General features: G+C 44.4%; 9 protein-coding genes and 1 non-coding gene across 22 annotated transcripts; 4 read left to right on the top strand and 6 right to left on the bottom strand.

The window, feature by feature from the left end:
- Positions 1-8,463: 8,463 nt before the first annotated feature.
- Positions 8,464-11,550, top strand: LOC4332081 (SEC14 cytosolic factor). The gene is made up of 7 exons (XM_015773702.3): positions 8,464-8,715; positions 8,834-8,951; positions 9,398-9,486; positions 9,582-9,628; positions 9,720-9,808; positions 10,367-10,500; positions 10,587-11,550. Exons 1-7 carry the CDS (start codon positions 8,623-8,625, stop codon positions 11,331-11,333), a joined length of 1,317 nt encoding a protein of 438 aa, XP_015629188.1. The 5' UTR covers positions 8,464-8,622; the 3' UTR covers positions 11,334-11,550.
- A 4,139-nt stretch (positions 11,551-15,689) lies between these two features.
- LOC4332082 (superoxide dismutase [Cu-Zn] 2) lies at positions 15,690-19,054 on the bottom strand. 2 transcript variants are annotated; one of them, XM_015775916.3, is made up of 7 exons: positions 18,930-19,054; positions 18,700-18,801; positions 17,623-17,718; positions 17,478-17,509; positions 17,310-17,385; positions 16,173-16,226; positions 15,690-15,991 (listed from the first exon to the last, which is right to left on the bottom strand). In XM_015775916.3, the coding sequence occupies exons 1-7, from the start codon at positions 19,033-19,035 to the stop codon at positions 15,963-15,965; spliced, it is 495 nt and encodes a 164-aa protein (XP_015631402.1). In that variant the 5' UTR covers positions 19,036-19,054; the 3' UTR covers positions 15,690-15,962. The 2 variants fall into 2 exon arrangements, with proteins under 2 accessions (XP_015631402.1, XP_025879793.1); XM_026024008.2 differs by lacking the exon at positions 17,623-17,718.
- A 449-nt stretch (positions 19,055-19,503) lies between these two features.
- Positions 19,504-23,177, bottom strand: LOC4332083 (tubulin alpha-2 chain). The gene is made up of 5 exons (XM_015775919.2): positions 22,978-23,177; positions 22,327-22,541; positions 21,684-21,883; positions 20,094-20,602; positions 19,504-20,001 (listed from the first exon to the last, which is right to left on the bottom strand). Exons 1-5 carry the CDS (start codon positions 23,088-23,090, stop codon positions 19,689-19,691), a joined length of 1,350 nt encoding a protein of 449 aa, XP_015631405.1. The 5' UTR covers positions 23,091-23,177; the 3' UTR covers positions 19,504-19,688.
- A 777-nt stretch (positions 23,178-23,954) lies between these two features.
- Positions 23,955-26,437, bottom strand: LOC4332084 (beta-hexosaminidase 2). Its single transcript, XM_015776522.3, has 2 exons — positions 25,498-26,437; positions 23,955-25,392 (listed from the first exon to the last, which is right to left on the bottom strand). The coding sequence occupies exons 1-2, from the start codon at positions 26,348-26,350 to the stop codon at positions 24,428-24,430; spliced, it is 1,818 nt and encodes a 605-aa protein (XP_015632008.1). The 5' UTR covers positions 26,351-26,437; the 3' UTR covers positions 23,955-24,427.
- Positions 26,438-26,551: 114 nt separating this feature from the next.
- LOC4332085 (protein BOLA1, chloroplastic) lies at positions 26,552-29,024 on the top strand. Of its 8 annotated transcripts, none has more exons than XM_015776527.3 (3): positions 26,552-26,648; positions 27,426-27,774; positions 28,382-29,024. In XM_015776527.3, the coding sequence occupies exon 2, from the start codon at positions 27,455-27,457 to the stop codon at positions 27,761-27,763; it is 309 nt and encodes a 102-aa protein (XP_015632013.1). In that variant the 5' UTR covers positions 26,552-26,648; positions 27,426-27,454; the 3' UTR covers positions 27,764-27,774; positions 28,382-29,024. The 8 variants fall into 8 exon arrangements, with proteins under 8 accessions (XP_015632013.1, XP_015632012.1, XP_066164223.1 ...); XM_015776526.3 differs by having other exon boundaries at positions 28,807-29,024; XM_066308126.1 differs by having other exon boundaries at positions 27,432-27,774; positions 28,807-29,024.
- Positions 29,025-29,207: 183 nt separating this feature from the next.
- TRNAT-UGU (transfer RNA threonine (anticodon UGU)) lies at positions 29,208-29,279 on the bottom strand. Its single transcript has one exon. It is a non-coding gene; the product is annotated as a tRNA-Thr (tRNA).
- A 427-nt stretch (positions 29,280-29,706) lies between these two features.
- Positions 29,707-32,155, bottom strand: LOC4332087 (DEAD-box ATP-dependent RNA helicase 47B-like). The gene is made up of 2 exons (NM_001417418.1): positions 31,984-32,155; positions 29,707-31,672 (listed from the first exon to the last, which is right to left on the bottom strand). Exon 2 carries the CDS (start codon positions 31,580-31,582, stop codon positions 29,861-29,863), a length of 1,722 nt encoding a protein of 573 aa, NP_001404347.1. The 5' UTR covers positions 31,583-31,672; positions 31,984-32,155; the 3' UTR covers positions 29,707-29,860.
- Positions 32,156-34,451: 2,296 nt separating this feature from the next.
- Positions 34,452-38,934, top strand: LOC9270711 (uncharacterized). 2 transcript variants are annotated; one of them, XM_015776457.3, is made up of 7 exons: positions 34,452-34,731; positions 36,197-36,358; positions 36,462-36,528; positions 36,614-36,679; positions 36,749-36,867; positions 37,666-37,739; positions 37,909-38,934. In XM_015776457.3, the coding sequence occupies exons 1-7, from the start codon at positions 34,589-34,591 to the stop codon at positions 38,640-38,642; spliced, it is 1,365 nt and encodes a 454-aa protein (XP_015631943.1). In that variant the 5' UTR covers positions 34,452-34,588; the 3' UTR covers positions 38,643-38,934. The 2 variants fall into 2 exon arrangements, with proteins under 2 accessions (XP_015631943.1, XP_015631944.1); XM_015776458.3 differs by having other exon boundaries at positions 37,921-38,934.
- Positions 38,935-39,174: 240 nt separating this feature from the next.
- On the top strand, positions 39,175-43,378 carry LOC4332089 (large ribosomal subunit protein uL15c). 4 transcript variants are annotated; one of them, XM_026023968.2, is made up of 5 exons: positions 39,175-39,651; positions 39,818-39,969; positions 40,956-41,191; positions 42,945-42,967; positions 43,081-43,378. In XM_026023968.2, exons 1-3 carry the CDS (start codon positions 39,234-39,236, stop codon positions 41,175-41,177), a joined length of 792 nt encoding a protein of 263 aa, XP_025879753.1. In that variant the 5' UTR covers positions 39,175-39,233; the 3' UTR covers positions 41,178-41,191; positions 42,945-42,967; positions 43,081-43,378. The 4 variants fall into 4 exon arrangements, with proteins under 4 accessions (XP_025879753.1, XP_015631946.1, XP_015631947.1 ...); XM_015776460.3 differs by lacking the exon at positions 42,945-42,967; XM_015776461.3 differs by lacking the exons at positions 42,945-42,967; positions 43,081-43,378 and adding an exon at positions 41,934-42,153.
- Positions 43,379-46,569: 3,191 nt separating this feature from the next.
- LOC4332090 (3-ketoacyl-CoA synthase 6) lies at positions 46,570-48,555 on the bottom strand. Its single transcript, XM_015777496.3, has 2 exons — positions 47,668-48,555; positions 46,570-47,574 (listed from the first exon to the last, which is right to left on the bottom strand). The coding sequence occupies exons 1-2, from the start codon at positions 48,376-48,378 to the stop codon at positions 46,801-46,803; spliced, it is 1,485 nt and encodes a 494-aa protein (XP_015632982.1). The 5' UTR covers positions 48,379-48,555; the 3' UTR covers positions 46,570-46,800.
- Positions 48,556-60,948: the final 12,393 nt, after the last annotated feature.

The raw sequence follows: 60,948 nt of genomic DNA on the forward strand, positions 1-60,948 counted from the left end.
CCGAGCGCAACGCGACGCCGCGCTCGCCTCCAACCCGCGCCTTGCTTCCCCATTTAGTCAACCCAACCCACCACCCGCCCATGCATGCATGCACGCACGCACGGTGGCGCTGGCTGACTGGCTGGCTCGCTAGCTTTTTCTCTCCCCCTTCCCCACCACGGCTGCCTCGGCCCTCGGGAACCGGAAATAACAACGGGTGCATGGCGGAGTACACGCTGCCGCGGCCGGGGTGTGTGTAAGCCAAGCCTGCCTTGCTCGCTCAGACACGCACCGTACGTGGCCGACCGGCCGTGGGCAGGGGTCGCATGCATGGCATGGAGGTCGTGCGCACTCATCTCGTGCTACGTACGGTGCTACCCATGTTGCGGGGCTCTGGCACGGCGAGTGTGGTTTGTGGGTGGTAGGAAGAAGGGGACGAGAGTTGCCGATTTTGTTTCTTCCTCAAGTTTTCGATGTTTTCCTGGGGATGGCTCATGGCCGGGCTTCGCGTCGATTGCGCGGCCGGCGAGCTTGTTGGCTTTCCGTGCGGCCGCTTTTACGTACGTACGTGGTCGTCAGCGAGGTGGTAGCATAGTAGTACGTAGTAGTAGGTAAAATTGCAGCCTTGCAGGGGGCTCATAGCCGGATCGATACGGTCGTTTTGTTGCATGGGCCGGACCGCCGGAGTAGTAGTTTAGCACGCTAGATGTATGGCAATTCTCCGGTTACTTTGCACTAAACTAATGACGGACGGAGTCTGGATTAACGGCTAGGAGTACTTTTTTCACCGAAAAAGAACTGCTACTTTTGTTTTGTTGGAGGCAGCCAGCATACCGAAGTGCTTAGATGATTGCTATTCCACCTGCGTTTCATACGGTAAGTCATTTGTTTTTTTAGTAAAATCTAATTAAGATCGACCAAATTTATAGTAAAATTTAGTAACATCTAAAATACCAAACTAGTTTAATTAAATTAAAGTTTAATATATTTTGATAATATTTTTATTTTGTATTGAAAATACTAATATATTTTTTTAATAAACACATTTAAACTTGAACAAGTTCGACTAGAAAAAAATCAAACAATTTATAATACAAACGGATAGGGTACTTAATTGTAAAGTGTGTTTAGGGGGAGGAAGGGATTTTAAATGTGAAGCGTTAAGATCCACACGACAAACAAAATGCTGGGGTGGCCATCACCACGTACGCCGGGGCCCCTGTAAGCCATGCAAAGGAGACTCACAAGGCCGTGGACTCTTGCTAATGACATCGATGGAACTGACATTTTATATCAGTATATTACCAACTAACTCCCTCCGTCAAAAAAAAAAAGAGAAACCCCGATTTACGCATAAAGTATTAATCATGTTTTATCATCTAATAACAAATGAAAATACTAATTATAAAAAAAATTCATATAAGACGGACAGTCAAACGTTGGCACGAAAATCCAGGGTTTGCTTTTTTTTTTGGAACGGAGGGAGTAGCTAGCGCCACCATCTGAAAAACAGTCACTTCGTTTTTATTTTCCAAAATAAAATACTAGGAGAAAGACGTTCTACTAGTACTAGCGTACAAAACACCGCAAAGTATATCTTGGAGCTTTCCATTGCCAAATACAAACAGCAATCATATACTAGGAGTACAACGAGACAATATAAGTTCGATCACAAATTCACAGTCATGAATTAATCGTAGTACTCGCTCCGTCCAAAAAAAAAAAACTTAACTTATAAAGTTTAAATTTTATCTAAAAAAACCAACTTCTACCATCCTACCTAATCCCTGCACATAAAACGAGAAGTTTTATTTCTTAAATACTTTTTACCTACCTATCAACATTTCTACGTTTTCCAATACGGAAATGCTAAATACCGGGATACCGTTGCTAGCCTTCAATACGAGATCCTTATCCTCTCCTAGCCTCACGTGGCTACGGATAAGAATGGCGCGGAGACAACCAAGTTTCACGACGGCGTTGCAGCTGAGATAACCTATTTCGTGCGAGGTTGCGCCGTGGCATCCGTCACCGTCGCGCTACGCAGCTACTCGCACCAGCTGATGACAGCGGCGGCGCGCGGGGCTTGGCCGTCATTGCTGAATCGAAGAGAGGTGCCACGTTGAGGAGCAGTGCGAGCTTGGAGTCGGAGCTGATGGACGTGGGTTGTCGCGATGGCCGGGGATGGAGCTATCGTCGGAGTTGATAGACGCAGAGAAAGGAGGACACGGCCACCGGCGACGAGCTCCGATGTGGTGTGGACAATGGAGGATGCGGCCGTCGCTGATGAGCTCCGGCGTGGGGCGTAGATGACGGAGGACGCGGCCGCCGGCGACGAGTTCTGACGTGGCATGTACGGCGGAGGATGCGGCCATCGGCAACTAGCTCCAACGTGAGACGTGGACGACGGAGGACGCAACCGCCGGTGACGAGCTCCGACGTGACGTGGACTATGGAGGATGCAACAGTCGTCGCCGCCGAGCTCCGACGTGGCGTGGACGGTGGAGGATGCAGCCGCCGCCGACAAGCTCCAGCGTGAGACGTGGACGATGGGACCACCAGCGACAATGCTTTGGTGCCCGACTCCTGATACCTCGGAAGTATCACCTAATACGTGGTAGGAATCATCTGATACCTAATAAGTATCACATGATACTTTGCAAGTATCACCTGATACGTGGTAGGAATCGCCTGATACCTTATAGGTATCACTAGATACCTCATAAGTATGGCCTGATACCGGTTAGGTATCAGGATCCCGTCCCAACAGGATTTCGTTGTATAGCAGCTCTCTTTTCAATAATGAGAGGCATTTTGGTCATTTTTACTCTTCACTAATCTCTCCTTAGATGCTAGGAATGGACTTTTTGTGGGATGGAGGGAGTACATGTGATCATTGCCGTGTTCAAGATTCTATTGGCATGCTAAGGCCTTGTTTAGTTGGGAAAAGTTTTTTGGTTTGGTTGTCACATCAAATATATAGACACATATTTGAAGTATTAAATGTAGTCTAATAACAAAACAAATTACATATTCCGCTAGGAAACTGCGAGACAAATTTATTAAGCCTAATTAATTTGTCATTAGCAAATGTTTACTGTAGCACCACATTGTCAAACCATGGCGCAATTAGGTTTAAAAGATTTATCTCACAATTTACACGCAATCTGTGTAATTTGTTTTTTTCTTATATTTAATACTTCATGTATGTGCATAAACATTTGACGTAACAGCGTGAAATTTTTTTTGTTTAAGTAACTAACCATGACCTAAGTTTCGACCAAAGCAACAATCAGCAACAATGATTGGGCAACATTAATTAATTAGTTTTAGGTTCGAACATACCTATCTGTAGGTAGTAATTTATTTACAAATACTCCGATAGGGAACTCCATCAAACTGACGGGATCAAGTCTTGTCCAAATTGCCCGGCCTGTTTTCAAAAAACAAACAAACAAACAAACCTTGTCCAAACTTCCGATAAGATATTTTTCTGTATGCAATCTGAAACGTAGAAGCGATTCCATTCACGTAGGCACCAAAACAGAAAAACTGTGGGACACATTGTCACGTCAATTTCATGGCCAGAACGCGCACACGGGCACCCACTAGTTACAGACTAAACTCAGACGATCGAGCTGAAGGTGAACTCTGATAAATTAAGACAGTGTGATCAATCATTGCAAATTCAGAGTAGGTGTGAAAACCATAATGGTCACTGTTTCTGTTTTTTACGGACTGCATTGGTATCATAATTCTTCAGCGGAAATGCTAAAGGGCGATCGCTCGTCTGGAGATGGGGGTAGCGATCAATTCGCCCCACCCTGCCTCCCCATTCCTCTCTCTCCACCTGGTTTCCTATTTTGACACCGCATTACTTTCTTATTTTAGTAAATTTATGCACCTAAAGTTTATATATCTCAAGTTTACACATCTAAAGTTTAGAGACCAAAAGTTTATAAGTCAAAAGTTTATATATCCGATTCAAATTTGAATTTGAATTCAAATATTTTTTTTATATATAGTATTTCTATACATCTAAAGTTTATACACCTAAAGTTTATAGACCTAAAGTTTATATATCCGATTCAAATTTGAATTTGAATTCAAATATTTTTCATATATAGTATTTCTATACATCTAAAGTTTATACACCTAAATTTTATAGACCTAAAGTTTATATACCTGATTCAAATTTGAATTTAAATTATATTCGATTCAAATTTGAATTTGAATTCAAATATTTTCTATATATAGTATTTCTATACATTTGTGCAAATATGAAAATATTTATGTCATGCTTAAAGAACATTTGATGATGAATCAAATCATAATAAAATAAATGTTAATTACATAAATTTTTTGAATAAAACGAATGGTTAAACATTAAAAAAAAAGTCAACGGTGTCATACATTAAAAAAATATGGAGGGAGTAAGACCTACCCGTTTTCTCTAGGTAAAAAACACTAGGAATCTACCGAGAGACCAAGTAGGTTATATTCCTAGTTGGCTAGTACTCCTAGTTCGGTTCCACTCAACCGGGAGCATGCAGGTTGAGCTTATTAGCTGGTGGAAGGTGGTGACCTACAAGCTACAGCTCGACTCTACGACGTCCGGATGAGACCAACACGAAGAGAAAAAGGCATATTAGGTGGCTATACATGTCGCTGTGTGTGGCGCTGCTGGCGCAGCCTGCAGGCCAAGCTGCCAAAACCGCAGGACACGATGTGTGGGATCGTAATGGGAAAGGCAGCGCATCACTCTGATAATGACCGAGATCACAGGAATGATTGCCATCCCCAACAGAGCGTCTCCCGTCTTTGTCAATGCTCTCGATGTCATGCATATGCCCCCCCCCCCCCCCCCTCTCGAGCGATCACAATTCACAAGCTGTGAACTGAAGCCAGCTGATCGATCGCGAGACGACGGCCGACCGGCCGTGTTGTTGGCAATGGCATGCATGAGCGCGAAGGCATGCATATACGATCGCATGCATGCGCTGCCTCACGTACGTCTAAGCGCTAGCTAGCTTCATATGCGCAAGCTCTGCAGCGAGAGCTACTAATCCGGCACGACAAAGCGCTAATGGACACACCCTGATCACAGGTTACCTGTTCCATGGCGTGGTGGTTAGCGCACTAGCTAGGCGAGAGTGCGGTGACGCATCCTGCATCCCCCTCTCCCACACGTGCGAACAGAAGCCGCATGCATCGTCGTCTCTCCCCTGCTGCCGCCGCTGCCCCGTGATGAGCTCAAGTTAAGCGACGAATGCGACAGCCGAACCGCAGAATTACTAGCTAGGCTGCTGCTGCCACATATATGCGCTCATGGCGCAGTGCTGATATATAGATAGATGCAGGCGATATTGCTGAATGCACCCCGGTAACAGCACTGGAGTATCAGAGAACATGCATCTGGTTGTGAGATGGTTAAGAAAAAGATAACTGTAGTAAGTGCTCCTGGCTGTAGCTACTCATCAGACAGCCTCTGAAGCCGCCTGAACCTGCGTGCCATTAGACGACTGTTCTCTTTCAGAAAATTTGTGCATAGATAGGATGTGCATGCTTGGGTCAGAGCCCGGAGGTGTCAAAACGGTACTATCTCTGTTCATGTCGTGGATATTAGAGCAAATTTAATAGTATAGTCAACTATTAGTTTTAAATCATGTAAATTAGTTTAATAGTTAATTCATAACCTATAAACATATTCTACACTATTAATATCTGGTTCCACCCGTCATACGCATATTGTATCTTAGAGTCCGTGCTGCAGCGCTAGCTATAGAGATATGTGGTCCGCTGCTCCTCTCTCTTCTCTTTTATCTCTTCAAAATATGTTTATAGTTGGCTTATACCTACTCTTAATGTCGCATCTTACTAATATAAGAATTTAATTAACTACTACTCCCTCCGTTTCAGGTTATACCTACTCTTAATGTCTAGATTCATTAACATATACTCTCTCCATACTCGTAAAAGAAGTTGTTTAGGACAATGTTTAAGTCAAACCTTAGGAATATAAATCATGAATAACTCTCAAGTTGTTGAGTTTGAAAATGTAAAAATTATATGAATAGATTTGTCTTGAAAAATACTTTCATAAAGTATACATATATCACTTTTCAATAAATATTTTAATAGAAACAAGAAATCAAAATTGTGTTTTAAAGATCGTGTCGCTGTTCTAAACGACTTCCTTTACGAGTACGGAGGGAGTATATAAATGTGGGCAATGCTAAAATGTCTTATAATATGAAGTGAAGAGAGTACTACAAAGGCGATTAGCACACGTACACGGTGACACGCTAACTATACACATGTTGTCAACTTGTCATTTCACTCATAGCCTTCATTTAGACCAGGTAGAAGCAGGGATTCTTTGCATTGTATTTTTTTTTCAAAACTGATATCTTCACGCAAATTCGCGTAAAAACAGTATACTTTCGATTTTTTTGGGGATCCATGAAAATGTAGTTCGAAGATGCAGCATGTGACACTCTTAATTGCAGTGCGACATGCCAACCAAACCTCCGGATCTTTGGCACTTTGTACCCATAAATTGTACTCCATCCCTGGACATGATTTCGCCATCAAAGAACAACAAATATATAAATGGTTCAGACTTCAGACGGCTGTTTGGTGATTCAGAAGACAGAGCACTGATGTCTGATGGTCTCTTGATATAGTTACCAGATGTCTGATGGTCATGATAAGGTGCAATGGGCCATTGAAAAATCTTATCTGTATTCGCTATTCAGTGAGGTCACTCCACCATTTGATATAGCATATAGAGGGTTGGTGAATCTCAGAATATGGAAATTGTGTGGGGGTTCAGAGTCCCCGTGGAAATTAAGTTTTCCTTTGGCAAATGTACCATGAAAAGATTTACCTTCGTAGGAAATAGACTACCTCTAGTGTTAACAAAACCAATTGGTTTTAACGAAAACCGTTGGATTAACGTAAGGAGTTAGATCAAATGTCATTGTTTTTACCGGCTTTCGCTTGGTTTCCAGCAAGCCAATGGAGGGTGGTTTTTACTTCTAAAACAGAAAGAAAGTTGGACTGAAGAGATATGGATTATACTTTTCTTCTCCTGTCACTTGACGGTTTATATATATTGGTATGATTTCTTCCCTATTTTGTTTCCCTGTCTTGTTCAGTTAGATAGATTTGTAATAAGATAGCAATAATTGAGATGATTCTAAATCTTTTAAAATTTCTACTTTTCAGAATATATCCTGGAGCACTCTACTTTGACCAGAGGATAAAACTAAGGTTGATCGTTTGGCATGAAAACCATCTATTGACCCTCATATGCTAATATAAGTGGGATACCCCTACTTCAAATAAAAGAGAGAGAGAGAGAGAGAAATAAAAGAAACCATTGTTCTTTGACTGCAAATTTCTTTAACAAGCCATATGAACGTGCAATATATCGACATATAGAATAATAATATTTCCACAACCATTCATATATAATCTAAAAGTATTTCTAATAGAGGCATCGATCCATACAAGGAAATAAGGAAGCCACTCTAGCATTGCAGGAAACAACTTACATATATGCGCGATCAACTCTAAGAGAAAGCCATGCAAAAAGATTGATATAGACCACTATTTTTGCTATTCATGATTTAAGCAATTCAATTATATTGGTCACAACCAATTTGAACGGCTAAATAAGTCAACACTTACACAATGCATTATGTGGACCCCACTTAACTAAGACGTCAGATATGCCATAAATAATAAATATACAATAGCTAACGGCTATAAAATTTTCAATTGTAAAGGCGCGTCAATCATATTTGGCACACTTAACTTTTTAAAAGCTAGCGTTACAAGTTAGGTTTTAACCATGCCGTCGTATAGTAGTATTTATACGCTTTGTTCAAAACACAACGGTAATATGTATTATTAGCTACTACCTTACAAACATAAATATAGTCTCAACTATCCTTATATGACATAAATACCAACGTTTTTTTTTCATAAATTTTTCAACGACTTACAATACTGGAAGTGTTATACTCCACTATTCAATGGACACCATAGGCCGCCGCAGCAACCCAGGTCATTTTCTAGCTCCCTGGGACTGTATACATGTATGTAGGACCCATGAATTGGTGAAAATAAGGATACGAATCATATGAGAGCCCTGAAAACATGAACCCAAACAAGGGAATAACTATATATGATGATGATGATGATGATCAAATAAAAGCACAAAAGGGTTGTGGTTCTTTAAATAAAACCGAACGCACCAACACGGGCCGTTATTCGCTAGGGAACGAATCGCTAGTCGCCGAGGCGAGGCGGAAGAATACGAGCAAAAGTCGACGACCAAACCATGGGGGCCAGCGCGCGCCCAAACGTCCGTTTCCCGTTTCGCCGTCAGCGCGACTCGGCGAGCGAGAGAGCGAGCGAGCGCCTGTGCGCCTGTGTGGCTTGAACGGCACACCCCCGCCCGCCCACGCTTATAATACTGTCGCTTACGCCTTTATTTTTTCTTCTCTCCTTCATCTGTTCGTCCTCTCCTCTCTCCTCTCTCTCGCCCTCTCCACACTGGCACACTCTCTGTGAATCTCTCCTTCTGTTCCTGGTTAATTCGCTCTTCTTCCTCTCGTATCTCCGCCGCGATCGATGGCCATGGAGAAGGTGGACGCCAAGGAGAGGGAGAAGATCGAGGCCGTCCGCAAGACCCTCCGCAAGCAGGCTCCGCTCACCGCCAAGCAGGTTCGCCCTCCATGGCTCGTTTTCATGCATGGCGCTCGCTCGCTCGCGGTGCTGCGTTTTCAATCGGTTTTGGTTAACCTTGGTGGTGCGTGCGTGCGTGGATGGCGTGGGCGAGCAGGCGATGTACTGCAACGACGCGTGCGTGGAGCGGTTCCTCCGGGCGAGAGGGGAGAGCGTGAAGAAGGCGGCGAAACACCTGAGAACCGTCCTGTCCTGGAGGGACACCATCGGAGCCGGTACGTTCAACAATCCCAGCTTCCATTTTTCTCCATTATTTCCATCCATCCCCACATCGCTCCTCATTTACTCCACTCCCCTCTTTTCCATGTTTCTGCCAACAAATCTGAGTTTCATCAAGCGTGTGTGTCTGCATCCCTGCGATTTTCCGGCAGCAGCCGGGGGCCCTGATTTTTTTTGAAATCCGTGGGGGGTTTGCCACATTAATGGTGGTGCATGCCCCTGCTCTGTTTCGCTTCTGTTCTCTTCGCGATACCTACGGCACAGTGTATTTTAGTCAAGCTACTGTGCGCCTGAATTTATTGTGCCGTGTGATTTGTTTCCTTGCAATATTATGCAAGCAAAGTACAGTCTGCAACAGTGTACACTCTTGTTGGTATTCTGTTCTTCGTCGGGTTGGGGGCTAAATTGGTTGATTTTGTGCCCTTTGTTTTGTGTTGAGCAGATCACATCATCGCCGACGAGTTCTCCGCCGAGCTGGCTGACGGCGTCGCCTACGTCGCCGGCCACGACGACGAGGCCCGACCTGTCGTGGTACGTTTCCATGGCCTCCGTGCCGGGTGCAAATTGACACTCACACGCTAGATGGAGAATATGTTCTGATTTGACAGGGAGGTCTTTTTTTACAGGTCTTTCGAATCAAGCAGGACTACCCAAAGTTCCACTCCCAGAAATCGTAAGAACGAACAGATGAACACTTGCCTAATTTAATCATTAACCCGGTCTTAACAATTGATTGACTCTTGCTTCTTGCTGGATTTAATTAGGTTCGTGCGGTTACTGGTGTTCACGCTGGAGGTGGCCGTGTCATGCATGTCCCGCTTCGTCGACCAGTTCGTCCTCCTCTTCGATGCAAGTAAGCAGCCATTTCTTCACCATTTCCAACTATTCCCGTAGCTGTAGTAGTGGTACTAGTTACATCTGTGCGTGTCCTTTCTTTCTCCAAAGAAGAAAGACAGCGACAGTGAGAAAATAGCGGTCGCGTTTCTCATTGCCTCGCACGGGCAAGGCAGAATGGGCAGTAGTGGCATGTGTAGGTCAGAGCTGTGCGCACTGCACATTCGTGGGGATGGCTCGGCGAGACCTTCGTCGCGCGCGGCGCGGCGCGCCCACCTCGCTCGCACGGACGAACGGGGCCGCATGGCCGTGTCGTGTCGTGTCGTCGTGTGCGGTTGCCGGCGACGGCTTCGCGGCGGTCCCGCGGCATCGCGCACAGTTACCGCTACAGTGGCAGGCACGGCTGCCGCTTTTGGGGGCGGAGACCCCGGCTTCCCGCCGGTGCGGTTTGAATCGTGGCGAGAATGATTGGATCGGTGATGATGCGTGGAAAGCGAGAGCCGTAGAATCTGCAGGAAAGTGAGAGGGGTTGACGAGACGAATCGAATCTTTTTTTTAATTTTTTTTTCATGTGCAGGCTTTTTCCGGTCGGCGTCGGCTTTCCTCAACCTGCTCATGGGCACGCTCAAGATCGTCGCCGACTACTACCCCGGCCGCCTCCACCGCGCCTTCGTCATCGACCCGCCGTCCCTCTTCTCCGTCCTCTGGAAGGTATACGTCACGTTTGATTTCGTGTTCATCGCGATGGCGATGGCGAGTGGGAGATGAACTGAAAAAACGGGTGCGGTGTTGTCCAGGGAGTGAGGCCGTTCGTGGAGCTGGCGCCGGCGACGGCGGTGGTGTGCTCGCTGGACTTCGAGGACTCGCTGGAGGACGCGTCGTTCACGGCGTACCCGCGGACGGCGTCGCTGCGGTTCGAGCCGGCGGCGGCCCTGCTGGCGACCGGGACGAAGGGCATCGGCGTCGGCTCCGCCTCGTCGCGGTTCTCCGTCACCGTGTCGCACGACAACACCCTCAAGCCGTGGTACCTGTCCACCACCACGCCGTCGTCGGTGGGGCCTCGCTCCGTGGTGCCGACCTCCAGCCCGTCCCTCATCGGCGCGTCGCCGCTCTCGGCGCGCTCCTTCTCCTTCGCCTCCCCCGCCGCGCGCTCCACCACGACGCCGCCCGTCCACCGCGGCGCACCGCTGACGCCGTTCTCGACCAAGGGCGGGCAGAAGGCGCCGGCGCCAGCGCAGCAGTTCCCGCGGACGCCGCGGCCGTCGTTCCTGCAGTCGCCGTCGATGCTGTTCGCGTTCAAGAAGGACGGCCAGGCCAGCCGCGGCGAGCGGGAGCGCGAGTCCTTCCTGCCGTTCCTCCGCTTCTACCGCCGCCCCTACGACGAGATATCGTATCGCGCCAAGATGCGGCCGCCGCTGGGCGGGCTCATCGCCATCGTCGACGAGAAGTCGAAGCAGCACAAGACGGTGCAGCCGCCGCTGCGACGGCACGCCGGGCTCCACCACCAGCAGCTGTTCCAGCTCCACCACCACCAGAGGATCTGATCTGAACTCCAGATGATCTCCCGTTGCTGAAGCATGAATCCAACCGATGAAGCTAGCGTTCTTCTCCATACATTTTACAGCATAATCCAATGCTATAATTATGCTAAGTTGATCTTTTGTCGACATTTTCCCCCCAGTATTTACCTCCTAGGATATTCTTCAACCCGTGTAAAATAACAGCCCTAAAATGTGAGTAAAATCGACCCCTTTTGCAGCCTCTCGCCGTGACTGACTGCATGCATGTTCATCTCTGATTGTTCATGGCTTTAAAAAATGCCCTGCAAAATGCCATGATTTTCAAAATATTTTCATATTGTACGCCTACAGTGGACACATGCTATTTCTTCATTTCAAACATAAAAATAATAGAGTAAATTGCGTTGGCGGTACAAGAACTTGGCAGGTGTGTGCGATTAGATGTAAAAATTTGAAAATCAAGCATAGCGGTACAATAACTTGGCTAGGTGAGTGCGCTCATGGTGCAAAAGTAGCCATGTAAAAAAAATTGCCACGTTGCTATTCCACCTTAGCAAAATTGCCACATCAGCTTTATATGAAAGACCTATCTCATTTTATAAAAAACCCCAAATAGCTTTTTTTTTCCAATCACATTTCCTTTTTAACTCGACAAACAGAACAAACGTATGCATATCTCCTTCCATCTTTCTTGACGTGTTCCTAATTGAGAGGCGGCTGCGGTTGTGGCGATGGCGGCGTAGCGACGGTGGCGGCGGCAGTGACGACGGCAACGAGGGAAACCGTTACATCGCCGCGGCGGCGAGGGCTTCGTGTGCCACATTAGTTCAAGCCCTAAACCAGTAACCAAACCAATTCAAGCCGACAATTTGCTACCGTCGACATGATCACCGTAAGCTTTGGGATGGCTCTGAATCGACGAGTTTTTGGAGCATCTGCTCCTAGCTTATTATGGTAAATCACTTGCTGATGGTTGTAGATTTCTATTTTTCGTTCATTTGATGGATGATTTCGAAGTTAAGGTTTCATTGATCTGTACAATGGCTACATTTTTTTGGGTTTTCACTTGAATATCATGTTATTTGTTATTACAATTCAATGAAGTGATCTAATGGTACTAGCCACTAGATTGGTTTTACTGAAATTATTGGTGTTTCCTGTAATTGTATATGATATAAGAGAAACATTGGCAATGAGAAATTCTTGCTAGATGTGTTGTACCCTTGTCAGCAGATATAATTAGTTGAATAATTTGCAAATAATCTTAGTGTATTATTTTCCTTATGCGGTATAACACATCAACCAATTATTTTGTATTGCAGGTCATGAGGAAGAAGAATTCACAATTGCACTGTATCGTGGTGGATTTTTTTTTTTTTTGGAGTTGGCAGTAGCAGAATTTATTTGGATGAGAAGATGGACTGGTTTGATCATTGTGATACAGGAGGAAAACAGATATATCTGAAGAAGTAATTGGAATATAAAAGTTATTAGGGACTTTTCTGTAAAATGAGATGGTCAATGCATGCTCATGTGGCACTTTCGCTGAGGTGGAACAATAGCGTGGCAACTTTTGCACCATGAGCGCACCCACCTAGCCAAGTTATTGTACCGCTATACTCGGTTTTTAAGTTTTTGCACCTAATCGCATCTACCTGTCAAGTTCTTGTACCGCTATGCACGGTTTTTTCAATTTTTTGCACCTAATCGCACCTAACTTTTAAGTTCTTGTACTGCCAATGCAATTTACTTAAAATAATATTAAAAAATCTTGCACGCGACAGTGTCACGTTGGTCATGCGACATATCGAGCCAACACAGTTGGAGGGAGAACACAACAGGCCAGACACGGCCCGTTGAAAATTTTGAAACGTTGAGACGAAAAAGAGAGATGACATGGAGAGTCCCGACGGTTTTTTCCTTTTCGATCTTTTACAGTAACCCTGTCGGCCACTTCGTAAAACACACAAAAGCTAGCGTCACCGATTAAGCAGAGTCCAGTATACTAGTACTAGTATAAACAGAAGTCTACATGTACGCATGTACACCTTCTGATTTTCTGCTAATTTTTTGTCGCTCTCCCTCTCTCTCTCTTCTGTGTAAGTTGGTTTTACTTTGAGATGATGATCAGGTTTGACGCTTTTAAGCTTTGTCACAAGTGCTTACAAAAAGCAAAGCTGATGACTGAATTGAACATCAATTTCTTGTGGACCAAATCGAAGTTTAAAGTCTATACTACTATGAGACCACTAGTGTGAACAGCCTCTTTTTTTTCTCGAGTTCTGGGTAAAGCCAAGCTAGCACAGTGGACATGCAAATCTTTCCTGGCGAGCTACTGCTAAAACAAATTGAAATGATCTCCTGCAACAACAATGATCCAGTTCGCTTTCATTGATCCAGATGCAGCGTGATCTGCTTCGTGTGGACCTAGATCGCTTTGGTTTTGTCCCAGAAGGGACCAAAGCTGGAGCTCCATTTTGCTTAGGCGTTAATTAACTCGATGTGCTTAGCGCAGCGACTAATCCCATCTTTCCACATTAATCACTTCCCCTTTTGAGCCCAGCCTGCTGGGATGTTGTTGTGTATCGAGAGGTTTGTAGTGTAGCTGAGAGTGTGACGTGCAATATCCACATGGACCAGTGTGTAGAACCCATCTTTCCATACAGGGAGCTCTTACGTGCATTCCGTCTGTTTGAATAGGCTCTGTGATCTGTGAACGTGTTCATGATTACTCATCGATACGTTTACTTGATTGCCTACTAAGGCTATCAAAAGAAGAAAAAGATAACTGAACTAAATTATGATTGGATTCATCTTGAATCCAAACTCGGTAACTACAGAAATACTCTTAAAGAAGGGGATGGATTCAAACTGAGCCACATTTTCAGCCTATGCGTTCATTTGCAGTTTGTGTTTTCTGTCTCGTTTGAGGTTATTAACTGCACATGTACTTCTGTAGTTTTGTCACACTCAGTTGGACCGACCAAGTGGTTATTGTCACAAACCACGGATCTAATCACAGACGACGCTACTTCACTATTACGACCGATCGTACAGAAAAACAACGGACTTAATGGCAGCAGCAGGAACGGTCGCTCGGTGGTGCATCGGAGGAATCACGCTGTGTCAAGGCGAAACGACGGTGTCGCCACGGCACACGCGCACGCACACGCAGGCGAGGCGAGCGGAGCCGAGGCGCAGGGACGAGACGACACGGCCCGCACGCGCCACGATGGATCATCTACCCCCCCCCCCCCCCCCCCCCCCCGCGCCCCGCGTATGCTGCCGCGCGCGCGCCGTCGCCCCCACGCAGACGACCGCACGGGCGCGCGTTGCATTCCCCTTCCTACACACACACCGCCACGTACTACGTGCGTGCTCGTTTATTTTACTCGCCCCAAACCGACCCAGGGTACGTACGCGCTACGTGCGTGCGTGACGCCGTTATGTCTAGGCCGCCGAGACCGGACGCCTCCGGAAAGTCCACGAACCGCTTCTCCGTGGCGGCATCGCGCGGGGAGGCGCGCGCGCGCGCGGGGTGTGGTGGACGGTGGTGTCCGTAGCAGCCGTCGCGGCTCGCGGCCGCCGGTATCCGCTCTGCTCCGCCCGCCCGGCTAGGCTACCGCCCGGAGCCAAGGGGGAAGCTCCAGGGTCGCGCGCGCCGCGAGACCGAATCGGGCGCGCACGGCTCGCTCGCCCTTTTGGCGCGTTCCGGTGTGTCCGGTTCCCGTCGAGGCATTCTTACCCCCCCAGGGCCCAGGGCTGACCTTGGTATCAGCATCAACCGGAGGCTAAGCGTGATTTACTTAACCTGCAAACTGCAAGTCCTATTAATGTAGCATGAACTCTTGCTCTTGTTTGCATCTTGGAGACGGAAGATTGTAGTGTTTGGACGGAGTGTCTTGGGACTGTCACAGCCTTTGATGGTCACTCACGGATCATGGCCGGCTGGTGCTCACGACGTCATACGCTGTCAGGATACTTTGATCCTTGAGCATTTCCAGTTTTTTCAATACGGTAGGGAGTAGAATCTGACACAAGTTTGAAGTTGACAAATTGGAATGGTTGGTTAAACAGAGGGTAGGCGAGCACTTCCAGTTCTTCGATCCAATAGGGAGTAGAATCTGACACAGGTTTGAAGTTGACAAATTGTGTTTCAGTATGTTTGAAGCAAAGATAAAACACACACCATGACAAACCCGTTTCCAGATTTGTCAGCGTTTGCTTGGTTGCCAGGCAACAGGAGTGCCTTAAGGTCGTAGTATAACAGTATTACGAGCATATATATTCACAAAAAGCTGCTATGTATTCATTTAATAGTACCATAAAGGACATTGGCTTATGGCCAAATTCAAAGCAGCATCGCTTGTAAGCTGAAGATTGAGAAATAGTAACACATTATTGTGAGTTTGCACAGCTTCAGTCCAAGGTACAGTATAAGTATGAGGAAACTTTTCCTTTATTTATAGAATATACTCCGTATGTTCGTTCAAAAAAAGAATATACTCCGTAACAAAGTACGTATAGATAACTGAAGGCAGTGATAACACGTCAAAAGCCATTCTTGAAACAGTCTGGAATGAGGAGCGCCAATGATTTCCATATCTCTGAACAGCATACCACCACCACCTCAAGCTTCATGACTATAGATTGTTAAACTGCAGATCGAAGTCCAATGATACCTACAAGTTATTAGCAGACATATTAGCTTGTCATTCCACTGGAAGGATCGGTCTTGCAGAGAAAAAAAAAGTTTCTTTTTATTTTGTACAATATTTGTCCTATGTGTTCCTGAGTACTAGTATGTCCGAATGGTTCTTTCCTCCTCTCAGTTTCAGAAACTACAAAAAGATTCTCACTTACCGCATCCAATTCTTGCTCCTGCATTTCCTGTTGTTTTACTGAGTTCATGACCACCTTCAAAATATCAAAGTAGTACAATGAGCAGCAGCATAAAAAGTGAATGCTTCACCATGTGATACTAAATGGCAAAACATAATTGTGCATGAAACCTATTCTAACATTAGGCTCGCAATCCGTAATTTGACTCAACTGATGGATACTTGAGCATGTATTTTGGAACCTACCACTAGTCAAAGTTAGCCAATTGTTAACAAATGGAACATAGAGTTTGAACAGGAGAGAAAAATATTATACCAAAATATTTCATACTTAAATAATTGGACACAAACAGATGTTGTTCAGAATTGAGTATGACGCAGTTATTGATGGTAATGGCAAGAGCTTTATCATCCCAACTCCTAGGACATGTCTTGCACAAATAATGTATAAAAAGGCCTCTGGAGGCACTGAAAATAATTGGCAAAACAATGCAGCATAGATAGTGCCAGAATCCTAGATCTAGATTGCTAGAAATGTATTTCTTAAGGCACCACAGTAACATTTGTCTGCTACCACAAACCTAGCATAAATGCAGCAGAGGAACAGAGACTGGCAATTAGATTTTTGACCTGTAGCATTGTACAGCCCATGGGCAGTTAGATTTTGAACTGCAGCATGGTACAGCCCATGCAAATCCTGTTATCTGGACCTGTTTTGGGCCCTTGCCTACTGGATTATGATTTATACCCTACTGTATGTTAACATAGTACCACAGTCCACAATAATTTCATGACAGCTATCAGCAATTCAGCATATCCCAGGTTAGTTGGGCTTGGGAGGGATTACCTGTCTTATGAATATGATTTTTACTAGTAGTTACACTCAAGGTTGAAGAGCCAAATCTCAGGCAGCTTTGGAACACCGAATAATCCCATATCAACCATAGCTAACAAGGGAACTTCTACGTTAAATAGTTATATGAATATTCAAATGCATGATAGCACGCCATTCGGCAGGTAATAAGCTCTAAATTACCCTCTAAATAGTGAATTCAATATTTTCTAAAATAAGAGGACATATATAATGTAGGAAGGGAGACTTCTCTTCAATTCTGAATGACCAATAACAATCTTGCAAGAGTAATGACATAATGCTTACCCCTTCCTAGGTCATCAGAATCAGCATGAACAACAACTGCCCTTCCCAATATGGAATGAGGCCCGCTTAGTGAAATCTTCACAAAGCAATGAATATGAATTACCAATGCATTAGCATAAACAATAAGATGAACAAACTGATATTTTACATATTTCAAGACAATGGAACCTGTAGGTCCTTTATGAAGATATCTGCAACACCTGGAACAAAAAGGTGATGTATTATTGGTAGACACACATGAATTAATTTACAAAGTTTCTTTGCGTTAGTTGCCTCAAAGGTCTTAATGTAGACGGCCTGACAGAGTGCTAACCATCTTTGTTGGCTACTATGTTTCCCAGGTCGCCCACATGTCTTTCATCATCAGATGGTGCCCCATGGGACTTATTGTGAGGATTAAAATGGGGCCCTGGGACAAGTAATTTAATCAGAACAAATGAAAAATAACAATTGCAAGATGGCATGAGAGAACACTTCAGCTGCTCCATGGAGCACCCCCAACTTGGGTTATGAAAATTCTCAAATAAATCTAGTAACATAGAGTTTGATGTTATCCATCTCTCCATAACATTTCAAATATAGACCCCGTACACGTGAAGAAGAAAAAAGTCAAATTTTCATGAAAAACAAACCCTAAATAAAAGAAATGAAAACCATTCACTTAAAAATGCAGTAGCAAGATTTGAACAGGACAATTAGAATGGAAGGGTGAGCAGATGATTCTGTATTGGAAACATTTTTTGCAGCATACATTGAGCTTATGCAGTTCCCCAAAACTTTCACCTGAGTACACTCACTACCCATTCCATGATCCATCATTCATTGGGCAAAGGCTAATAGTAGTGTTTCCATAGGCTTGCCGAAGGCATTGTAACTCATAAAAACTCTGCGGGAGGCGTGACAATCTCTTTTTGTAGTGCACACATAAATACAACCAACAGTTTTGTCCAGTGCTTGAGTTTGCTTGAGACCGGCGCGACATCCTTCATGTCGTTGTAATTAAAACTTTATTTCCCCCAATCTTAATGAAATTGGCCGGCCTATCTTTGGCCGTCCCGACAAAAAAAAAAGTTTTGTCCAGTGCACTTTTTAACAAATAAATCGGTCATTTGATAATTCTTCACAGCACAACTCAATTGGTAAACGAAGTTCCTACCTCAGTGACGTTTTCGTCCTATCCATGTTTTGATCAGCAGTCAACTCAAATTAGATGCCTATCTTCTCTTATGGTAGTTAGCGTTGTAAGTTCTACTTATACATAATATAGGAGTATGCGAGTTCACAATTGCAATACACGATCTTATCGAGCAGTGCTCCAAATGGCCAAATCCCCCATCAATTTCACAACCTAAGTCACAAAACCAAGCAAGGGAAACGGAAGGCAACGAACCGGTAGAGTTGCAGCCGTTGGTGGTGTCGCCAAAGGAGTGGATGTGGAAGCCATGGAGGCCCGGAGCGAGGCCGGTGACCCTCCCCCTCACCTCGGTATACCCTAAAAAACCACGCAGAGATCGAGTAGTCCACCAAAATCACATCAGCGAGAAGAGGTCAATTCACTTACGAGACGAGCTGCTGTGCGCGCAGGCGAACAGCACGGAGCTACAGGGAGGAGACGCGTACCGGTGGAGGGGTCCTGGAAGAAGTGGAGGGCGCCGGCGACCGCGCTGTTGCCGCCGGCGCCGCCGATGAGGGCGACGCCCTTGAGGCCGCCGGCTTTCCCTGCCATTCTCTGCCGCTTCGCTCCCAGGCCTTTCACTTTTTTCGGCTCTTTTTTTTATTTATTTTTTTCGGTTCGCCCAAAACCACTGGTTCGTCGTCTGCCCGTCCGGCGCCCACGGGAAACAGCAGCCCGCTTTTGGGCCAGGGACGGAATTTGTCTTGTGGGCCTAGAATTGAATTGCTTCATGTGGATTTCTATGTTTCAAATGGGGCTTAAATAATTGGGCCGCGAATAAATTATCGATATATGATTTTTTTTTTTTGAAACGATCGATATGACAATTTTTGTTGGGAGAAAGTTATCGATATGCGGTTTTTCATTTGCTTTCACATTTTGGTTTCTGTGAAACCGTTTTTGTGTCTTCTATGACATTTGTCTTTTCTTTTTGGATTATTTCATGTGGATTTCTATGTTCCAAATGGGGCACAAATAATTGTGCCGCGAATAATTTATCGACATACATACTCACTGTGATTTGCTTTTGATTCACATTTTGATTTCTGACGAATTCTTTTATTTTTTGTGATGCAAGTACAACAAAACCCACTCTCACACCACAAAGTCACAAGAGTCCATGTAAACCGAGAGACCCCCTTCCACCGACCTTACAAACTTGCGGTTTATCTACCGTGCTAGATTCACCTAGCAGGCTAGCCCGATCAGTACTCGCCCTGTTCCTCGTCGTCGTCCTCGACTTCGGCGCCGACCTCCTCGTAGTCCTTCTCCAGCGCGGCGAGGTCCTCCCTGGCCTCGGAGAACTCCCCTTCCTCCATCCCTTCGCCCACGTACCAGTGCACGAACGCGCGCTTGGCGTACATGAGGTCGAACTTGCGGTCGATCCGCGAGAACACCTCCGCCACCGCCGTGTTGTTGCTGATCATGCACACCGCCCTCCTCACCTTCGCCAGGTCCCCTCCCGGCACCGCCGTCGGCGGCTGGTAGTTTATCCCGCACTTGAACCCTGTCGGACACCTGAAACACAAGATCACCGTCTTCGTCATCATCATCGTCATCATCTCCGGCTAAAATCTCTGGAATTCAGCGAGATGATGGAGTTAACGTACCAGTCGACGAACTGCACAGTCCTCCTGGTCTTGATGGAGTGGACGGCGGCGTTGACGTCCTTGGGGACGACGTCGCCGCGGTACATCAGGCAGCAGGCCATGTACTTGCCGTGCCTGGGGTCGCACTTGGCCATGACGCTGGCGGGCTCGAAGACGGAGTTGGTGATCTCCGGGACGGAGTGCTGCTCGTGGAACGCCTTCTCGACGGAGATGATGGGGGCGTAGGAGGACAGCATGAAGTGGATCCTCGGGTACGGCACCAGGTTGGTCTGGAACTCGGTGATGTCGACGTTGATGGCGCCGTCGAACCGCAGCGACGTGGTCAGCGACGAGATCACCTGGGAGATGAGCCTGTTCAGGTTGGTGTACGTCGGCCGCTCGATGTCCAGCGACCTCTTGCAGATGTCGTAGATGGCCTCGTTGTCCAGGAGGACGACGACGTCGGTGTGCTCGATCAGGGAGTGGGTCGAGAGCACGCTGTTGTAAGGCTCCACCACGGCCGTTGAGATCTGCAACACACAGGGAGTGGTTTTCAGTACAGAGCTTGTATGTTAACATCGACAAATTTAGCTTCTCTAGTCCATTCGGAGGGTACATGTTTACCTTGCATTGAGATATCTGAGTATCTGACATGATGTGCATGCATGATGATGACATAAAAAAATACTAGTACGATTATTAATAGTCTTACATAGTTAAATTAAAGTATGGTTCACAGCCTTCTGAAAAAAGAAAACTAAAAATAACTTTTTTTTTCACTCGCTCTCGATTATGTAGATGATGTATTGTCCTATATCTGACTCTTATAGACCTATACTGACCTCTGTAAAAATTATCAAGGAAATAGTTCATACTCCCTCCGTTTCACAATGTAAGTCATTCTAGCATTTCCCACATTCATATTGATGTTAATGAATCTAGATAGATATCTAGATTCATTAACATCAATATGAATGTGGGAAATGCTAGAATGACTTACATTGTAAAACGGAGGAAGTAGTATAAAAAGAAAAACAGTTGTTTCCATCAATAACAGGTTGATGTTGCTCCCACAAAAAGTGTGAAGGTACACCTGCCTACATTCTACGCCTTTGGATAAGGACATATGAACAGTTGGTGATTACGTAATTTTGCACAGCTCTTCCATAAAGATTTTTTTAGATTAAGTCTTCCATAAAGATTAGATTGTTTGGAAGGGTCTTTCTATTCAAAATAGGGTCCGGCAGACATATGTAGATTTTTTTTAATCATAAGAATCAGATGTTTACAGTAGTTACTGTGGTCATTTTCAGATACTTATGGAATGGCCTTTCGAAAAAAAAGAGATAATGATGGAATGAAAAATATGCTGAAAATTGGACATGTGTTTAGGATCATGGGAGAATCAGTTTTATAAGAAATTGCATTTGCTGATGAACATAATTTACTTCGGTTTTCCCTGAGAATTTTATCCATGCACTTGTCAAATAAATGATTCAACATCACAGAAGACATTCTTTTGCTGGAGTATTCTATTTTTTTCCATGGCACTACAATACGCTGTAATGAACACAAACATGGTAACAAATCATGAATACTTTTCTTGATTACCTGTGGTGAAGGATATATTGTGAACCCGAGCTTCGACTTCCTACCGTAATCTACTGATAGGCGCTCCAAAAGTAATGAACCAAGTCCAGAGCCGGTTCCTCCACCAACAGCATTGAAAACCAGAAAACCTTGGAGACCAGTGCAGTTATCTGCCAGTTTTCTTAGTCGATCAAGGCAAAGATCTACCACCTCTCTTCCAACTGCAGCAGAAAAAAAAAAGGATTTGAATCATTACTAAAAAAATATTTTCATTATAAAGGAATATGACAGTTTCTCTAGTATGACAATTTATTTATGGAGGAAGCTAAATTTATGGCGTCATATTTTTCACTAAAAAATAGTCGGCATGTCGTAAGTTCCTAAATTATTATTACAAGTCACCCCAAGGATATAAGTTATAAACAATTAATGTTATTCCTTATGTGAGCAATAATCCTTATGGATCCCAAGGATATGTAAGCAATATCATGGATTCAGACTCCTCTAAATCCACCCAAACCATATCTTTGTGGATCAATCATACCTGTAGAATGTTTCTTGTGAATACTATTCTAGTTGGAGTATATCAATATGTTGGTTTAGACATTTTCATAGACACATTTTATTTCTGCAAAATGGCTCAGTTTCAGGGTAAGCATCACACCTGTGTAGTGCCCACGAGCAAAGTTGTTAGCAGCGTCTTCCTTGTAGGAGATGAGCTGCTCTGGGTGGAAGAGCTGGCGGTATGGCCCGGTCTTCACCTCATCAATCACCGTGGGCTCCAGGTCGACGAACAACGCCCTTGGGACGTGCTTGCCTGAACTCGTCTCGCTGAAGAACGTGTTGAATGCATCCCTTGCAATTCCAGGAGTTGTGTCGCTGCAAGCAAGCGTCAGATATGACCAAGGATTAGGATATCGTAAACTAGGAGCCACTAGGCACCGCAGCAAGTCACAGACTAGTATTCTTCTTGAAATGAAATTCGCTTCACAAAAAAGGCACAGGCTTTCTACTCTCAAAGCAACCGGCTTGGGGATCACAGATTCACAGATAGCATCTCTACAAGAACAGTGCTAGCATGCATGGTGCAAATCAAACATCGAATAAAAATCGCTAATTTCACTTCTGATTGTCATACATGACTGGAGCTGGAGACTCTGCCCCAAAATTCTCCTCAAGATCAATTCTTTTTTAGGCTACAGCAAGAACCAACCAAACAGGACAAAACCATCATCCGAATATCAGAATTTCACAAAATTAAGTAGGAAAAGACAGCAAGAGATGCAGACGAGCAAGAATTGGGATCGAGAAGAACCTGGGCATGAGGCCGTCCGGCTGGATGCCATGCTCGAGGCAGTATAGTTCCCAGCAAGAATTCCCCACCTGGATGCCCGCCTGCCCTATGTGGATGCTTATTATCTCCCTCATATCTCTCTGCCTGTCTCTGCAGCCTTCAGAGTTCAGAGTTCGGGATTGGTTCAGGGTTCAGAGGAAGACAGAAGGGACCTGAGCAGTGCAGCACATAGAAAAAGCTAGGGATAAAAGGAGGGCAGGCACAATGGCGTGAACCGGAACACTTCAGCCCCGGGAACACGTTGCAGGGAAAGTGACTCCACTATTTGGTGGACCAAATAACGAGCAGCTACTACAAGAAAGGTGACTAGGCGACTGGAGATGATGGTGGTCTTCTCCATTCTGCCTGCCTCTGACTGTGAGTATGCCTGGTGTAAAATTATATCGCAATTACATGAAATTTTTGTCTATATATGATTTTTAGGGCATGCTTATTAAAAAAATCGAACTGGTAAACTTGTTTTCTGACATCAAGTCGGCCATTCAGACAGCTACAGATGTACAGGTACAGATTGTTTGCAAGATGTCTGACAAAAATGTCAATGTACCTACGGTAGTTTTCAAGCAGGACCAAGTTTATCATCTGCTGATAAAAGAGGACCAAGTTTGTCATCGATTCCAAATCGAATGCCGCCGTGACTTGACAAGGACACGTCCATCATAACATATGCTGTGATCAAGGACGCCATCCATGACCACAACGCTAAAATGAGCACATCTACGGCGCATGCCGACGAGTTCAATGGGGAGTCGGCCCGGAAGTTGATTGTCTTGATGCTGATGATGAACTGAACAGAGCACCATACACTGATTGATTATTTTTTTCTGGACTGAACAGAGCACCATAAATTGCTGACACCACAAAATAGTTGCATAGACTCTGCACCTGTAATCTGAATGATCTCACATCGAAGACCCTCAAAACGAAAATCACATATCTATCAGTGATTTTTTCCCAACTTTTTTCTATTAAGATACCCTTCGTACAAAACTACAACCAGATGGTTCTGCACTTCTACTACAACCTTGTTCATCTATTGCACTAGCCAAATACTACTACTACTCTATCTACCCGTGTTATTGTGAAAATGAAGGAATAAACAGTGCAAAAATCTGTTCAGCATCAAGTGCAGAAACTACTCACAAAGAAAACTTTCTTTTCTGCACGGCATAAGTCCGCGACTTTCTTGAACAATTCGCAATCGGCGGGTTCCCTCCGGAAGAGGGCATCAGAACAGAACATTTGTTTAGTAGGCATTCGTTTATTCTGTTCTTGGTTTCTTCAGCAATCAGTGTACGACGTCACGCCCCCAAGATCGATGCGGATTCTTCTTCTGTCACTTGGATTTCTGAACATTCCTTCGCACTGTGCAGGCGACAGCGAGGCGAAGCGATGGAGCAAACTGACACTGCTACTGCGACAGGTTGCACATGCCGGGGTGGAGCGAGCACCAGAGCGGCTGGATGGGCTCGGCGCGGATGCCGCGCTCGACCATCCGGTGCCTCCAGTCGTTGAGGCGGTCGGTGGCGTTCGCGTAGCGCTTCTTCCCGTTGGAGCCCTTGTTGCCGGACCAGAGCGTCTCCGCGGCGGCGGCGGCCCTCGGCCACAGCCTGGCGTCCAGCACCGTCTCGTCCGACTGCTCCGACCACAGCGCCACCTCCCCGCCCAGCACCAGCTGCGCCTCGTCGTCGGTCAGCCCGTGCAGGATGTCGTAGTCGTAGACGCGCTGCCACGTCTTGAACGGCGCGCACCATGACCCGCCCGTGCCGCCGGGGTCGTTGAACAGCGGCGTGCCCTCGCGCTCCTTCTCCTGCTTGTCGTACCGGCTGTCGTTGCCCACCCACCCGCCGTGGCCGCAGTCCAGGTAGTAGTACGACGCCGACGACACGATGGCGCGGTAGCCCGCGGCGACGACGCGCTTCGTGTTCTCCGGCCCGTCGTTCCACGTCTGCAGTATGGTGGTCTCCCTGGGCAGAATCGTGGGGCCGACGGTGACCTTGGGCCCGAGGAGGACGTCCTCCCAGTAGACCACCGTGCGGTTCAGCTCCTGCGCCACGAACGGGCGCGTCGCGTTGATGAACAGCTCCAGGAGGTGGTCGTGCGTGCCGCCCTCGGCGAGGAACCGGCGCACCACCGGGTCGTCCTCCCAGCACGCCGTGTTCACCTCGTCGGCGCCGCCGTGGAGGTACGGGTCCGGGAACAGGGCCACCATGTCGCGCAGCACGTCCTGCGCCACGCGGTACGTCTTGGGGTTGAGCGGGTTCAGCTGCCCCGTGCCGGGCTCCGCCGCCAGCGCCGGCTCCGCGTGCGGCGCCCAGAACCTGTTCGCGCAGGTGACGATCTCCGGGTACGCTCCCGCCCACGAACCCGTGTGCCCTGATCCGAAGCGCGCGACACTTAGCCTTGAGTATACTGTTTATTCGGAGAGCAATGGAATTGAAATGCAGGAGCAGCAGAGGGAGTCTGGGATTTCTCACTCACCGGGCATGTCGATCTCGGGGATGACGCGGATGCCGAAGGAGGCGGCGAAGCTGACGATGTGCCGGACGTCGTTCTCGGTGTAGCGCATGGTGGGGGAGTAGGAGCCGGAGTTGGCGAGGTTGGGGACGGTAGGGAGGACGATGGGGAAGGACTGGGCGTCGGTGATGTGCCAGTGGAAGACATTGAGCTTGTTGAAGGCCATGGCGCGGAGGGTGTGGAGGATGTCGCGGACCGGGTAGAAATTCCTGGCGGTGTCGAGGAGGATGCCGCGGTGGGTGAAGTGTGGGCGGTCGGAGATCTCGATGCCGCTGGGGACGATCGGCTGGCCACCGGAGGCGGCGCCGCCGCCGGCCCAGGCGAGCTGGGAGAAGGTCTCGAGCCCGCGGATGGCGCCCCATGGCGTGGCGGCGGAGATATCGGCCGATCCGGAGTCCGGGAGCACGGAGAGCGTGTAGGACTCGTCGACGGCGGGGCCGAGCGGGACGTCGGGGTCGGAGACGGAGAGCGTGAGGGTGCGGACGGGGACGCGGGAGAGGGTGTAGTTGGCGGGGGGAACCAGCGGCGCGTGGCGCTCGGCGCGGATGAGGCGGGTGTAGAAGGCTACCGCCTGGCGGAGCGACGGGTGGGACAGCACCGCGCGGACGCTGAACGACGGCGAGAGCGGCGCGTACACCGCGGACGGCCACGAGATGGACGTCGGCTTGGGCCACACCTGCACCTTCTGAGCAAGCAGCGGCGGCGGGAGGTGAGGCTCCGAGGTAGGCGGCTGCGAAGCGGCGCCGGGCGCAGCCGCTGGTCGGAGGATCACCAGGATGAGGAGGAGGAGGAGGAGATAGGCCGGCAATGCCGCCATCTCCGTGGAGGACGACGAGCAATCCTGGTCGCCTCCGCGAGTGCAGCAGTGAGGCACTGAGGGATTCAGTTGCTTTGACTTTTCTCCCCTCATATCGTTCGTGATCGAGCGAGGTTGGTGGCGACTCGGCGTTATCCGCAACACGTGGAGCAAGACGGCCCATGTACTACTCAAGGCCCGTAAAGGCGGCCCATGTTCCATGATTTCTTCCACTGTCAGGTATCTCCTCCACCCTAGCCGCCGTCGCTCCGCCTGCTGCTACCCCGATCCGGGCGAGAGTACGCCGGCGCCGGAAAACGTAAGCTACATGCTTTCCCTGTTTATTATCGTATTCGTTTCGTTGCGCGTGAGCGGAGCTAGTTCATGGCAGCCGCTGAACTTCCCCCTTCCTTTACCCCTAGCTCATGGTCAGATCCTCTTGGTTAAGATGTTTGAATCGAGCCGTTTTCCAGCTTTACTTGCGCCTTCTGTCACCTGTAAAACTATCTAATTTCACCATCTTTTATCATCAAAATCGATTTTGTGACTGACGCTTGGAGTTCAGTATGGTCTTTACAAGGTAGAGTAGGTAGGAGCATTTTAGAGGAACAGTGTAACCCTGAAATCGTGTATGATCACAAATAAAAACATATTGAATGTTTACAACAAAAGCAGATTGATGGTTTGCACCCACCGGAGGGATATGCTTAGCCGAAATCGGATTTGTTACGTCTGAACTCTGTTGTGCCTGCATATGAAGGGGTAGGAAAGATGACGCCTGATTGAATTGCACCGCATTTTCAACATATCTTGAATTCATATTAGTTCAGAAATCAGTACTTGCACTGTCACATCATGTTTTATGGACCACAACGGTTTTAGATATAGTTTAGGCTAAGTCATTGTTTTCATTTATGCAATCATGCTCAGGACCCAGCTTTCTGAGATGACCTGAGCTTCTCAGATCAATCTTTTGCAGCATGCAAATTCTGTAAAGGTCCATGCACTATTGATCTTGAATATGTGTGCATTCCCACTGATCTAGTTTCATTTTGTGATAGTGATTATCTTCATAACCAGTAAACTTTGTTGGCAGGTATAGCTGCTGTGAGACGAACTGTATCAATGATGAGCTCACGAGGCACTAGTGCTATGCTTTCAAGAGCTGCTCGGATGAGGCAAAAGCTACAGTCTGCTTTGGAGGCCAGTGCGCTAGATATTGAAGATGTTTCTTACCAACATGCTGGGCATGCAGCTGTCAAGGACAATGCAAATGAGACACATTTTAACATCAGGGTAATTTCGCCTAAGTTTGAGGGCCAGAGCCTTGTGAAGCGTCACAGGATGGTGTATGACCTCTTGACTGATGAGTTGAACTCAGGACTTCATGCTATCTCAATTGTTGCAAAAACTCCCAAGGAGTCAGGATCCTAAATGTCAAAAATGTAAGGACTTATATGCTTGATTACTTGTCTTGAAATAAGTTGATTGCAGCAATATTGTGTAACCATAAGTCAATTTTTTCAAAACAATGTTATGGACGCTTATGTTTTCACTAAAATGCAGTGCACAACTTCTGTTGTCAGTGAACATCTGTGCTCATGAAAATTTGTGGAAAACATAGTGAGTATCGAATTGATATATCTGTTTACTATTCGATCAGATGAGATTTTTCTATCTGGTATATTTTGTAAGCATATATGAACCTTTTGTCTTGGTGCTAGTCTGTTACATATATTTCTTATTTACGCCAATTGGTATATTATCCATCATGACATCGCTGATAAACAATAACATTCCTAGTTCTGGCAGTTGTTTTTGCTCTGATCTTCTGTGATGAAAACTAGCATGGCTGAATAATATTTATCAGTCTGTGTTTGTTGCTAAGATTATTAAGTAAATGATTTGTCTGTGAATAAAAAGCATGCCCAGCCCAGTTCATTATCTTTGTGACATTTTGTGCGGATACATGTTTCTGCTTCATATAATCTCCTTTTGGTTCAAAGTAGCGATCTATTTATCATCAATATTATCATTCTGTTCAATTCCAAGAACCATGTGGATATGGAGGAATTCAAAATATCAGGCCTCACTTGGAACATACACCCTCCATCCCAAAAAGAGTTTATTTGGGCTATTCAGCTAGACAAAAATCTAAAGAGTTTATATTAGCGAGGCTCCTGCGAAAGCTGAGACTATTGCAAACAATGTGTCGGTTACTGTTTGCTGGAGAATCCATGAGCAGGAGTAGAGATGCAGCTTTCTGGCCAATCTGATGTGTAGAAGCGTGTCATGTAAAACAGCAATTTACCTGGTTGGACAAGAATTCTTAAAGTTGTATGGGTCGTCTTCTTCTCTTTGTGTGTGTGTGTGTGTGTGTGTGGTTCAAAATTATACTGAGCAACATTTTTTGTTTATCTATGTTTGGTGAAACTCAGTTACATAATTCACCCTTTGAATATTCTGTCGATGTCCAGGTTTGGAGGTGTAGAGGGTATGATGGTGACTAAGCCACAGTATTGTAACAACTCCTTTGAGAGATAAAAGGATGTCTCACAATATGTATTTTGTGACGTAAAGTTCAAAGTTATGAGTACCTTGGAGACTTGGTGGAGATGAGTTGACCTTATAGTTAGAACAGGATTCCAGTGTATTCATAACATCCTCTTTGTTCGAGTAAAAAGATTTTGGTGAAGATGAGTTGCCCTAACAATTGGAACAGGACTCCAGAACATCCTTTTTATTGGAGTAAAAGAAATTGGATTCCGGTGCATTCAAACATCCTCTATGTTGGAGTAAAAAAATGAGTAGAAAAAACGAACATCATCTTTATTGGAGTAAAAAATAATTAAAAAAACGAGTTGGAAAAAGGTAAAAATGCCCCCATGCAGGATCGAACTACAGACCTTCAGTTTACAAGACTGACGCTCTACCACTGAGCTATAGGGGCCACTGCTACAAGTAAAAAGCTTCAGTTTACTGTCATAAGTTTAACTGAAATATATACACTAAAGATCCAGTAACCCAGAACACTGGCTATACCCAAACCTTCAGTTGCAAACTTGCAATGGAACACTTGAATGACAGAATGTAGAATCCAGAAAGTCCACCGTCCATGATTCCAACTATGGTTAAGGGAACCTGTTCAGTGTTCCATTGACTTTTTCAGGTGCATCTAGCTAAACTTTACAAATATGCATTCACCTTTGGTTTTTCAATTCCAAAAAGTATCATGAAGAACAAGAAAGAGGTCGGTTCTGTGAAATGCTGACACAGAATTTCTTGGAGTCATCTCACGCATTACAGTGCATATCCATAAGAGGGTGACAATAGAAAAAAAAATGGAGCGGAGCACCAACTCCCCGTTGAAGAACAAGTTCCCAGGAAAGACAACTATTCCCATTTATCTGAATATTTGTATCGAGCAAAAAAACATCGGTTGATAACATTTTAAGATAATACAATCTATGAGAAATGCCCATACACAAATAACACTTCAAGACATTAAATGTCATTTCGACAATGCAGAGCTTATTCTACATCTTCCTCATTATGAACAAGCAACTTGCCTTCCGTGAATTCGCATGGCTTGATGGGTACAGCTAATTGCTTGCGCATTTTTCTTACAACAAATGTTTCAGTTTCTTCGCATATTGTGACCACAGTTCCTTTCCGCCCTAGACGGCCCGTTCGGCCAGCTCTGTGGGCATAGTGTGTAGAGTCTGTTGGAAGATCCAGATTAATCACAAGATCACATTCTGGCACGTCCAGTCCTCTGGCAGACAACTCATTTGTAACTAGAACTCTGAATTCACCATCCTTGAACTTTTTCAGCACAGTTGATCTTGCAAGCTTTCCAAGATCTCCATGTAGCTCAGTAGCTTTCATCCCACGGGCCTCCAACTTAAATACAACATCTTTCAATGGCTTGGTGTTGTTCATAAATGCAATAACTGTCTGAGCTTCCAGAGCATGGATACATCTCCTCAAAGTGTCAACTTTGTGTTGAGCCTTGGATATACAATAGTAATGTTCCAAAGATGGTGGTAAGCTGTTAACTGCAGCTTGATTCACTGAATTTGATGGAGAGTTGGGGTTGGCATCTGTCTGGGACAGCACAGGTCTTGGAACAGTAATTGAATCAAGTGGAACAACACTCATAGCTCTAACAAGGACTGGATCGTGACCCCAACTCCTGGCTGCTCGTATAACTGAAAACGGTATTGTTGCAGAAACCAAGATAGTCTGGCGCTCAGACCGCCTTGCAAGAGGGCCAAGAATATCTCTAGATGAAGTACCAGATTTCCTTCCTACATGTTCAAGTATTCTATGCATATCTTCACGATAATTGAAAGACAAAAGCTGGTCAACCTCATCCAGTACAAGAAAGCGGCAACCATGGGTGTGTAGCTTGCCCCCTGCTGAAATTTCAGAAATACGACCAGGTGTTCCCACAACAATAAGTGGCTTGTTCTTTTTCAATGCTTCTTCCTGCCTCGAACGATTAGCCCCACCAACAAGTTGTTGGACAAGCCTCTTATCATTAGGGCCCAAAATCTTCTCCACTTCTCGCACTATCTGCATTCCTAATTCTCTGGAAGGAGCAACAATAACTGCCTCTACACCTGATCTCTTATCAGAACCATCTTGTTCTGTAGGCCTCTTTAGGGGGCCTATTTCAGAAAGAATAGGGAGAAGGTAAGCGAGTGTCTTCCCTGAGCCCGTATATGACTGGATAACTGCATCATGCTTTTGTGAAATGATAGGAATAGCAGCAGACTGGACCTCAGTTGGAGTACTTAGACCTTCCTTGTTCAACCGATCTATAAGCAAAGGCGGCAAACCAAGCTCTTCAAATGATTTTGCAGAGAAAAGAGATTCATCTATCTTCAGAGTCTTCTTCACTACTGCTGATTTCGGTAAGGTGCTCTTTGCTGGTTTGGAATTAAATGAAGAAACTTTTGGTTTCACCTTAAGAGCAGAAGCCCTTGAAGACGGCTTTGGACCTCCAATGCGTGTTGCTTTTTCTTTCTTACCATATTCAACTTTGTTTTGCCCTTCAAGACTAGCTAGAGTTAGTGAAGCACTCTTATCTTGTACTGTTTCAGTACCAAGCCAAGCGGTCTGGTGAAATCTAACCGCTCGTGGTAATGAAAGCATTCTCAATGGGAGGTTGTCACCGAGGACGAAGCATGATCGCGAAGATGCCAATGCAAGCACATGTCGATGCACTTGGCCAACAGTTAGCCTCATCTGCTGCTCTGCTTATGAAAACCAATTTTACAGCAGCCGAAATGTCCTTACTCCCAACTGATCTCGCAAATTCACCGGGGGTGCTCTTGGCTGTGCAAAGAACCAAACAATTGAATCATGTAAACTGCAGCATTCACAACTTGCAATAGTAAAACAAAGTTAGACGCAAGAAGTCTGTGGAGTATCGGTGGCATCAATCGTGTTAAACTCGGTTGAACCCCCAAATTTTCTTGGGAACAAACTAAATTGTTATTCGTGCTAAGGTTAAGGCAAAAAGGTAAAGAGAAAGGCAACCTACAGATCTAGAAGAGAAGCTAGGGCCAACGCAAATCGGAGGGGAAAAAAAGTGTGGGTTAGTGAGAGATGAGAAAGAGGATGCGCGTAACGGGTGGGGTGCTCACCAGCGGGCGAGGATGCGGCGGAAGCAGCAGACGCCGGCGCCGCTGCCCACTGGAGATCGACGCAGGCGAGGCGGCCGGCGAACTCGCGAGGAGGGAGGAGACACGCGGGTTTAGGGCTTAGTTAGCCTGAAGCCGGCGACTGGCTGGCGTTCGTCTATCCGGTTGAGTGGGGAGGGGGCTCGTGTGGTCAGGGTGTCAGAGACACGAGGTAGGAGTGATGGGCCGGCCCATCAACTGTGGCGCCGGCCGCAGGTTGTGGAAGCGGGCCACACGGGCCACGGCGCCGCCGGACATGGGGGAGAAGACTGTTTAAATGAAGACAAACCAAGGATAAAGTTGATTATCAAATATAATTAAGACTAAATTACAACTGCGCATTTTCTTACATCCATGGCATCATCCATTTTCTACCTCAAATCCGAAAATGTAACATGCCCACAACCAACCACAATATCAACATGTTTTGTACATGAAAAGTGACAAAATATAGAAAATACTTTTGAGATGTTATTGATATTAAAACAAAAGAATACTCCCTCTGTACTCGTAAAGGAAGTCGTTTTGAACAATGATACGGTCTTCAAAACACAACTTTGACTTGTTATTTCTATAAAAATATTTATTGAAAAGTGATATATGTACACTTTTATGAAAGTATTTTTCAAGACAAATCTATTCATATAATTTTTACATTTTCAAACTCAATAACTTGAGAGTTATTCATGATTTATATTCCTAAAGTTTGACTTAAACATTGTCCTAAACAACTTATTTTACGAGTACGGAGGGAGTATACCAATAGATGGATCAGTCTTGGATGAGCTGCCTCCAAATTTTACCTTACAGTTACTAGGAAACTGCAACCCAACTTGCTCACACTCTGCCTTATAGCATAGATAATAGTGAGCTATAAATTAATTATAAACTTACGTGGATGAGAGAGGTAGCAAGAAAAAAAATGAAGGGTGTTACTCTTGTGCAAGAACTAGCTCAATACGTGCTCCAAGACAAATACAATAAATGCATAAGTGAGATAAAAGAGAGAGGACAACAAAAATTGAAGGAACCTTATAGCTAATCTATTATATATGTTGTCTTTAAAGTATGATAATAGCTGATAGTGAGCTCTAATATTAAATTTGCTCTTAAGACGTGAGGATATGAATGGAATCCAGGTGCTTAATAGCCTTACAATATCCAGTCACATATTGGACTCCTGCAACCATGAGCCTAATATAACTAGTGATCTTTAGAAATATCTTAGCTCGGATTGAAATCCATTTACATCCATGCCCTGATATGTTACACCTATAATTTGGTCATAGTACGCCACACCAATTTGCAGTTAGACAACAAACTTCTCAGTGAGGCATCGGTTATCTTCAAGCACCAATCCATTCTTAGGCTATTTAGGCTACTACAACAGCAAGAGCCAATGTTTCTATGGACTCTAGTCACTCTACACTAACATCAACATTTGCCAATGACGAGAGTCTCTAGGTTATGGGAAAAGTTAGCCAGTGGATAGACTTATCACCTTACTCTGTTATAATCCAGCGGTTTTAATGAAACCAATAACGCTGAAAAGATCTCAACGTATTTTACCTGGTCGTCATCGCTAATCCACATTTTTTTATCCATATTAACATCGAGCCATTGCAATCTTCATGCCTCCAAACCACGACACTATTCACTATCATCGAGTCGCTGCATTTGAGACTAGTCTTTGTCCTTTATCATGTCAAACTTGATCATGGCCTCCTAACCTTCTATTTTCTTTGCCATCACACCAAAGTCATTATAGTTAGCTTACTAGATCCATGTGTCATGTGGTGCCATGCAGACCACCACACACCTACACTAACATCGCTAAGTTATTACTATAATAGTCTTCTTCATCACTTTGATCGATCGTAAGGACGATTCCTAAACTGCCAGTGCTATATACTATTCATAGTGTTTATATCCTCTACATCACCTATGATTTATATTAGACATAACTCTCTCAATACACATCAATAATTTAATGGGCTAATTTAATGTAATTTATTTCTCACAAGGTTTAGATGTAATCCATATATTTTTCATCTTTCCTTGTTAACTCATATGACAAAAAAATCCCCACATTCTATATGAAAATACTCATTCCATTTCAATTTACTTGCCGTTCTTGTATTTATCTATTTTTCCATAATAATCATCTTTTTACAATTTATAGAGATGTGTTTTCTTCCCTACTATTTTTAAATATAGTTATATTAATGCTATTATCTGTTACAATTAATTGTACTACTTATTTTGAAAAAACAAGATATAATTAATAATGGTAATAAAATTATAGTTCATTAATATTTTTTCGTATACAATGTAATAAAACAACGACGACGACAAGTAATTCGAAACGGAGAGAGTACATAGGTGCAGCCAGCAAGGGCTTAATGAGCACCACCACCCAACCCAGCCAAAATGGCCAACGAGTCCATCCTCGTCCTCCTCCACCTCCGCCTACAGAACCCTGACCGGGGTCTTCCCCAAAACCCTCGCCGAGTCGCCGGGCTCCGCCGCCGTCCCCATCGCGAACTACTCGCAGGCTACTCCTCCGGCCATGAGGGGCTCGGATCCGGACCGGGGCGGAGGCGAGCCGGACATCTCCAAGCTCTTCTGCCACTACAACGCCCTCTACTTCCACGACTCCCTCGGCACCTGCGCCGTCTCCTGGGCCACCGACGAGGATCCACTCCCCAATCGGTAAAGCGTCGCCACTCCGAATTCTCGCCGTTCTCGGTGTTATATGGGGGGGGGGGGGGGTCCGGTTTACTGAATACTGCGGATTTAGGTCTTGTGTGGATGTTGAGTTGTGTGCGGTGGTTGCAAGATTGCTCCGTTCATGTCCTGCCACTAAGCATGCGTATCTTAGTAGATTCAGTGCAGTATGATGGCTTTATAGGGGGAACAGCACACGAGAACAATCCTGTTCTGTAGGGGTTCTGATTCGGACATTCGGTATATGTTGGTTCACCCCGCATCAAATCCACTCATTCATCCACCAGTGGATCAATGCCAAAAGGAAGTGCTTAACCCATATATCCCTTGTTCGTTAGAACTAGAACATCAATCCCCTAAAAATGAATTAGGGCATCAAAGGGGATTATCCATATTCGGGTATTTTGATCTAAACGTTCAGCCAGAACATAGGTGATCCATATTATTCTACACGATTATGCCTTGTCATTATCTGCAGTTCTATCTGTTAACCTCTAAATCTTTGCGTCGTTCTCTTGTTCATTGACCGTAAAAACTACACTCTTTGAGAGTATGGATCAATGCCTAGGTCTAAACCATGAAAAAGTGGAAAGATTTAATGTATGCTTTTGGCATGCTTTCTAGAAAGAAATGGGAAAATAGTGTAAAAACATTTACTTTTGGGAAGGAGTGAACAAATTTATCTAGACAGTAGAATGAAAAAGTCGCTTGAACTCTTAGACTGATTACATAGACATCTCTGCTCCAGTTGTTTTGAACTTCGAAGACACTGGTATCATATCTATGGGCCTATTCATTCTGTTCATTTTGTTGCCACGTTCTACCATTGCTATTCTACCAAAATTGGTAGTTCTGAAAGTTTCCCATTCCCACTCATAATGACACAACCAAAATTTGGAAAGAAATCTAACAAAACACATCCAAGTATCCAACGCTACCAAAACTTGCCACTTCCTACCCTGCCAAATTTTGGTAAGGTTGTTTTTGGCACCAAAGTGAACAAGCCCTATATACTTCCCAAATATGTTTGATTTGCAAATCTATTGGTGAATGTGCATAGCATTTTGAATGGAACACAGTGACTGATGTATTGCTATGCACAATTATGAAGTATGTCAGCCACATTTATGGCACTGTCATGTGCATATTTTTCTAGCAAGCATGTTCAACAAGATTCGTGAGTTGTCTGTCATAGTGTCATTTAGCTCATAATCGTCAACTATAATTGACTGGAAATGATGCTGACCATCCGACCCTTCCATATTTTCATCTTAACACTATCTTTTTCACATAAACTCTGTACTATTGGATAACTTTGTGAGTTATTGCCTATAATTGTTTTCTTCTATAGTTATTCTCTGAAATAAGAAACTTTCATCAAAGACCATAGTACCTGCTATTACCAGTATGATTGTTTTGAAACTTTCCATTTTTAATCATTTTGATGCAGTGAAGTAGGTGGCTGTGAATATTATCCTGGTGGTGGTGGCTGTATTATACTTCTTTCCAGATCCTTGTATGAACACCACACAGATTTGGATTTAAAGAATGCGCTGCTTCATGAAATGATTCATGCTTATATGTGCATCAAAGATAGTAATGATAACCATAGGTACTTTTTAGTACCATGACTGGCCTCTTCTTGTATTACACCTGAATTTCTGTCTACTTTTTTTTTTCTCGTTTTGACTAATTTAAAAACTGTGATCAAGCAGTGACCATGGGCCAAAATTCCAGAAACTGATGAATACAATCAATTTAAACTCTGTAGCCGATCCTCATGTAAGTTGAATTCAGGTGTCAATTTTCAATCAGCATGTGCTTAAATATTTCTTATTATCGTAACGATATTTTTAATTATATCCAGCGTCCTCTTGGTGGCTACAGCATAACTGTGTTCCATGAGATCAGAAAGAAATTTTATATACACAAAGTAAGAACCTGATCTTTAAAAGTAAATCTTATTTTCTAATTTCAGATTGGCAGCTAACAATCTCTGTAGTGTGAAAGCTGTGGAGATTTGATCAAGTCAACCAAAATCAAAGGACCATCACAGGATGACTGCATTGAGGCAATGGGTGCTAATGACTTGTGTGACAGTTTAATTTGTCACTGGCATTGGTATTAGCTATATATTTCTTTGCATTTTTTTTGTTCCATGCATGCCTTATTGGTATATCTCTAAAGGTGTGTTCGGAATCCCCAGTTCCCAACTCATCCATCTCGTTTTCCGTGCGCACGCTTTTCAAACTGTAAACAGTGCGTTTTTTACAAAAAGTTTCTATACGAAAGTTGCTTTAAAAAATCATATTGATCCATTTTTTAAAAAAAGATTAGCTAATACTTAATTAATCATGCGCTAATGAACCGCTCCGTTTTCCGTGCGGAGGGGATAGGTTCCCATCCTCCATTACTGAACACAGCCTAAGAGTGCACATAAATATTCATAGAAATATAAGCTAGATGTACATTTTAAAGCTAACTGTGTAATTTCCAAAATGTGTAATTTATTACTCTCTGCCTTGTTAGTGTATCCTTGCAATGTGGGAGGTAGGATGTAAACCTCAGTTTGTGATGAACAAATAAATCAACTATTATTATTGTTAAATTTGACAAAGAGAGATGTTAAACTAAGAAGGTAATGATGGGTGTCTGCTTCAATATCTAACATTTTCTTTGTGTTGTCCTGTCACTTTGGCAATTGCATAATCTAAAAAGTGGTAAATGATCTGACATAAATTTTTCTTTATTGGAGGTGAAATCGACATGTCCAGCAGCCAAACAAGATTAGTAATACCTGAACAACTATCATGCTCTTTCTCCTCCTTGGGGTCCTGGGATGCAACTTACTCTAAATTTAGTGTCATTGAGTTCATGGATGGAGTCATGATTTGGCTTTCTGTATTAATATATATATAGGCACAAGAAGCGGTGCACTGGTAGCTATCACAGAGTTCAAGGATCATCATCAGGTTGTGTAGAGGGTTCAAAAGGTAACATTTGGCTTAAAAAGGAGGTTCCAGTTATGATAACATTTTAAGACCATAAAACAGTCTATTTTGTTGAAATGCCTTGAGATGACTCTTTACTGCAGATATACATTTTAAACTCTTAGTATGCCTACTCATACAAATTGATGATACTGCTAATTTTTGTTGGTAGCTTTATCTGTAGAAGCACCTGATTGCAAAGTTGAAGAATCAGCCCCTGGAAGTTGGCACAATGCGCATGCATCAATTAAGGGTGGAAAAGGCAATAAGCATGAACTGGAAGAAACCTCTGCTGGGTTTCCTCCTGATGACTCTATTGGTATTTCTGGAATGGAGTCCTCTTCAAGAGACACAGCTAATAAGAAAATCAAATTGTCAAAGGATATTGGTTTGGACCGTCTAACCGCCACAACTGTTCAGGAAGCACCGAAGCGTCCAAGAACAACCTCACTAAAGAAGAATCAAGAGTGCAGCAGACAGAAGAAAAGAAAAATAAGCAAGTGGGATGGTTCCTACTCTGTAATCATTGAATGGTTGAATTACTATTCTGTGGATGAGTCAGATGAAGATGAGGTGCCTTTGATAAATAAAAGAACCGAAAGAAGAAAGCGGCAGAAGTTACTGAAACTTGTTCTTGCTAGGGAATCCAATAGTGGCAGTGAAGGTGCTAGTTCTACATCTTTTGTAGAAAATGGCAGAAATTCTAGCAGTGCTGGCTCTTACCCCCTAAGCCAGGGGGACAATGACAAATCTGAAAATGTGCAAGCTAATCGAGTTGATGTAAGTTCATTGCCAGATCATCCTGTAAGTAGTCATGTAGCAGCAGAGGATCAAGCTGGCCAAGCTGCATCGTCACCATTGAACTCACCAACTAGAGGTATCGTTGTTGACATTTCAGATGGTTGATGGCCAGAGTTCCATTAGTTTCTTTCAGCTGAGGCCTGGACGTACAATTATCCAGACTACAGTTGTAACACTTACTTTTAATTCCTTGCACCTGTCTACTGCTAGACATGCAACGGGACGATCCTGTGAAGCATGTGTCTTGTACATGTCTTCGTTTCTTCCTTTCTCATTTCACCTTTTCTTTTCTTAGCATAGATCAGTTCAGTATACTTAACTCTGTCAGGTTGTGTGACCCATCAGTTTCTCTCCGTACTAGTCTCTTGAAGAACAGCAAAGATCAGGTTTTCTCTTTGGTTGATTGTGTGTGGAAGATCAATCCAAATATGTTCATTTCTTAAGAAGATAAATTCAGTTCTATTCTATTCATAAACTTTTGTAAACCTTCTAAAATCCTTTAATAAACAAGAAGCAAAGTGAGTAATACGAAACCATTCACAAAATAGAGGGAAAAGAGGCCCAAATTCCCAAGGGTTAATTGGATTCATGGCCCATTTATCCAACCGTCTTATCTCCCTCGTGTCCTTCCCCAATTATCCCCTTCTATCCACCCACACCAGCAAGCCGCTCAGGCGCGCTCTCCGCTCCACCGCCATGGCGTCCATCACCCTCCTCTCCCTCGCTCCCGCGGCCACATTGCTCCACCTCCCGGCCTCCACTTCGCTCTCCACCTCCTTCGTCGCCGCTCCAGGCCCCATCTCCGGCCGCCGGTCCGTCGTCCTCCGCGCCCGCCCGCGCCGCTGCGTCACGGTCGTGTGCAGCGCCGCGGCGGCCGAGGCCGCGGAGGCGGAGCCCGCGGAGAAGTTCCGGCTCGACAACCTGGGCCCGCAGAAGGGGTCGCGGCGGCGGCCGAAGCGGAAGGGGCGCGGTATCGCGGCGGGGCAGGGCGCGAGCTGCGGGTTCGGCATGCGTGGACAGAAGTCGCGCTCGGGGCCAGGCGTCCGGCGCGGGTTCGAGGGAGGGCAGATGCCGCTCTACCGCCGCATCCCCAAGCTGCGCGGCATTGCTGGAGGTGAGTCTCTTCGAGCTTCCCGCTTCCCCTCCTCGCCCTCAATCGAAGCCTCACACATTCAAATGCACTGGAAATTGAGTGGGAACACGCTAGCACCTTCCATTTGGAATGCAGAAATGCTGGGATTGAGAAGTGACCCGTTGCAAGTTCTACCTTGCGATTGCAGGAATGCATATTGGCTTGCCGAAGTATGTGCCGTTCAATTTGAGAGACTTGGCGCGTGGCGGGTTCAAGGATGGTGACGAGATATCATTGGAATCCTTGAAATCGAGGGGTTTGATTAATCCGTCTGGCAGGGAGAGAAAGCTTCCTCTGAAGGTACACTATACGACGATTATCCTTCTTTTTTTTAAGTCGGTTCTGTAGATGACCATGTTTTACTGAAAACTGAAATATGAATGCCTTGCATTTGATCTTTGCCAGTGAATTCATCAAGTTCACCAGCAGTCTTGGGTAATCCTTTAGTTGTTGATGTTGTGGATTGAATGGCTGGCCTTTTTTTTTCTTGTAGTTCTCAAATGTTGCTGTGTTGGTCTGTCCTTAGCAGCAATTACCAAGTTGAGTATTCGAAGTCTCAAAGTTGTGTGTCGGGATCAATTTTCTTAGCTCGTGTTGGACAAACACGGTATGATTTGACGAGTGTTTCTATTGGCTACTCAAGGATCTAGAACGTATGAGTTATGATGAACCCACACATGGTGTAGGCCTGCATATGAGCATATCTGTCAGGCATAAACATGAAGTGGTATCAAGATCCCAACAAAACCATGTGCTCTTACATGTACCACTGCATGTCTGCATCACTCCCAACATACCCAAAATATTTACTGTTTGTCTCCACTCTTAGTTGGCGGATTGCTGGAGTAGATGCATTAGTGTGCTACTGGGTTGCCCCTTATAGTGGGTAGTGGTGTGGCGCTTGATCACTGATGTGACAAAGACTTCTCCAAGGGTGGAACTTAATGCACCTTGAATAGCATAATTGTTCAACTTTTATTGTTCTTTCTGGTCCTATTTCATTTGATTGATTTTTTCTATACTCTAGGCTCCTAGCTATGTGGTACATATAAGGTAAAACCCACAGGGCTAAAACAGGTATCAAGACCTAAGTCATAATGTGGGGAGCTATCAACTTTATCCTTATGATAGGCTTTTTCCTTCTTGACATCTGATTCTGATGTTCAGCAGATGGCGTTCCTTTCATCTTTGTTTGAGTACAATGATACTGCAATGTTGCTGTTGTTATTGTATCTTTTATCATGCGGGTAGTATTAGTATGCTAACTTTTGAAAACCTATCTGTAGATTTTAGGAGATGGTGATGTATCAGTCAAGTTGAATATCAAGGCTGGGGCATTCTCTGCTTCAGCCAAGGAGAAGCTCGAGGCAGCTGGTTGTACTTTAAGTCTGGTACCAAAGCGGAAGAAATGGCTACCACAATCTTATCTGAAGAACCAAGCTCGTGCAGAAGAATACTTTAGCAAGAAAAATGGTGGTGCTGGTGAATCTGATGAAGCATCTGCATAGAATTCATATACACTGTACTTCTCCTTTACCCTTTTCTTTAACATATACTTATTTCTCTTACCTTGTTCCAAAAGTTCCACGTTCAACGAATTTTGAATCCGTGCGATATGCAAGCATTTTTTTTTGTGTGTTTCCTGTTTAAATGGAGAAAATTCCTTCTATACCCCTGAAAGTTTAGCCAATCCCTTCTACGCCTCCGAGTTTTGTCCACTCCTTTGTATGCCCCTGAATTTTGGTTTTGATCCCTTTCATACCCATACCGTTAGTTGAATGTTTAATTCTAATGAAAAGGACCTTTTTGCCCTTAGACATGAAGGAAATCTAAAAATTGTAGACTAGCTATATTGTTGGAAGTGTATAATTTTGTTATATAAGACTATCATATTCATGACTTTATTGTACAAGGTATTATTCATGGCAAAGTTTATTTTTACCTAATGACATAAAAACTAATATTTATTTACCTACTAAAAGAGTATATGTAGCATTTGTTTATGGTAGTTCAACATATTTTCTCCTGTTGTATATATTATATAGGAATGCTTTCCAAAACTATGTTTATCATTTAAAAAAATGCTACATGTACTTTTTAAATATATATTAAATTTTTTATGTACATAAAACTTATGAATATGATAATCACACAACAAATTTTATACTTCCAACAATATAGTTTACAAATTTCTACATATTCCTCACATATTGAAGGGTAAAACTGACTTTTATATACCTATTAAACGGTCAATTAACGGCAAGGGTATGGAAGAGATCCAAATCAAAATTCAGAGGTATACAAGGGAGTGAAGGAAATTCATGGGCATAGAAGGGATCGGCTAAAATTTCAGGGGTATGGAAGGAATTTTCTCTCTTTTAAATGTGATGTATGTCAAATGTCAGTATGCATACCCCCCAACACACACCCTCACCCTCTTGTGATCTTGCACTTATACTTCAAGTTGCCTATAGTATTGTTGTCCATGTTGTGTTATAGTTTGGTGACAGTCTTTCTAAACAAAAACAATGATGGTTCATCTAGGAGCTAAACTCTGTTTCGCTTATTTGATCCTGCCTTTTTCAAAAGAAGGTAGTTATCATTTCAGTGTCTTAATTGATGCCCATATGTGATAATGTGAACTTGTGGGCTTCTTAATTGTCCATGTATACATTTCGTGATTTCCTGGGAAAGTGGACAGCTGGACACACATGGGGGCATGCACACTTAATTGCTGCACTGTTCATCTAGTGACAAGAATGGGCAAATGTTATATAGGGTTGCAAGTCATTCTATGTGTGCTTAACAATTGATTTTGAACACAAATTTCAACAGAACTCATCCATGAATATTGCTTGTTTGAAGAAGTTATATAAGGACACTGCTATATCTACTGTCACATAAATTACAAGTAGTTTCTTGTTTGACTTAATACAATAAGGACAGCACATCCCTCCTCAAAGGCTCAAACTGACTACAGTTATATCATCATTTTGAACTTCATGTTCATGTTCTCTCATTTTTTATTCAGGGATTTAAATCGCCACTTACTGCTGCTTGTTTCTTTAGGAGTTAGTTCAAAGGGTGACATAACTCACCTTTTACTGCAGCTTGAAATTCTTTTTCCTCTCTCTTTGATTCATTCTTGCACCCTCTTGCTCCCTGTGGACGTTGATGCTTCTTTTGTTTGATTTGCTTCTTGTTTCAATCGTTTACATAATCTCAATTATACCTCATACTTGTTATTTTCCTGTTGTTTTTCGACATTTCTTTAGGAAAAGAAGTCTTGACTATTTAGGTAAATTCTATTCCATCTTTGACTGTGAAGGTGTTAATTTGTTGAGATGTTTCCCATTTGATCAAAAACAATTATTTATGGCCTTTTGATGATAAAATTTATTTGTATTTTAGATTAACACGCAAATCATCGCCCTCATTCGGGCCCTAGGTCCACGCAGCATCGGGAGAATGACTGGCAAATAAGGGTTTGGGTAAATTTCCAGTGGCATAGAAGAAAATTTACCCTTCATTTCAGTGTGCAGTGCAGATTTGCTATGAACTGCGTACCAAGATCTTGACTAGTTGTGCTTGCATTGCATGTTCATATCAGCAATTTAATACTACCTCCGTTTTATAATATTTCATATTATAAGACTTTTTAGCATTGTCCATGTTCATATGGATGCTAATGAATCTAGACAAGCCACTAGCCTATTATTGCAATGTAGTTGTCCTTAACTACGATTGCAAGCATTAGAAAACTTATATTTCCTTCCAAATTGATCCAAGGTACTCTTCGTTTCAAAATATAGCGAACTTGGACTGAATGCGACACATCCTAGGGCCTGTTCACTTTGATGCCCAAAAGTTGCCAAAATTTTGGCATATATAGTTATCAAAATTTGGCAGCAAACTAAATATAGTCACTTTTTTGGCAACTTTACCAAAATTTGGTAAGATTGAAAATGGCATCAAAGTGAACAGGCCCCTAGTATAATAAATTTGGGACGGAAGGAGTAAGCTAGATAAAAATGAAGTCATTTATTTATTGTTGCATATTTAATCATAAATAGAGATATCACCATGGAATTAGATTGGTGTATACGTATGCTTCGTGCTACTGATCCGAAGACTCCCCTGCCAAGGGATCGGATCTCTTGCTCATGGATTATGCGTGTGAGTAGACAGATGATCTATGATCACCACTGTGCCATGTCGGGCAAGATTTGTGGCGCGAAGTTAGCATCAAGTTGGAATACATTCAAGAACTCTGTTCTGGATGAATTTGGACATAGCAGAATGCTAAATGGCGACAGGCTGTTATTAGAGGGCGATGTGCTTTTCATGTTGTTTCGGGGGAACTGAAGACACTAGTACTGTAGCACATACATCTGACTTGTTGCTTCTGCCTCTCGAACTGATCCAGCAATGCGTGTAATAATAATCCAGCAGTATCAGTAATTAGTAAGCGTATAAGGATGGTATTAGTGTTGATCGGGATATTGTAGAAGGATGGATGTATTATAGTGTTGATCGGGATACTTAGAACTACGAGTGATAGCTTCGTGCTACGCTGTTCTATAGTCAATGTGGCACAGGAGAAACGCTAGTATGGCCTATCAGAGCACTATCAGCTGCCGCCATCAAGCAAAGCTGAGGCCGGGCTGTCCAGGTTGCTTCAGGGCTTTGGGAGCTTTCGATTGCTTTCCACTCCCCTCCATCTCCATGGCGCACAACAGCGACGCCCCGTGAATGCACGACGATGCATCGTGCAACGCAATCGCGTCGCCATAACTCCCCGCTCCCTTTCACGCCAGCCTAACAACCAGACCCCATCGTCCCGGTGTGGCATGGCAAGGCATCGCAAGTCGCAAGCCAAACCCCGCCCGCAAGCCGAGAGGGAAGGAGACCAAACCCCCCCCCCCCCCCCCCACACACACACACACACACACCCTCATTTCCTCGGCCCAACCAACACCCACCCCCGGTCCGTCGCCAGCCAAACGCATTTAACGCCTCCCAACCGCGCCACGCGCGCCTGCGGGTGCCCGACCACCCAATCCCCGCTGCTTCTCCCCGCGTCCAACGCCACGCGACGCGCGACGCCAAGTTGCCACGACCCAGCGAGGTGAGGAGTGCGCGGGGGAGCAAAACCCAGCGCAGCCGCGCTGCGGCCACCGGCAACGCCGCGCCGCGACCACGCAACCGGGGAAAAAAGCCCATCTTGTCACCTTCCTCGGCCATTAACTGCGATCCCTCCAGCTAGCCACCACAGCTTAGCTCGCGCCAGCCTCGCGTCCACACGCCCACCCACCCACCCACCCGGCGCTGAGCTGCGCCTCGTCCGCATTTACTAGCATCCGATCGGTCTGATGCCCGTGTGAGGTCGTGACCGTGATGACCCAGCCACGCAACGCACGCAGCCGTCGAGTACCTGGATCGAACGGCCGGCTTTCATCCTCACCGGGGAGTCGACCGTCGCCATAAATGTAAAAGCGATTAACGTCCTCCACACCGGAGCATGATTGATGTTTTGAGGCGGAACGGAAACTGAGGAAGAAAGCCGTCTTCTCTATTCAAGGAAGAGCCTGTCCCGGAAAACATGTCGGCACGGCGACTGCATTTATTTACGTGTTACAGCCGTATAAACAGAGGGATATTGGAAATTCGACAAAGGGTAAGAAAGGGATAATCAGACAATTTTGGATTATTGTACATCTAGGGGCAAGGGCATGTTTGGCTTTCAGCTCCTCCGAAGTGAAGCGGGCTAGACCGCTTAAGCGCTCCCACCGAGACTGTATTGGGTTTAGTATTGGGTTTAGGCTACTCCACAATTTTATTTCAAACCTAACTATTAGAGTTAAATTTAAAAGTTGGAGTTATTCTCAGCTAGTCCTCTAATTGTCAACCATAGCAGATCGGGCATGTAAGTAAACCCACGTCGTTGTCAGAATTTATAACAGAAATGGAATTCTAGCTTAAGAGAGGAATAAAACGTGAGCTAATGAGCACAACTCACTTCAACCAGTAATTAGATGGATCATGTCTGACCGGTTGCATGAAGTGCGAGTCGATTTTAATCTAGTAAGATGAACTCAACTTCAGTTAGTAATTAGATGGATCATGAGTTCGGTTCGAGCTAAAACTCCCAACGACGGATCATGAGTAGCTCGTGCCCTCTCCTTCAGATTTTTTTGTACAATCTCCTAACATATTCCATTTCTTATCACCAAAAGTTTTAAGACCGGAACCACTGATTTTTCAGGAACAAAGAAGGACTGAAATATCTCAGTATAATACTACCTCTGTCCTAAAATAAGTGTAGCCATGGATATCCGTACCCAATATTTGACCGTCCGTTTTATTTGAAAAATTTATGAAAAAATTGAAAATATTTAGTCACACGTAAAGTACTATTCATGTTTTATCATCTAATAGCAATAAAATTACTAATCATAAAAATTTTCAAATAAGACGAACGGTCAAACGTTGAACGTGAATAATGCAAAACTGCATTTATTTTGAGACGGAGGGAGTACGCAGTTGTAATCAGGTAGTCATCTCAGTAATAAATTACGCATGTCTGTATTTGGAAGAGTAATGTAGTAATACTGTACTAGGGTTTTCGCAAATCAAAAGAGATTAATTGGTGTGCAGTGTAGGCCTACCAGTCTACCAGAGACTATGCGTGTATCCCTTTCGCCAGTAACGATACGGATTGCAACTGGAGCCTATGAGATTCGATCACGCCCCTCAATTCCCCAATCCCTCTCCCTCTTCATGGATCCTGACACGAACAATCGAACAACCACGGCCACGCTAAATTGGAAAATTAAAAAAATATATAATAATTAATCTCCTGTGAATGATCATTCCTTATGTGACACATCAGACAAAGTATATCGATTTAATCCGTGTTTATAGCGAAAAAAATAAAAATAAAAGGAAGACAAGAAAAAAAATTAAGAAGCGAGGGAGGGGAAAGGAGGAAAGAAGAAAACACCACAAATTAAGAAGCTCCAAAGTTTGAGGACGCACGCTTCGCGGGTGACGTACAGGTGTAGGGGAGGTAATGCGGCGGCGGCGCGACGGCCGCCGGCGAGGGCGAGGCTGAGGCTACCATGGATTCGATCACAGCTTGACGACCTCCGGGATGTCGACGGGGTAGCGGTGGATGCAGTCGTCCCACGGCCCGTCGGCGGGCGTCTTGACTGTGCGGAGGCACTTCCAGACGGCGCTGTTGCACTTGAATCCGCTGCCGAAGCCGATCTGCCAGACGCGGTCGCCGCGGCGCATGCGCCCCTTGGCCTCGATGTAGGCGAGCTCGTACCAGAGCGAGCTGCTCGACGTGTTGCCGAACCGGTGCAGCGTCATGCGGGACGCCTCCACGTGCTGCGCGGACAGGTCCAGGTTCTTCTGCAGCTCGTCGATCACGGCGCGTCCCCCGGCGTGGATGCAGAAGTGCTCGAACGCCAGCTTGAAGTCCGGGATGTACGGCTTCCACTTCTTGTTGATGAGCTTGCGGCCGACGAGGCGGAAGAAGAAGAGCAGCTGCTCCGACATGGGCAGCACCAGCGGGCCGATGGTGGTGATGTTCGACTTGAGCGCGTCGCCGGCGATGGCCATCAGCTCCTTGGACAGCGAGATCCCCGAGTGCCCCTGCTCGTCCTCCTCCTCGTACACGCACCGGTACGCGCGGTCGTCGGCGCCCTTGTGCGTGCGGACCACGTGCATCAGCCTGTACTTGGCCCTCCTCGCCTCCCTCCTCCTGTTCGACAGCAGGATCGCCGCCGCGCCCATCCGGAACAGGCAGTTGGGCAGCATCATGTCCCGCCGGGTTCCCCAGTAGAAGTTTGGTGTGATGATCTCCGTCGACACCACCAGCGCGTTCGAGTTGGGATGCACCTGCGCGTGTCCGTCCATGTCGCTCGTTAATGGCTCACCTGATTAGTTAGTTAGCTAAACAGTAGTAACATCAAAGAGCTGGCTAGTACTTACCTGGAGCATGTCGCGGGCGAGGTCGAGGGAGATGAGGCCGGCGCTGCAGCCCATGCCGGACAGGTTGAAGCTGCGGATGTTGCTGCGGAGCTTGTACTTGTTGATGATCATGGCGGAGAGCGACGGTGTCGGGGAGAAGAGACTGCAGTTGACGACGAGGATGTCGATGTCCTTGGGCTTGAGTCCGGTGCGGCGGACGAGGTCGTCGATGGCGGAGAAGATTACGAGCTGGGCCTCGGCGCGCGACGCCTCCATGGACGGGTTAGGCGGGATGTAGTGGTTGGCCGGCGGGAGGCAGGTCTCCTCCCCGAGCCCCGACCGCTCGAGGATCCTGGTCTGGAACCGCACGCTCTTCTCGTCGTCGGTGATGAGGCGCGTGTGCTCCATGAACGTGGCGAACGGCACCCGGCAGCTGGGCGGCGGCTTGTAGCAGGAGTAGTCGACGAGGTACACCGGCCTTGGCCGCGACATGAAGTACACCGTGCCGACGAACACGACGAGGAACACCGAGCAGAGGATGTGGACGAGGTCGAGCTGCAGCGACCGCCACAGCGACAGCAGCTCACCGGGCCCCATCCGCGCCAGCTCCAGCGCCGTCGCCGCCATCACCGGCACCAGCAGCAGCGTCAGGAAGTGGTTCACCAGATACTGGTACCCCAGCTTCACGTACTTCAGCTTCACCGACCCGGAGTACCCCGCCGCCCCCGGCATGATCGATGCTCTCACTACTTCCCCGCGCGCCGCCGCGCACCGCACCAACGCTCGCACGCCGCGTCCTACGTACGACTTTAGTTTCTTCTTTTTTTTGAGCGGTGCAGCGTGCACAATTTGTAGGTGCGATGCGGTGCGGAGGCGGATGGGTTTGCAGTGGTGTGTTGGTGATGGTGTGTCCGGTGCCCGGTTGGGGGGTCTAATATAGGGGACGCGCGCACGGTGGCGGAGACGAGACGAGATGACGAGGAGTAATTGATAAATCTGGGGCGGATGGGGTAGTTTAAAGAGGCCGGTCTACCGCCACCAACCGGAAGCGTTGGGCTGCTCTTATTAGATTTCTGCATCATGGGGGGGACACAAGGTTTTCTCCCTTGTTTTTTGTTTATACAAGTGCAACTCGTAGTGACGGTTAACGGCTTAACCCCGGTGTCAATTTGGATATGTCATATGAGTATATGATTGCTAAGGAGTATCATACTCCTCCTATAGCTCCTGGACTCTGGAGAGGACCATTTTTCAGTGACAACCTTGTTCTGCGGGCATTATCGGAGGAAAATAATAGAGTTCGTAATTAAGTGGAGTAATACACAAGCAATGTGCACAGGTACTGTACTGCTCGCATCTGGATCCAGGTGAGTACGTTCAGAGTTTAGTCATGCATGATACACTGAACATAATTCTCTTATGTTGCTAGTAGCTGCTGTCTGTCCCATCTAAATTTGCATCTGATTTTTGAGCACCGAATGATGTAACAAGCCAATAACAATAAGTAGTACTATTATCAGTAGTTAATCACCAAGTGTCCAAATCATAACCGAGTTAGTTCAACTGTTAAGACCCTTGAGGTCTTGACCCGTCGAAAAAACTCTTGCTACTCTATTCGTCAACACCTGATTTGAGTCCAAATCAGGTCCTCTCCTATCGCCGAGTGAACTTATCTCTGAAGATAGGTTTCAAAAACTTATCTCTGAAGATTGGTCCTGTTTTCTTTTTTACTCACTTCCTTTTGAGATGTATGCAATGGTAGATCAGATGAGAGGGTAACTTTCCCTGCGGAAGTACGGCAATACAGATAATGGCTGGGACTGAATTGGGCTCCCTTGCATCTGCACCGTATAGGGTTGTGTGTTTCGCAATGGCATCAGGTTCAGGACTGCATGTGCAAATTACTCTGTTGGTACCCTCTGCTTGTACAATTTAAAGCACTGTTGTTGCAGGTTGGGTACCCATCATTAAACTACGAGATGAACACTCATGTCCAAGTCTTGCAAATTCACATGTAATCTTGTAAGAACTGAACAGTTTTACTTCGAAATAGTACTCTTTAAATGTTGACTCTGATTCGATCGGATCGACTTCGTCAGTGTGCATTACAAGCTCTGTTTGGACAAATTCTGACCCTGTTAAGCAGCTCTAGCTGGATACTACTTCTATACTAGTACTTTTTTTTTTGAAAGATCAATAGTAGATGGTACTCCTATTAGGCTATTACCATTACTCTTTGGATGGCCACATCTAAGTGCCTGATCTGGTAATGCTATACTCCTAGTATCCTTGAATCCTGATAAGGGTAGTACAGTACGGAGTATACTCGTATTTTTGTTACGAGACTCCACTTCATAAATTCATATACTACAGTAGTAATAGCTCAGACAAGTTCAGGCAGAGCAGTGATAGCTGATGACAGAATACTCCCTCCGTTCCATAAAAACGAATCTAGAACCGGATATAACATATTTTAGTATGATGTATATCCAGATTCATAGTATTAGGATGTGTCACATCCGATAGTAGGTTGGTTTTTTATAGAACGGAGGAGGGAGTAGCTATATAGGTGCAGACAGCTTCTGAGCTTGTAAGAAAGAGTTAATTGCGTATGCAGTGATCTGCGTAGCAATAGTGCAACTGTACAATTGGTGAAAATCTCCCTAAAAAATGGCTAAATATATGGCCTCCTATTGTCCCGGAGCCAATGACAGTGTGGTCCTTTGGCTGCAGCCCTGGCAGCAGCATTAACGTAGTAGTGAGTGTCCAGTGCGCAGTGATCCAATCAAAATTCGAGACAGGATCCTCCGGGAAGCATCAAGCATCTTCGCGTACGAGTCGTGAGACGATCTGTCCATGCCTCTGAAGAAACGGAAAACCACGGATTGTTCTTCTTCCCCTCGCGCTGATACGAGTGAAAGTGCAGCCGAAGCAGCTGTCGTAGTGGCCGCGTGAAATGCTGAAGTTGACGGGTCTGAATATGTGATCGGTCTGGAGGACGAATGGACGATGGGCCGACATGGGATGGAGTTGGGGGTTGGGAGAAAGCGTGGCGAAACGCGCTGTGTTTGCTCGTCATCGATCGACCAGAGGAAGGGCAGAGACTCACATTAATAAAGCTTAGCTGCAACCATACATCCGCCGCAGGTGTGCAAGGGCAATCCTGTTCGGTTCACGTCTCTCTTGCCCTTGTTTCGCACGAGCGAATTCCGTCTCTTCGTTTTGGACCTGTCCCTCATGTACTACGACGAACGGCACTTAGGGGATCGACATCTTCGTGGGACAGGATTGTAAACTTACAAGTATTATTCTACCTGTTCCCTTCATACTACACATTAAATGTGATCATCTGCTTATTTAAAATTGATCATGACCTGTCCATCGCGCCAAACTGCCAATCTGTATTAGGTTTGACAGAGGCCATTACCTGCAAAGAAAAACGCTTGCCTAAGTTAATGCTCTAACTGTACGTGAGTACATCCTGCCTAGCGAGTGGTTCTGATTGCTGGGTCCTTTACTCCTGAAAAGTCAGTTTAACTATAATCAGTTGCAGAGATAATCTTTTTTATTTTCATAAACAAGTATTTTCTCTGTTTATGTTTTTATCAATAAAATCGAACCTCTCAGACTCAATTCTTTGAAGCTCGGAGGAAACTACGGATCGGACGTCCGATTCCTCTAAAAAATCGGAGGGTCAAATATTGTAGTTGACCAACAAGTGAAACATTAAGTTATGTATGGTGAAATAAAAAAAATCAGCAACTGAAATATTTAAAAATTTTATGAAACATGGTGATGATACTTGTTGAAACATGTTACTATTATGTATTAAACAACGAGTGTTAACGGATTGAAACATATGTTTTTCTTTCGTCAAAATATAGTCATGCGATATCTTGTTATAAAGATTTAATTACAACGAATACAACTGTGTGATCGGATCGTAGATTGGATAAGTAGTTTAAGAAAAAATTTATTTTGAAGATTATTAAAATGCATATATGCATGGATAGAAGGGAGAGAGAGAGGAGAGAGAGAGAGTAGTGGCAGGTGGTTTCGTGAATTTTATGAAACACATTGAATATATACATTGAAACATATCAATATCACGTATGAAACATTCAGCTTTAACGGTTTGAAACACATGATTTTATTTTATTAGAATATAATTATATGATATCTTCATGTAAAGATTTAATTACAACTAATAAAATAGTATGATCGGATCGTAGATTGGATAAGTAGTTTAGGAGAAAAACAATATTTAAAAAGAGAAAAAAAAGAAAAAGAAACTAGCTTGTAGCGAGAATGCTCGCCCCGGGTGACCGGCGGGGGGTGGAGCAGATCGGGCGCTCCCCATTTTCGATGTACTTAGTGAAACAATTCCGATATACTTGGTGGAACATCGTGCAATATTTAAAAATAATTCAATAATAAGCTAAAAAAATTTTGTCCGAATATATCCATGTGTGGCCTTGTTTTGAAGATTTAATTGCAACGAATTTAATGGTACAATCAGATAATGATTTGGATAAATAATTTAAGAGAAAAATTAGTTTAAAGCGGGTTTGCACGCATGCGTGGCACTGACGTCGTGCTGACATCAGCGCCTGATTTTTGCACGCATTGATCGGGATCGACGCCCGATCGGTAGTTCCCTCCAGTTTACAGTATACTTGCATGCATGAATCGGGCACCCTATTGTGAGCATTCTCCTCGAAGGTTACGTCTCAAACATTTCTATTTCACTACATGATATTTTTATGTTAGGATGTATGTCGCATATCGAATTTTGAGCAGTGTCTTTAATTAATATGTAAACTTATTGAGACGGCAGCCGTGTCAAGTACGATACATACCCTTCTAATAGGTCCTACAAGAGCTCAAAAACATTACAAGCTTTTAGTGTCCATGTTTGACTTATGGGTAAAATGCCCATACTTATTTGAATATACAAATGTTATTGTATGTTATTAATTTGATGGATTCAAACAAATATATATTAGACTTAGACTATTGCATAATATCAATGACTAATTTGTAAATCTTGTAAAAGTATTGATGATGGACTAACAGCAGAACCACCACCACCACCACTATCGTTTTTTTTCAGTAGTATAGATTGATGCTCAAAGCATCTATACACTTCGAGTGCCATCACAAAGCCCATATTTGTTTGCACTTTTAGCACATTATACATACGTACAGCGTTTCTCTAAAAAAAATTCCACGTTTTGCTATCGATGGACGATCTGTTCTCCAAAATATCATCAACATGAATCCTACAAAATACCATGTTACAAGCATTTTTCATTTTTTTTATCACCATTAGGTTTATATCTATAGACCTTCATTAGTTATTTAAACAGAGGCCATTTTTCCCTAAAAAGACCTTCGATACACCCATTTCTACAGTTTTTTTTGGGGGGACATTTCTATATAATTTGCATGTGAGAATATGCAAACAATTTTGCTATTAAATTATTTATGAGATTTAAGGGTAGTTTGGGTATTTAGCATGATGACAATCAAATTATAGGGACAAAATGGTCTTCTTGAAGACGTGATGGAGGTTTATGAATGAAGACTTAACGGCGGTGGGAAAAAAAAGAGAGAAATTGCTTACATTATGGCATGTTGTAGATGTCCAGTTTGTCGATATCAATTCATAGAACCAGTTGCTTATCAAGTAAAATGTAGAATTTCTCAAGAATATATAAGTTGCATGCTCGTTATACTATTTTTTTCAGCGTTTTGGCTGGGCTGAACACTAATGCAAAACGAGTCAGATCATTTGCTCATGATTAATTAAGAACTAACTATTATAATTAATAAACAAATTTGTTTGACTATTTTTTTAAAAAAACTTTTATATAAAAAGGTTTTAGACGAAACACGCTATCCAGTAGTTTAGAAAACACACTCATAATAAACGAGAAAATAGCCCATAACGCACCCTTATTTGCACTTTCCACCATGTCAATTGCATCATGGCTTCACTTTATACCAGTGTGGGCATATCAATTTCAGTTTACTATACTACAGTACATCATACACCAGTGAGTAGGAGTATGTCATAAGGCTTCACTTTCTCCAGATTACGTCCTGAAATCTGAGTCATAAAAGACGAGAATAACTCATGAGACTCCTTGAATTTCATTCACGTACTGTACGTTTTAGGAGGTCCATGACATGTACTATTACAAAGATAAAGTTGAGAAGTGAATAATGAACAGGGCAAGAAACGGAAAGTTGACTATGACGTTACGCATTAACTTGATGCTTATCATATATCCTATATATCTATAAAATTTATCGCCACTAAATATAGTTAATGCTAATTTTCTTTTCTCTCATGAAGCCATATCACTTTAATTGTTTTTAGTCTTTGGATGATTAATCAAGGGTGTAAAGTACATCTCTTCACATCACCTTAACTATTTTTAGCCTTTGGATGATTTATCAAGGGTGTAAATTGCATCTCTTCCCTCTAAAAGACACCATATATACAATCCAATCATTTATAACATTTAGATAATTTATAAAGGTATGCATGAAAAAAATATTATAGTAGATAAGAAAGAAAATTTTAGAACTCATATCTTCTATATTATCACACAATTCTACCGCAGCAACCATCTACTCCTAGCATATATAAGACAGAGGCCGTGTTTAGTTCACCCCGAACTAACCTAAACTTCCAACTTTCTATCACATCACATCACATCCAAAACTTTTCTACACACATAAACTTCTAACTTTTTTTCCAAACTTCTAACTTTCCTCAAACTTCCAACTTTTGTCACTCCACATAACCTAAAAGAAACAAATGCGTAGCTCTGCTGAACAGACAACCTCACTCGTCACAAGTTTGTGCACCTTTTGGTTTTGCATACAAATTAAGCAACAAAAGCAATCCAGTTTGCAGAAAAATATAGTAATATTTTTAATACAAAATAAATATATTATTAAAATATATTCAATGTCATATTTAATTAAACCAATTTGGTGTTGTAGATTTTGTTAAATTTATTTATAAACTTAATAAAACATAAATAAGTTTGGTTAGAAAGAAAAATCAAAACAACTTATAATATAAAAATATAAAACGAAGGGAGTATTAACCTATTATATGTGCAAGTTGGATCGCAGTTGGGCGTTGGTAAGGTTGGTTGTTTCCTGCCGTCGTTGCAAGGACGGTAAGGTGGTCTGAACTCTGAACTTCGACATCACCCAGAATCTTCAGTTTCGCGGTGCATATCACAATCGTACATGACATCGAGAGATACACGGATTCACGAAAGGCCAAATCTTACATCTAGTTTTGGTGGACATCAGGAGTGCATGATTTATTAACTTTTTTCAGACAGTCGATCCCAACTCCCAACCGACCGCCGTGAGCCCGTGAGAAATGAACATTTGGAGTTGCCATCCTCCATTGTGTGCAAGAAAAAACGATCGATTCCAACCATGATAGCCACTGACGCTGATGTGAACGACACAGCCTTTGGGACTAGAATCTTGACGTATAGACGACTAAAGAACGTACTCCATGTTAGTTTATTATAAGCTTAATCTTTTCGATCGGAAAGAATAAGCAACCAGTCTATGAATAATGATATCAATTCAAGCTCATCATCTCGTTGCAGATTTCCGGAGTTAGAGCCAGCCGCTCACCCAACCGTTTCCCTAATCCGTCATTAAGATTTCAATAATCACGTGTTGGTGAGCCGAACCAGATTAGCTCCCGTACGCCATCAGGAAAATCAATCTACCGCCGTGTACAGCGCCAGTAATGTGTCACGCCGTACGTACAACGAGATTATAAGAATGTAACGCATCGTGAGCGTGAAAACGATCAGCTCGCTTACGCTTCGCCTGCATTTCCTGCAGTTTCGGTAACATGCGTATATGGAGGCCCATTTAGGGTCTCTGTTTCTTCTCAAGTTAATAAAAAAAAACAGCCCACAGGCTACAGAATTGGTGTATAGTAGATAAAAAGACACAAAAATGAATGACAGGATAACTACTATACTCAGGGTGTGTTTGAGGAGATTGGGAAGATACGCAAAACGAGGTGATTAATTGAGTATTAACTATTTTAAATTTCAAAAATGGATTAATATGATTTTTTAAAGCAACTTTCATATAGAAAATTTTTGCAAAAAACATCCCATTTAGTAGTTTGGAAAGCGTACGCGCGGAAAACGATGTGCATTCTTACTCCCTATCACCCAAACAAACACAGCCTTAGAACACATATACCAATATATGGATTAGGATTACTGGTGATTTGGGAACAACCAACTAGCAGTCATCTTAAAAAAAAAAAGAGAAGTCAGAAGATAGCTACAGTGAATTCATTAGTGTCCAGAGAGTGCTTGTTTGACAAGCAAGTCAAAAGTGTCAAACATTGATAACATCAGGACGGTTGGCATGCGATCGTGCAGGTTTAAATGCAGTCAACAAAGAAGTCAGAAACGACTCATTGTACGTGTACGAGTACGGTCGCTGTTTTGCTTTCCGTGATGCGGTTGGACGTTAAGGTCTCATCACTAGCGCGATGTCCCACAGCGATCCAGCCAGCTTCATATGGTTGCATATACAGAAATACTACTACTTTGCATTATCAACTATGCTCCATTCAGCTTCGTGTTCAGATACTCTCTCGATACTTGCGTGAAGAGAGATCAGATATGGACAACGAAGACGTGCAACGTGTGCTTTCAAAAAAAAAAAAAAAAGACGTGCAACGTGTTACATGAACAGTACGGCAAATGCGATCGAGGATGTTACTCGAGTTATTACGGCATGGCCAATCAAAGTTGACAGTTAAAGTCCACCCTCAGCGAACAGGTGATTGATCGATTAGTACTCCTAACGCTGCTGTACTTCTCGAATAAACATTGGGTTATTCAAAATTGTTGGAGTAGTTATAACTGGAGGAGTCATACAATTATTATAGGACTGTGACCTCGATCAGGATGGTTTCTAACTCTGTTCCTATCAGGTAGCCTTCAACTCCAACACAATCTACACTCTGATTGTATTTACACCCTGTATATGTACTACTTCCTCCGTACTCGTCGTTTTGGTCGGGACTCGGGAGTAAAATGGAGTTTAACCGTTATTATTTTCTACTAAGCAACTTCAAAGTGAATAGGTTTAAGTGTATGTAAGATATTGGTAAAATATTTTGTCGACGTTTGATGTCGCGATTCCGGTATTTGAATAGTATGGGGATTGTCGGAGAATGAACTCCTCCACCAGGGAACCGTGAGGCCCCCCTTTGTGAGTTCGGCCGGGGGCAGCGGGTGAGATTCGAGGATTTGGTGAGCGAAACTGTGTGGTCTTGAGGGGGTTAGGCCCCTCCAAGACGATCAGACCAAAGAGGTTTATACAGGTTCGGGCCGCTATGAAGCGTAATATCCTACTCCTGTGCATGATTGATTGAATGTAGAACACCAGTGCTTGGGGTTGCGAGACCCAAGCGCCAGTTCGCTCCGAAGTCCCTCCCCTCCACCACTAGGCCTAGACCTCCTTTTATACCTCAAGGGGTTACCACATGGGCCCAACAACCTAACCTAACTCCGGTGGAGAAGTATTATAATCTTTGCATTAAATGCATGTCTTGTTTCTTGACTTGGGAAGCCAAGCACACGTCGTCTTGATGATGGGGCCTGTCAAATCTTGCCGCCTGACACGGGGGGTGCCCCTGTCAATCACCATTTAATGGGTGAAAACTTCTGGGCTCCTTTTACACCGGGAAACGGGAGCCTTGCTTTGACCAGAGCGGGAGGACCGACTCCGGCTGGGATAAGAGGATGAGAACCTCTCACCATCACTATTTGATGGGACATGTCAGGCTGCACACCGCCTGACACACGAGCAGCGCACAGGCGCACTAGCCAGTCTCATCGGTCATTCGACCGGTCACAGACCGGTTGAGTGCACTGCACGCCACATTAAATGCGGCGTAGCGCGACCGCTTGGGACGCCATAAATACGGGTAGGCGGACACCTAACCCACCGTACGTGGTGACCTAGAGATGGGGTCGGGGGAGCCCGACCCCTAGTCACGGGAGGGGGCGGCCGCCGCCCGACCTCGGGCCTGATCCCCCCTCGGGGGGGGGGGGAGCCACGTGGCGCCTGGGGCGGCCTTCTCCCTCTAGTCTCGGCCAGGGAGTGGCCGCCGCCCTACCTCGGGCCTGACCCCCCTCTGGGGAGGGCCACATAGCATTGGAGGGCAGCGTCCTCCATCCAATTTCTGGGAAGGAGTGGCCGCCGTCCTACTTCGGGCCTGACTCCCCTCGGGGGAGGGCCACGTGGCATCAGGGGGCAGCCTCCTCCGACTAGTCTTTGGGGAAGGAGTGGCCGCCACCCTACCTCGGGCCTGACTCCCCTCGGGGGAGGGCCACGTGGCATCGGGGGGCAGCCTCCTCCCTCTAAACCTGATACCCCCAGGCCTATATCACCGACAAGGATCGTTGGTACTAGGATATATGCGAGATTGAGGTAAAAGAGACGGAGACGATGATTTTTATACAGGTTCGGGCCCCTGAATTATCAGGTAATAACCCTACATCCTATTGGCCGGAGCCGGTGTTGCTCTTTATTCACTATAATCACACCAGTACAATATTTAGGGTAGCCTATCTAACTATTGTAGACTTGGCGGTCTGAAATTCTAACTCGTATCGACAACAGGGTAGTCTTCCTCCTCGAATCCGTGCCCGGCGAGATCAGAGATAGCGCTTTCGTCTCTCCTGACAGTATCCGGAGACACCGTAGGGGACTAGCCGTGCTTATCCCTGAAGCCGCTTTCGTCTCTCCTGACAGTATCCGGAGACACCGTAGGGGACTAGCCGTGCTTATCCCTGAAGCCGCTTTCGTCTCTCCTGACAGTATCCGGAGACACCGTAGGGGACTAGCCGTGCTTATCCCTGAAGTCGATATCCGGCGTCTTGTCTTGGCTTATGTTGGCTTGTATGTTGTGGCTTCTGTTGTTCCGTCTCCACTCTCCTCTTAGGAGGTCTTATATTTATACCCATAGGTGTCCCCTTGTCCAAGTAGAACTAGGGAAACCAATATGGATACAATCCGAGTAGTCCTTGTCGTTTTCATGTGGAACTCTATTCATCCTTCCTTATGCGGAACTCCTCTTATATCTGAAGGTTGTTTCCGTATAAGAGTATGTGGTGGGTCCTGTCGAGATTTAGTCAACTACTATTAGGTATGTGGTATCTATAACACTGACATATTTTCCATCGCAAAACTAATAATAAGTAGTACAACATTGATGCTAAATAATTAGATTATTTAAGTATCAAAGCTAAGCAACTCAAAGTCAAAACCGATGATTAACAGATGAAGTATTAAATATATTTTTTTGCGGGAATGAAGTATTAAATTTTGACTTAGGTATTATTATATATGTTAAGTTTCAAGTTATCATGCATGTAACATCATGTACGTTTTCACGAAAATGCTCACACCCGCACGACCGGCGGGGTGGAGAAAAATCGGACGTTGTCTACCACTACAGTATGCAAAGAATCTTTTCTTTTCTTATTTATTCAAAAGATTTTTTTATCGTAAACTATTTATCTAATCTACGATCTGATTGCACCACTAAATTCGTTACAATTAAATCTTTACAATAAGACCACACATGATTATATTTCGACAAAATTTTTATTGATTTTTTTAATGTTGCATGTGGTCACTTATGTTTCAACTAGTAGTTTTACAATGTTTCAGCTAGTGTACTCATGATGTTTCACTGTGTACGGATCAAATGTTGCAGTGGAACGTGCCGTTGCAATAAATCACCCACATATTTTGGAAACCCTCTATTAAGGGAATTTTGTTTATTTTTTGTTCCACAAAAAATGTTTCACCTAATGCACTCACAATGTTCTACTATGTATAGATCTAATGTTGCAGTGAACTGAAATATATCATTGCAACAAAAAACCCACATATTTTGGAAACCTTCTATTAAGGAAATTCGTTTCATTTTTTGTTTCACCGAAAAATGTTACATCTAGTGTACTTATAATGTTTCACTATGTATAGATGTAATATTGAAGTGAACTGAACATTCTTCCGCTATTTGCTGAAACATTGTTTTTATATAAGGTGAAACAACACCAGATTTAAACGAGTGAAACATTTTCGAGAAACAATTCCGATATATCTGGTGGAACATCGTGCAACATTTAAAAATATTTCAATAATAAGCTAATTTTTTTTCATCGGAATATATCCATGTGTGGTCTTGTTTTGAAGATTTAATTGCAACGAATTTAATGGTGTAATCGAATCATAATTTGGATAAGTAATTTAAAAAAATTAGTTTAAAAGTAGTTTTGTATGTAAATCGAACGCTGACGTCAGTGTCCGATTTTTTCCTAAAGCATCGAACGTCCGACGCGTACCCTCTCCATGTTTTCATCTGCAAAAAGTGTACAAATGAGTATTAATTGGCACGTGTCTGAGTCTCAGTGCCCATGCATGTTCCGCTTGTTTTAATTCAGTTATTTTCGATAGGCAACAAACAAATGCAACTTTTATATGCACAAGAAAAGGATACAGCTGCCGAACGCACACCAACACCAACAGCTCACACGGTTGGGACGTGTTGTCACGTTGAGGCGCCGTTGGGCACGGGTGGCATCACTCCACCCGTGGGTGGGCAGGTTTCACCCGGATCGAGCCGTACGCGGACACGCATGGCGTCGACCTCACCACTGCAAATGCGTGCGGTTAGTCCACCGGTGGCGGCCTCACATCACATGGCTCGCTCTCGGTCTCAGCCAATAAGCCAAACGACAACGAGGCAGGCGGCGGCTGGAAAAGCAAAGCGCCTCCCTGGCCGCGCCGTACATGATTCGAGCGCGTGCGCGGCGTCGCGAACTGGCTGGCCGGACGTGCCCGGATGAGATAGCGCACGCGCCAACGTGCATATGCCTACACGCCGCGCGTGCGGTCTGGGACGAGTTTCGGTGCGTGAGATGACGGACGATGTTCGGTTGCGGACTGGCGGCGATGGATGACGCCACGCGACGCACCGCGCAGCGGCTGGCCGTTTTTCGGTTAATCTATAGTAGCTGAGCTGGGTGGTAGTACAAAATTATATATTTTTTAATATAATTTTACTTAAAATTAAAATTTATTAAATAGTTACCTTGTTGTCTTAAGATTTTGAAAGACCAAACATATATATTAACCATTTCATTATTAATCTTACAATTATTATTCTGTTTTATAATCCGATCACACTATTGTATTCGTTATAAT

This window comes from Oryza sativa, chromosome 3 (assembly GCF_034140825.1).
Source record: "Oryza sativa Japonica Group chromosome 3, ASM3414082v1".
NCBI classification, from domain to species: domain Eukaryota; kingdom Viridiplantae; phylum Streptophyta; class Magnoliopsida; order Poales; family Poaceae; genus Oryza; species Oryza sativa.

Excerpts from the sequence above, each read along its gene's own strand:
- LOC4332081 (XM_015773702.3), top strand. The coding sequence starts at position 8,623 with ATGGCCATGGAGAAGGTGGACGCCAAGGAGAGGGAGAAGATCGAGGCC. Across the intron at positions 9,629-9,719 it reads AAGTTCCACTCCCAGAAATC|GTTCGTGCGGTTACTGGTGT; the intron begins GTAAGAACGAAC and ends GGATTTAATTAG. Across the intron at positions 9,809-10,366 it reads CGTCCTCCTCTTCGATGCAA|GCTTTTTCCGGTCGGCGTCG; the intron begins GTAAGCAGCCAT and ends TTTCATGTGCAG.
- LOC4332082 (XM_015775916.3), bottom strand. The coding sequence starts at position 19,035 with ATGGCAGGGAAAGCCGGCGGCCTCAAGGGCGTCGCCCTCATCGGCGGC. Across the intron at positions 18,802-18,929 it reads CTTCCAGGACCCCTCCACCG|GGTATACCGAGGTGAGGGGG; the intron begins GTACGCGTCTCC and ends GTGGTTTTTTAG. Across the intron at positions 17,510-17,622 it reads CATAGTAGCCAACAAAGATG|GTGTTGCAGATATCTTCATA; the intron begins GTTAGCACTCTG and ends TTTTTGTTCCAG.
- LOC4332083 (XM_015775919.2), bottom strand. The coding sequence starts at position 23,090 with ATGAGGGAGATAATAAGCATCCACATAGGGCAGGCGGGCATCCAGGTG. Across the intron at positions 22,542-22,977 it reads CCGGACGGCCTCATGCCCAG|CGACACAACTCCTGGAATTG; the intron begins GTTCTTCTCGAT and ends GCTTGCTTGCAG. Across the intron at positions 20,002-20,093 it reads ACTGTGCAGTTCGTCGACTG|GTGTCCGACAGGGTTCAAGT; the intron begins GTACGTTAACTC and ends CTTGTGTTTCAG.
- LOC4332084 (XM_015776522.3), bottom strand. The coding sequence starts at position 26,350 with ATGGCGGCATTGCCGGCCTATCTCCTCCTCCTCCTCCTCATCCTGGTG. Across the intron at positions 25,393-25,497 it reads CCCCGAGATCGACATGCCCG|GGCACACGGGTTCGTGGGCG; the intron begins GTGAGTGAGAAA and ends GCTTCGGATCAG.
- LOC4332085 (XM_015776527.3), top strand. The coding sequence starts at position 27,455 with ATGATGAGCTCACGAGGCACTAGTGCTATGCTTTCAAGAGCTGCTCGG.
- LOC4332087 (NM_001417418.1), bottom strand. The coding sequence starts at position 31,582 with ATGAGGCTAACTGTTGGCCAAGTGCATCGACATGTGCTTGCATTGGCA.
- LOC9270711 (XM_015776457.3), top strand. The coding sequence starts at position 34,589 with ATGAGGGGCTCGGATCCGGACCGGGGCGGAGGCGAGCCGGACATCTCC. Across the intron at positions 36,359-36,461 it reads GATAGTAATGATAACCATAG|TGACCATGGGCCAAAATTCC; the intron begins GTACTTTTTAGT and ends GTGATCAAGCAG. Across the intron at positions 37,740-37,908 it reads TTGTGTAGAGGGTTCAAAAG|CTTTATCTGTAGAAGCACCT; the intron begins GTAACATTTGGC and ends TTTTGTTGGTAG.
- LOC4332089 (XM_026023968.2), top strand. The coding sequence starts at position 39,234 with ATGGCGTCCATCACCCTCCTCTCCCTCGCTCCCGCGGCCACATTGCTC. Across the intron at positions 39,652-39,817 it reads GCTGCGCGGCATTGCTGGAG|GAATGCATATTGGCTTGCCG; the intron begins GTGAGTCTCTTC and ends TTGCGATTGCAG. Across the intron at positions 39,970-40,955 it reads AGAGAAAGCTTCCTCTGAAG|ATTTTAGGAGATGGTGATGT; the intron begins GTACACTATACG and ends ACCTATCTGTAG.
- LOC4332090 (XM_015777496.3), bottom strand. The coding sequence starts at position 48,378 with ATGCCGGGGGCGGCGGGGTACTCCGGGTCGGTGAAGCTGAAGTACGTG. Across the intron at positions 47,575-47,667 it reads TCGCCCGCGACATGCTCCAG|GTGCATCCCAACTCGAACGC; the intron begins GTAAGTACTAGC and ends GGACACGCGCAG.